Source organism: Phacochoerus africanus, chromosome 13 (assembly GCF_016906955.1).
Source record: "Phacochoerus africanus isolate WHEZ1 chromosome 13, ROS_Pafr_v1, whole genome shotgun sequence".
NCBI lineage: Eukaryota > Metazoa > Chordata > Mammalia > Artiodactyla > Suidae > Phacochoerus > Phacochoerus africanus.
The window spans coordinates 25,874,529-25,946,617 of NC_062556.1; the positions used below are offsets into that span (position 1 = coordinate 25,874,529).

The 72,089-nt window shown below is 45.7% G+C and overlaps 1 protein-coding gene across 2 annotated transcripts; it reads right to left on the reverse strand.

The window, feature by feature from the left end:
• Window positions 1–12,159: 12,159 nt before the first annotated feature.
• On the reverse strand, window positions 12,160–44,338 carry CNMD (chondromodulin). 2 transcript variants are annotated; one of them, XM_047756365.1, is made up of 7 exons: window positions 44,126–44,338; window positions 43,566–43,706; window positions 36,050–36,190; window positions 26,364–26,477; window positions 20,123–20,276; window positions 17,869–18,038; window positions 12,160–12,774 (listed from the first exon to the last, which is right to left on the reverse strand). In XM_047756365.1, the coding sequence occupies exons 1-7, from the start codon at window positions 44,276–44,278 to the stop codon at window positions 12,562–12,564; spliced, it is 1,086 nt and encodes a 361-aa protein (XP_047612321.1). In that variant the 5' UTR covers window positions 44,279–44,338; the 3' UTR covers window positions 12,160–12,561. The 2 variants fall into 2 exon arrangements, with proteins under 2 accessions (XP_047612321.1, XP_047612320.1); XM_047756364.1 differs by having other exon boundaries at window positions 12,161–12,777.
• Window positions 44,339–72,089: the final 27,751 nt, after the last annotated feature.

The window sequence follows — 72,089 nt, forward strand, 5'->3', positions numbered from 1 at the left end:
GGTCACTTAAAAAAAAAAAGTCTCTTTTCTCTGTCTTTCTGTGGAGTGGAGAAAAAGGATAGGTTGCACTGGTAAGTACGGTTCTTCTCCCAGCATTTTCATTTTTTAGATCTGTGGTATTCACTGACTGCAGAACATCGAATCGTTGCGGTTGTCTCCCTGAGCCTGGAAAAAAACTTACTTTATCTTAGCAGGCTAACTATATAGGACAAGGGAGAAAATAATTGACCTGTCCTAGATACATTTTTTAGATAAATTTCAAATAAACATTTAAAGTGAGGGTATGTCACCATGCTATTATGAACAGTCTAGATAGAAATTTTAATAGTTTAGTCCTGAAATGTATTTTGGCTGTCCTTTCCCATTTTACCTTCCTTTTCTTCTTCCCTAATTATCTACATATGAGATTAGGTCATTGATCTGAGAGACGCATCGCAGGCCAAGAGCAGCATTGCCTATTAATTGACCGTCTGATCTGCCTGGTGCACTTGAATTTTATTGGGATCGTCCTTGTCCAGGTTCGCGTGCATCTCTCTGACTTGTAGCTATTACTGACATTTCCAAAAATAGGTAGAACATTTCTGGGTGTTGTGACTAAAGAAATTTACCTTTATACTCTTACTCGCTGTTTTAGCCCCATAGGAATATGATATCAGTTCTTTCTGCCTTGGAGGAACCAAGGAAGAAATACTAAAAGCTGAAGGACAAAATAATGGTTTTTGTTCCAGCAAGGGTTATGTGTAGTTTTAAATGAGAGGGATCGTCAGCATTGGTCTGGTTTCTTTTGTCTCCCAGCTGTGCCTTTTCTATTGTAAGATCATTTTACACACACCCGAGAGATTTTATTTCGGAGCAGTTTGGGAAGTTGTGGGTAAATTGGAGGTATTGATGTACTCAAAAGTGTTACTCTTTGGGGCCACCCTCGTAATTGCTTCTGAAATTAATTTAACTCTTAGTCTTTCTTCCTCCCTCAGTATCTTACCCCCTCCCCCACAACCCCAAATCAGCCAAAATCATACACATGGCTAACCTATGCAGACAGTAGCAGTAGTACTAGTACTTTTTGTGGGCCAGGTGTCACAGAGTGCTTTATATGTGCTATCTCATTTCTAACAGACTGTGAAGTTCTGGTAGCTACTCTTTTCAGATCAGAAGAATGAGGCCCAAGTGAAGTTCTTTGCCCTGTTTACTCACTGATAAGTGATGGAGCTGGGACTTGAACTGAGGCCTGTCCCACTTTAGTTCCCCTGCTTTTAACAATTGTGAATGAATTGGGTGGACAATGAATGATTTTTATTAATAAATTAGTTGACAGAGAATGTGCAAGTTGAATTTTTCAATGCCTGTACATGAGCTGGGCAGTATATTTCTTAAAGATAAGAGTACTATCAGTTTCTTAAGTAGAAAAGGTTATTAGCAATCCAAATCTATTGCCTCTTGTGGCAGGTAATACAACCAGGTAGTCTTGATGTGCATTGAAGATTTTGTTTTTCTCAAATCCAGATAATTAAAGAGAAACAAGATACACTGAAAATTGTTATAGGCGTGAGAAGACTAGCAGGCCCATCATGCTGATTAAAGTATTCTTTTTTTGAATTTCCTACCACATATGGAAGTTCCCAGGCTAAGGGTTGAATTGAAGCTGCAGCTGCTGGCCTTACAGCACAGCCTTAGCAATGCCTAATCTGAGCCACTTCTGCAACCAACACTGTAGCTCACAGCAATGCTGGATCCTTAACCTACTGAGCAGGGACAGGGGTCGAACCTGCGACCTCATAGATACTAGTCAGATTCCTTACTGCTGAGCCACAATGGGACCTCCAAAATTATTCTTTAAGTTAGGAACTCTCACACTAGTTTTCATTATTCAAATGTTAAGATTGTTTCAAGGTTATTTCCTATCTGGATACGTGTATTAGGATCAGTGTATCACTGATCAATTCAACAAAATTAGAATGATTTAGGTTATTTCCTTTATGCCAGTCATGTTAGCATTTTATATATATTCTGAATTCTGGAGAGTCTGAAGTCTTGTAAACATTGCCTTTGCTGTGCCTCCAAATTGGAATTTTTTTTTTTCTTCTGTGCCTGCTCCTGCAGTATGTGGAAGCTCCCAGGCTAGGGATTGAATCTGAGCCACAGCTGTGATCTACACTACCTCAACCGTAGATCCTTTAACCCACTGCCCCAGGCCGGGGATTGAACCCGAGTCACTGCAGCAACCCAGACCGCTGCAGTTGGGTTCTTAACGTACTTGTGCTATAGCGGGAACTCCCAAATTTGAATTTTTAATTCTCATTTTTGCATTGAGACTTCTCATACATATCTGACTGACTTTCTCTTGAATGATTATAGAATTCAGTTACACAAAAAGATGTTTCAGAAACAGTACTCTTGGCTCAAAAGTAATTTTTAATTTATCAAAAAGGAGTTAGGAAAATAATCTTCAAGACCTGTGTATAAGCTTTTAAAAACCACCCTGTGCAACTACAAAAGCTCTAATTGGCAGACCGTTACTGTGCGCGTGATGCGCTGTGAAATGCGTTAAAAGGCAGTGAGTACTGCATAGTGGTTAAATGCATGGGCTCTGAAGACAGCCTGCTTGAGGTCAAATCGTGAGTGCACCGCTGACTAGCTGTGTGACAGTAGGCAGGTACTTCATGTCTCTGTGTCTCAGTTTTCCTATCTTTGAAATGGGGACAGTAACATCAACCTCATGGGCTTTTGTGTGTTGCACGAGTTGATATCATTCTGCAGTTATTTAATCCTAATTCAGATAGCCCTAAAAACTAAATTTGTGTGTATGTGTATGACTCTGGTTAAAAAAAAAAAAAAAATCCTGGAGTTCCTGTCGTGGCGCAGTGGTTAAAGAATCCAACTAGGAACCATGAGGTTGCGGGTTCAGTCCCTGGCCTTGCTCAGTGGGTTAACGATCCGGCGTTGCTGTGAGCTGTGGTGTAGGTCGCAGACACGGCTCAGATCCCACGTTGCTGTGGCTCTGGCGTAGGCTGGCAGCTACAGCTCCGATTAGACCCCTAGCCTGGGAACCTCCATATGCCGCGGGAGCGGCCCAAGAAATGGCAAAAAGACCAAAAAAAAAAAAAATCCTGTATCTACAATATGAATAGTGTTATATTTTGCTGCGAAAATATTAACAGAATGCTATCACAAATCCTTCTGAGATTGTTACACAGTAGATAGTATACCTGTATTGTGTGCTGAATTCACAATCTGAATTCAGAAACACGTCCAGCCGCAAGTGTATGTGTACCTGTGTGTGTAAAGTGCCCAGAGCGGTGCTTAATGTTAAAGTCATATCAGATTATCTTATATGCTTTTAGGCTGAGAGGTTTAAATCCTATAGAAAGCCTTTTTGTTCTCAATTCAGTCCTTCAAGATTGAGGATTGTGTCTGAGGAAAGTATATCAGCTAGTTAAAAATTATTAGTATAATTTTAAAAATTTACAGCGCGACCATAAGAGTTTGTAGGAAAGCTTTTATTTCATTTTTGGCCAGGCCCTTGGCATGCAGATGTTCCCAGGCCAGGCATGGAACCTGTGCCAGAGCAGCAGCCTGAGCCACAGCCGTGACCACACTGGATCCGTAACCTGCTGAGCCACCAGGGAACTCCTGAAGTTTTTATTTTGAATGAGTAGTTATTTTAATTTACTTCAGCAGAGCCTCAATATGCAAGTATTGTCAGCAGTACTTTAAAAAGAATCATGAAGCGTAGTGGTGCCAGAAGATACAAACTATTATGTAGAATGTTAAGGGACTTCCCTTAAGTTCTCTGATACTCCATTTTCATTTAAATCTCAAGACAGAATAAAACTATCAGGGTTTATAAAAAGTTGTAAAGTCATACTACTTGTAAACCACAAATTCTGTCCTATTATTTCCATCAGTGTAGAGAAGCCAATAGTTGTGTTTGCAAGTCTTATTTCATTAGTCTGTTCTCCTCCCCTCACCCTTGAAACAGTCAGTGGGAAACAAGAAGTATTGTGGACTCAAGTTCAGGGTTCTTCTCCCCCAGCTACCACTTTTTGTCAGTCATTGTACTCTCTAGCCTTGACCTTTTCTGGGACCCATTTGACTACCAACTGAACACTTAAGTTAGCTAGCTTAACTCCGTGGTCAGGAAATATGCTAAGAGATTGAATGCATTTCCTTGGCACTGCTGCTTACCGTTTTACTATTTATTAGTTGCAAAAAGATCAATTTCTTTTATTTCGACTGTACCATCAGAGGCAACTGTTTTATAATAGCAAAAAGGATACCAACAGATGAATCTGCAATCTTAAATTCCAAGTTTTGCTGTATTAATAAGTGGTGTTTTTTGAGAGGACAGGTGACTTAACCCTTCTGAACCTTTTTCTCGTCTCTAACGCTGGGTGATAATATTTCGTCAGGATTGTGAAGACAGTTAAATCCCATTTCAAAGTGTGTGACCAATAAATATAAAGTCCTTAATTTTTTTCCTCAGTGCTGTTGAGTAGTGGAATTCCTGAAAGGAAGGTACCAGTTCTGATTTTTAGCTGCTATTCAAGGGCAGCCATTATTCAGCCTCATTCAGGTTTTTTGGGGGGTGGTTTTTTGGGGTGGTGGTGGTTTTTTTGTTTTTTAACCTCATCTGTCACTGCTTCACTGTGTACCTAGGCTCCAGGCACACAAGAGTAGTCTATTTAAGGGTTTGCATGTTTTTTTTCCATAAAGGGCAATGTAGTGAATATTTTAGGCTTTGTGCGTCACATAAAGACTATTGCATGTTGTTCTTGTCTTGGGTTTGCAGACCTCTGGTCTGTCTGAATATCCTATGTATATTTTTTTCTTCCAACTCAACTAGAAAGCTTCAGTTTCCTACTGATGTGTCAAAACTGAGCTCCTCTGCCACCTCCAGGAAGCTGTTTAATTTTGTGCTGCTACTCTGGCAGTGGCTGGCTTCATAGCAGTTGGGTTGGGTTATTTGCTTATGGTTGAGACACCCATTAGATCCCTTGAAAAGAGTCAAACCAAAACCACAGTGTCTCATGAGCATGTTTGAGAGTTTGATCTGTTCTTTCTTTAGGGAGTCACTACAGCTGACTCATTTCTTGCATCATTTGAGCCTCTTTGGTGAGGGTTTTGGGGGCTGCCTTCCAACTTTCTATCTGCTGGACCTGCTGTGTAGAGAATGAGCCCTCAGAATTTGGCAGGTGGTGTTAATGCTCCCCAGAAGACACTCTGTATTTTCTTCTCTTCATTGTTTAGGTATCTCCCATTAGAATAGTCTTGTGAAATCCGCAGGAATTCACTGCCACCCCAGCTGGGGTCTTGGAGGTCCCTTACGGATGATGCATCAGAGTTGTACTGGTTTAAGGGTTCGTAGCTTGATAGCTGTTTTACCCTGTGTGTCCTATTTGATTATGTTACTGTTTTTGGATCTTGGCTGCAGAGCAGGGTGCTTTTTCACGTAGTATCAGAAGTGTTTGGTATCAGAAGTGTTAACCTTACACCAAACTACATAATTAGTTTTTAAAACTGTAGTTTGTTGCTTATATCATGCCCTTGATTATTTATTCATCAATATAGGTAACTGATTTTTCAATAGATTTTTAACCCCTGGTCAGAAGAGCTAAATCTAATTTGCTCTTCAGTTATCTTCATAACTAGAGGGAATAGCAGTTATATAACTTTAAAACCCGTGTAATACTCAAGTATTTTTTGTTTTGCTATTTTCAGATTCCTTTTTTTTGCCACGACTGTTTTAAAACTAAAATATGTGTGTTTCCTTAAAGAAGGGACTGAACTTTATTTTCTAATTCAGTTAGTCATCCTTTGGGAAGGAATTTTGAGCCCAAGAAACTTGTAGGGGAAAGGAGGCCAGAGTTTTATAAAACCAGGAATGGGTCTGGGCATGTGAACAGGTCTGAAAACCAAGAGTTGAGTCAGGCAGTGTATAAGCATACCAGCATCCGAAGGTGGAAATTTGAACTGCTTACTAGTACATTTTTTTTTTTTTTTCTGGAAAACCTCCAAAGAAATTCTGAGATACTGAACCTCTTTGATCAGGGTTGTATACTTGATTTTTTTAACAATATTAATGTCCTTGAGATTTTTCTGTCAAAGCCATATGTGTTTTTCTTCGAATGGGTTTTCACTGTAGTATAGGTAATAGAATAATATATAGAACAATATAAATAAGTACAAAATACATAGTTTATGATATCATTCATCAACATTGAGTGCCAGGGATGTGCCAGACACTGTTCCGGGCACTAGGGAGACACTGGTGAAAAGATCCTTGCATTTGTGGAGCCTAACTTATGGGGGAAATAGCAGAATATATGTGAAGTGATGTGAAGTGCTGAGAAAGAAAACTAAATGTGCAAAGAGGACAACAGGTGGTTGGAATTTGAGACAGGAGATCAATTGAGAATTCAGTGAGCAGGTGATGCTCGAATACAGACTTGAGGGCGGCGGAGGGAGCGGTGAAGATGCTTGAGAAGAAGCACTGCCGGCGCGGAAGGAACAGCAGATGTGAGGTAGAGTCCTGCTGTGTTTGAGGGATGCTGGGGAAGCTACGGGCCTGGGGCAGAGCGAGTGAGGGGAGGTAACGGGGCCTAGATCAGGTAGGGCCTTGCATATAACACAGGGGAGATGATGGTAGCCGAGGCCAGCGCTTTTCCCAGCTTCGTACAAAAACCCTGTGATCCTCAGTGCTGTCAAAGTTTGACCAGTTGTCATTCTTTTTAAAAATGCTTCTAATTTTTATCGAATGTACATAGAATCAGATCAGATTTACTTTATAAATCTAACAAGGTTTGCAATGGAATTTCCGTTCTGAACCCCCGGTGGTATTGATGTGAATGAATTTGCGTGATGGCATATGACTTACTGGGTATATGAGAAGCCCTCACTTTCGGTATTTTTTTGAAATACTTTATTTCTGTTCTTTTTACACACTAAACTATAGGTAACATCACATTTTAGCGTAATCTTTGTTTAGCAGAACTATTTCCTCTTCTATTTGTTTAGCAGAACTATTTCCTATAGCTATAGCAGACTAGATAATGAGAAAAACTGAATCAATTAGAATGACTGGTTGTGCACAGGGATTTAAGAATAAGTGTGGTACTGGATTTCGTGTTTAATAGAACTGTCTAAATCAGGTCAGCAGGCATGTTTTTATGGGCCATCTGCCAAGACTAGAGGCATCTTTGGCACCTATTACTCCCCTAGGCATGTATTTGCATGAGACATGAAACAAAGTCAGTATTTTAGAGCTGGAATAAATCTTAAGTACTGTCTAGTCTAAGCTTTTGGTTTTACGAATACATTTTTTCGAGAGCATTCTCACACGCTTTTTTCCTTCATGAGAGTTCTTTAACATAACTCACACAGATAGTTGGTGAGAGAACTCGACTCACCCAGAACTTACATTATTTGCACTAGTTTTGCACTCGTCTCCTAACAGTTGCCCCAAATACCAGGCAACTATAAAAATTAGAGCATTGGGAAGATATTTTCTATGATAATGTATAATACAGTGGTTCTCAAACTTGAGGGTGAAGCCCTCACCTGGGAAGATTGTTTTTCAGAATGTAGGTTTTCTCCACCTCCCTCCGGAGTTTCTGAATTAGTCGGTTTGGGATCGGGCCCAGTAAATCTGTGATTTTGATGTATGTGACCTGGGGCATTGCCCTTAAAACACCCGGATCTCAAGGCGTAAAGGAGACAGAATTTAAGTGAGGTTACTAGCGCTAATCATCTCAGACCTCTTACTTCCACAATTTTTAAGAAAGTAAAAAGCTACTTGGGGTCTTGTTCTTTTGAGAAGTTTCCCTCTTCCATGGCCGTAGAGGCAGAGGAGAGATGCTCAGTGATTATTTTTGTTCCTCTGTCGGCAGGCCCTTAGGGTCATTGCCATACCCCTGATCGAATCCGCGTAACGGCATGGTCCTGCCCGTGATGAAAGACAGTCTCTCTCAGTCAAAATGAAGCAAATTGAAAATCTCGGAACAAGATGCTAGTTTATCACTGCTGAGAGATTACTGAAATTGAGCAGAGAACCCTAGAATACTCTGTTCATGGAGTATGGATGCAGTAGCGTGGTGCTGACTTATGATGAGGCGCCCTTCCTTCTCAAGCAACTGGAATGTTGTCAGGTGTTGCCTGATTACACATAGGCACTGACTGAATATTACAAATTATGGTGCTGGTGGATTAGGTCGAGAGAATGTGTGTGAGGAAGATGTTTATGGAGGGGAAATCTTTCCCACTTCATAATTGTGTAGTTCCCTAGTAACTAATAGGCAGGAATATGGCTTTAATTAGAAGGAAACCACTTGGCCGTCAAAAGCATTATGTCCTGCTAAGAGGAAGTTGATGCCTGCTAAGTTTATTCCAGGTCTTTGACTGTGTCATTATAAAGTAAGCTCACTATAAAAAAAAAAATGGCTAAAAGTCTAGATTAATGGAGTTTAGGCAGTTGAAAGGAAAATTTTTAGTAATTAAATAATTCACACCTTGGAAGGCTGAAGGACGGGAGGCTACAGAAATCATGTTGAGTTTTTTTTAGAGTTACTTTAAGTAAATTTGTAAATATAGTGCTAGTTTCAAGAAAAAGTACATAGAGGTTATTTCTTCCAAGCTGTCTCATTTGTTGCTATTAAAATTTTTGTAGCCATATTACAGATGAGAAAAAGCAGGTTGATTCGATTATAGGAATTCGATATGAAGCGAATTTTTATAAAGCAGCAGACACAAATAGAAGAGGAATATGACAATAAACTCACAGAGGAACTTAGTGGTATATACCTCTTAAAACAAATAGTTCTTAATAATTTGGTGTTTTAACTTAGGGACTTATATTTATAGCTTGTGAGTATGCTGTTTACACCTATCACTGATTTTTTATCACTCCATGGTGATAACTTATAAATGTAATAACACTGACTCCTGTATATGTGATTTTAAAACTATTTAAGACTTGGTAAAAGTTCAGTAAACCAAACACCTTAGAAAATAGCACCAGCTGTTTGCTAGGTTAGGTTATACATGTGTAAATGTGTGTGTGTGTATATGTGTGTGTGTGTGTATACATACATACATACACATGTATATACACTTACCTTTACACAGTAAGAACCTAAAAATTGTATGTAAATTGATTGCTTTTGAATATAAGCAGTTTAAATAAAGCTTGTGGTGAGTCCTTTTATTGTTGTCAGTCAGTCAACACTGTTTTGTAAATTTGATTCTAATATATTGGGCTTTTTCAAGGTGAAACCTGTATATGCATATGAAATATGAGCATGCATATATGTACAAAAGCCCTTTTTAAAGAAGTTCAGCTTTCTTTCATAGATACCAAAACTCACTCTGCCTGTAAAATGTTTTCGCTCAAGTTTGCATTGACTCCCAGATTTACACCTTTCTGTTCACATGCGCTACTAGGAATATCTATGCATGTTGATTCTTGTCAGTGCGCTCTCTTTCCCCCTCAATAAATTAGTTCACTTTTAAAAATTGTGACCATTTCTATACAATGAATGTTCATAAAACAAGCTAGCATATTCAGCTTATACAGAAATAAAAATTAAATACCCCACTTAAGACAAGGAATTTCTATTTTGTAAACATGTAGCTTGTATTTCGGAGTATAATAAAATCTGGTGTAAGAACAACTGTCCAGTGGGTTAAGTGATTATTCTGAATGTGTTTAGTGTCTTTTTTTAGTGGCAACGATTATTTGAGCTGGCGGTGGGAAAGGAGGTATAAGGATGAGGTTAAAGTTTTTCAAATTGGAATGGAAGTTTGTTGGCATATTTCAATGAGGTATGTTTATATAACTCAGAACACTTAACAGATACTGACTGAAACCCAGCAAGAACAATTCACTTTCTCCGCATGTTGCCACAACAGTGACTATCACATCTCAGACGACTGAGGCAAACTAGGACCGTAGGACCTTGAAAGTGAACCTCTCATGTCCATAAGGTTTGGCTGTACCAGCACCGAGAATTAAAGGACAAGCCACGTTCAGCACAGCGGACTGGGCAGCACTTAAACTGGGCAGCACTTGCAGCTTTTGAACTGGCCTGGTTAAAGGTCACCTAGGGATTAGGACCGGTTCGCGAGAGGTTTGGATTGTGCGGTGTCCTCTCTTCCATTGCCAAATGTTCCTCCTTTGTGCACTTGGTTTTTTTTTCTTTCAAAGTAGACCTGTAGTTTTCTTCCTTGAACACAATTTGAGTCTATTTTGTCATTATCCAATGTCAGGTTCCTCTCTGCTCTTAAAACATCAATTTTATTTTTTTTCTATTAAGGTGATGTCCCTGGGTGTTGAGTGATTTCTCCTAACACAAGCATAATTCCATTATCCATTATCAAGTAAGTTATCCACCTGCGTAATATTTCGTCTAATTCTGGTGCTTTGAAAAGGGAGCACCTTTTCAAGAGGCAGCCTGCCTTCCCTTACGACACCCGCTGTCCTCCTTGCTGAGTTTGGCACCTCCTCAGTTCTCACGTGGACAGGCTACCAAGGTGATCCATCTAAAATGGAACCTTTACCAGCCCTCCCTTTGCCCGAAACCTTTCGTTGGTTTCCTATTCCTTTTCCACCAAGTAAGTTCCAAGTGAACATGTAATATGAGTACGTTTCTGTCTTGCTACTGCCTCCACCTCAGCCCAAGGGCAGTGTCCCTGCTTGAACCTCGCACCTTCACACCTGTACTTGAACTGCTCCCTCTGCCTCAAGTGCCCTTCCTCTCTCACCGCCCGGCTAACTCCTCATCGTAGAAGACCCAGTGGAAGGCATTCTCTTTCTCTAAGAAGCCGAGTGCTCCTGTCTTTGTCAAGGTCTCTGGTGTCCTCAATCCCAGTTAGCCCTCGTGAGACACAAGCTCTTCTGTGGTGGGGTCACTGACTCAGTCTATTATTTTTTTTTTTCCCCTTTTATTTTTAGAACCAAGTAGAGGTTGCTGGGTGGCGAGATGGGCGATGGTGTGCAGAACGCTTGGCACTTGTGTAGTTACTAGAGAACCATTTTGAAGACGAAATGTGTAAAATCTACAACTGCAGCAAGTTGCTGCTGCTGGCAAACAGTGTGACCATGACATGTAACTCACTGTGTGTCTCTTCCTTCAGCCCTTTTTGCTCCAGAGACCTAGCTTGCTGAACATGACATTAAACACAGGCACATGAGTGTTCATCTGACGACTAAGTTAAAAAAAATTCCATATGGGAGTTCCTGTCTTGGCACAGCAGAAACGCACCTAACTAGGAACCACGAGGCTGCAGGTTTGATCCCTGGCCTCGCTCAGTGGGTTAAGGATCCAGTGTTGTCGTGAGCTGTGTGTAGGTTGCAGACATGGCTTGTTTCTGTTGTGGCTGTGGCGGAGGCCGGCAGCAGTAGCTCCAGGTAGACCCCTAGCCTGGGAACTTCCATATGCCACGGGTGTGGCCCTAAAAAAAAAGACAAAAAAAATTCTATATGACTTTACAGACTTAAATTGGCAACACTAGATATACATTACTGAGCTGTATTTAGACTATGGGAGTGTCATGGTGTCAAGACTTTTCATCTCTCTGAGTCTGCGTTGTTTGGAAAATTTTTTGTTTTCCTTAGAGACGTTCTCTTAAAGTATAAGATTCAAAACTAAAATGTCAAAAATATGAAGTACCTGCTCATCTTCCTGATCTAATATTGCAGTTTCTAAAGACAGTACTTGTTCCTGAGATTGTTTATATGTCATTATACATAAGCCCTTCCTTAGCAGTATCTGTCAAGCAGCACTGCCAGCCCTGTTACTAGGAGAGGAAGTTACTGGTAATTGGTTCATCAGCAGCCTGATGTGTACGACAAAGAAATCACTCTGCTTCTTCATGCCCAGTGACCACATTGAAAGGGTGGGAAGACCTGGTTTTCAGAATGTCAAAGACTGATTTACCCTCAACTACATTTTCCTGCTTTATCCTGAGGCTCTCTTCTTGAGGATGACTCTTCACAGGGCAGCCACTTGTTAATGACATGCCAGCATATACTACAGATAAAGCATTTCATCATGTGTCTCGTTTTCCTTTTTTGTGCTTTATCTGGGAACCCAGGGGGCAGATCTGCAGGACTGGGAAAGAACAATAAAGTTTCAGAACAGTTAGGAATTCCATACAAATAACAACAGAAAACAGTTGTTTTAGTCAGTAACTTGATTTAAAAGGAACTCAAATGTCCAGTTGAGATCTTTGACAAATTGTAAGTAATATTTCATGATAATCCCAGAAAAGCTTGGTAAGGAAGTCTTTCTTATAGGTAGGCCTTACTGGCAAAGAAAAGCAAATAAAAAATAGCAAGTAATAAAAGGATAATGGTATTTTTTAGACTTAAAACTACCCTTTCAGTACATGTGCAATTCTGAGTAAAGTTCTGTAAAGCGGTTGACAATATTCTGTTAAGTGTCTCAAATAACATTGCTCGGGTGGACCACGTAACACCTTGTGGTCCCTTCAGCATCACAGTGCCTCAAACTTTGGTTGCCTCTGGAGTGAATTCTTCCTTTATGGTACCTGGTAGGTGAAGTGACATCACACCATGCCCAAGATGCGAGCCACCCACCAGCTACATGGCATGACGACTCTGCAGGCTGACCGGCAGCCTTGGTAGTTGTAAGGCCACGGATTATAGCCCCCCAGGGGCTCACAGATCTTCTGGCAGTGGGTGTAGCTCCGCCTGCACTCTATACAGCAGATGCCCTCATGATCCAGACGAGGGTCGAACGTCATGCCTTCCCCTTCCTGCTGCTGTGAAATAAAAGAGAGTTACTTGTGTTTTCTTTGTAATGAGATGCACATTGTTTTTAAATAAGGTCCTGAATGGTACAAGAAACCAGCATAATTTCCTGTAGGAGGTTTCAGTCTTTAAACCTTGTTATTCAGAAGCGCTAACTTCAAGGAACTTCCACCCTACCTAATCTGCCTTGGGCAGGGAGGAGTTTTTGTTTTCGTATTGTGAAGTTTCTCCAAGCCTTTAACGAGCCATGGTTACCACTTGATAGTGACTCAACTTTTTTTTTTTTTTTTGCCATTTCTTGGGCCGCTCCTGCGGCATATGGAGGTTCCCGGGCTAGGGGTCCAATCGGAGATGTAGCTGCCAGCCCACAGCAACGCAGGATCCGAGCCGTGTCTGCGACCTACACCACAGCTCACGGCAATGCCAGATCCTTTAACCCACTGAGCAAGGGCAGGGATCGAACCTGCAACCTCATGGTTCCTAGTCGGATTCGTTAACCACTGTGCCACGACGGGAACTCCTCAACTTTTTTTAAATAAGAAGAAGAAACACGGAATTCCTGTCATGGCCTAGGGACTGGAGACAGTGGCCCTGTAGGTTCAGTCCCCGGCCTCAGTGGGTTAAGGATCCAGCATTTCTGAAAGCTGTGTCGTCGGTTGCAGGTGTGGCTCAGATCCAGTGTGGTTGTGGTTGTGATTGTGGCTGTGGCTCTGGCTGAACTATTTGACCCCAGCCCGGGAACTTCCATATGCCTCAGGTGTGGCCGAAGAAAAAAAAAAAAAACCCATGATTTGAAGGTACCATTTCTGCCACTGCTGCGGCACCCAGCTCCCTTGTGGCAGTGATGGCTTCCAGGGCTCTGGGTGAGACAACCTGGGATTCTTGGCCACAGTGGCTCTAGTGCTTGCACCTGGGCAAACATCTCCAGCAAGAAAATATAAAGAGGCTGTACGGGACTAAAAATAACTGCATGTGCAGTTGGGGCAAATTATGGCTAAGATGCTAAAAAACCACCTGCCACCTCTGCAAGCTGAGAGCAAAAGCTGGGTATTAGCCATGACTCCCTCACACACCAACGCCAAAGGGGTGGGCAAACCACCTAAGCCATCCCTCTGGCCCACCCCCTGGACCCACTCCTACCCTCGCCCCTTATAAGGAACCAGCACACACCTCCTATATCCGCCCCCCCGGGGGGGGAGGGGCAAACAAGCATTGAAACATGTTGCCTGTTTTCACCCTGTCCTGTTGCAGCTGCCCCCCCCCCCGCCCCCGCCCCCGCCCCAATAAAGCCTTCCTTGCCTGAATGTTCCTGTCTGGCCTCTTACCAATTTCTATGGATTAAGGAAGCCAAGAACCCTGGATGCTAACATGGGGAGCCCATTTTGAAACTCAGCTGTTAAAATATTTCACGTCAGAGGAAGTGGAAGTCACCTACAGAACTCCATTTTCATGGCTGCAGGCATCACAGAACTGGAAGAAACTTGCCGGTGCCCAAATCATGTACCTGGTCTTCTCATGGATTTCCAGGGGTAGAGACTCTAATATGGCATCGACTTACATTGGCAAAAAGCCCTTATTAATGTAAACTTTAAGCCTCTTTCCTAGAGAAACTGATCTTGGGGAAATACAGCACCAAACACAGATTAGGCTTGAGCAAAGTGAACTTAAGCAACGCTATCATGTCTTCTGGTATCCAAAAAAAAAAGGCTTCAGTCAGCTTTTTTGGATGGGGGTGGAAAGACGATTCTACTGGAAATTTTAAACATACTGGGAAGGGGAGAAAACTGTGTGATAAACATCATCTGGATTGCACAGTTGCTTGCTTTTTGTCAAATCTGGTTTTTGAAAGTAAAGCAAAGTCTGGAGTTCCCGTCATGTCGCAGCAGAAATGAATTGACTAGGAACCATGAGGTTGCAGGTTCAATCCCTGGCCTCGATCAGTGGGTTGAGGATCTGGCATTGCTGTGAACTGTGGTGTAGGTTGCAGACATGGCTCGGATCCCGAGTGGCTGTGGTCGTGGTGTGGGCCGGCAGCTATAGCTCCAGTGTGACCCCCTAGCCTGGGAATCTCCATATGCCTCAGGTGCAGCCCTAAAAAGACAAAAAAACTAAATTCTGAAGCAAATTTAAAGAGACTTGAAGGCACTGTGACATTTCACCCATAAATACACCGGAATCTCTCTGCAAAATATTTCCCTGCACCGCACTGCCATCATCACAGCTAACAGAACTAACAGTTCCTTAGCACGTCCAACTCAGCCTATGTTCAGATTTTGTCAACAAAATATTTGTCTTACTCTCTTACACTGTTTTTTTTTTTAAATTTTATTTTCCCACTGTACAGCAAGGGGATCAAGGTATCCTTACATCTTACACTGTTTTAAAATCTTCAGCCTTTCCATTTGTTCCCCCCTTATCTTTTGAAATAGGTTCATCTGGGATAACAAAAATAAAGACCACCTCATGAATTAATTGTAGCCAACAGGGCAGGAGTCAAAAAGCCTGTTGGTTGAGGCATTTCCTCACCAGAGTTCAACAAGTTTGTTGTTTTCTTTTCAGGGTCGCATACCCAGCATATGAAAGTTCCCAGGCGAGGGGTTGAATCGGAGCTGCAGCTGCCGGCCTACACCACAGCCACAGCAATGCAGGATCTGAGAGGCATCTGCAACCTACCTCGCAACTCAGGGCAACACGGGATCCTTAACCCACCCAGCAAAGCCAGGGGTGGAACCTGCATCCTCATGGATACCAGTGGGGTTTGCTACCACTGAGACACGGGAACTCCTGTTGTTGTTCTTTAATCACAAAAGATATCTCAGAGTTCCTGTTGTGGCTCAGTGGTCAGCGAATCCAACTAGGAACCATGAGGTTGAGAGTTCGATCCCTGGCCTCACTCAGTGGGTTAAGGATCTGGCGTTGCCGGGAGCTGTGGTGTGGGCTGCAGACGCGGCTCGGATCCCGCATTGCTGTGGCTGTGGCATAGGCCGGTGGCTACAGCTCCAATCAGTCCCCTAGCTCGGGAACTTCCATATGCAGAGGGTGCGGCCCTGGAAAAGACAAAAAAAAAAAGAAAAGTAATCTCAGGTTCTTGCCCTGTTTTCCTTAAAGGGATCTGTGAAGGACTAAGATCACGGGGAGGTGTTCCTTCTTGAAGTTCAGCAAGTAATAAAGGGAAAAAAATGACATAAGCAGAATTTTTTCAAGAATATGGTTCACCCTGGGAGTTCCCATCATGGCTCAGCGGTAATGAACCCGACTAGTATCCGTGAGAATTTGGGTTTGATCCCTGGCCTCGACCAGTGGATTAAGGATCTGGTGTTGCTGTGAGCTGTGGTGTCGGTTGCAGACGCCGCTTGCTGCTTGGCTTCTGCATTGCCGGAGCTATGGTACAGGCCAGGGGCTACAGCTCCAATTTGACCCCTAGGCTGGGAATTTCCATATGCCGCGGGTGTGGCCCTAAAAAGACAAAACCAAACCAAACCAAACAAAAGAACATGGATCACTCAAGTCTGGAAGCAGGGCAGTCACATCCTGCCCTTCTGTAAAGGGATGATGTCCTCATCTCTAGAACCAGATGTAGCTAATCCAGACCTGGGGAGTAAAACATATTAAATTTTCTGTTTACCTTTTCAGATGTTGTTTTTCTTTGAGCTTTAGGGAATGAAGTACTGTGGTGTCTTGAATTTTCTCATAAGCCCTGAATTACTTTAAAAAATATTTTTAGGGAGAGCCCTCTGTGGTGCAGTGGGTCAAGGATCTGACTGCAGCAGCTCAGGTCCCTGCGGAGGTTGAGGTTCAATCCCTGCCCAGGGGCAGATGGTTACGGATCTGGCATTGCTGTGGTTATGGTGTAGGCTGGCAGCAGCAGCTCCAATTCAACCCCTAGCTTGGGGACCTCCATATGCCACAGGTGCAGCCCTGAAGAGACAAAAAAAAAAAAAAAAAAGATATACTCTTTCAGTGCAGGAGAGGTATAAATAAGACTAATACCTAACGGGAGTCATTAACGCTGACTATGGGCCATGCTCTGTGCTAAGAGCTTCCCCAGCATTCCGCCATTTACTCCTCTCCATACCCTACGAGGTATGTACAAGGTGCATCCTATTAACTATTTGTAGCATTAAAGATGAGAAAATAATTTAGATGTCCACCAAAGCAGAACTAGTTAAATTTCTGTACATTTATCTGTATGACGGAATAAGGTGTCACCATTAAAATAAATGGAGACAGAAAATTTTCCAAAATGCTATAACTGGGAAGAAAGCATAGAGTTGTGTATGCTCTTTTGTGCTAAAAGTGTGTGTGTGTGTGTGTGTGTGTGTACACACTTATGCAAAGAAACTGGGCAAAGAGCCATTGCTAACAGGTTGCATGGGGGAGGGTGTCTGTGGTAGAAGGGAAACTCACTGTTCCTTGTATACCTTTTATACTGTGTTTTTAAAAATACAGGCTTGTGAGTTCCCACTGTGGCTCAGCAGGTTAAGAACCCAACTAGTATCCGTGAGGATTCAGGTTCAATCCCTGGCCTCACTTGGTGGGTTAAGGATCCGGCACACGGCTGTGAGCTGTGGTATAGGTCAGATGTGGCTCGGATCTGGGGTGGCTGTGGCTGTGGTGTAGGTTGGCAACTGTAGCTCTGATTTGACCCCTAGCCTGGGAACTTCCACATGCTGCAGGTGCAACCCATCGTGGTGCAGTGGTTAATGAATCCGACTAGGAACCAAGAGGTTGCAGGTTCAATCCCTGGCCTTGCTTAGTGGGTTAAGGGGCTGGTGTTGCCGTGAGCTGTGGTGTATGTTGCATATGCAGCTCAGATCTGGTGTTGCTGTGGTTCTGGCATAGGCTGGTGGCTACAGCTCCAGTTAGACCCCTATTCTGGGAACCTCCGTATGCCACGGGAATCGGCCCTAGAAAAGGCAAAAAGACAAACAAACAAACAAAAAATTAAAACTAAAACTAAGCTAAACTAAACTAAAAATAACTGAGTAAAGGTCTCAGTTGAATATGAAATACTTGCTGGAAATCTCAAGCAGAAACACCGCGGCTTCAGTGCTGGGTCGAATGCATGCATCTGAGCCTGTCACACAAACACCAGTACGCACGTGGTAAGGGTTGTCTGGATTGAAGGATTCTGAATCCTCTTGAAGACTGGGTCTGGTTTCATTACTCGGTCTTCCAGGACCTGGCTGGTCCCGTGGTCCACTGCGTAGTCTTCTTGTGGTCGTCGTGGTGACAATTTTTCTTACCAGTTCTCTTCTTTCTCTCTGGATTTCTGCAAAAAAATTTTTTTTGCTGTAAGTTGATTCCTTTATTTGAATAATTAAGGGAATTCTGTGTTTCCTGGGGTGAAAACCAAAAAAAAAAAAAGGGTATTAAAACACATACACGATTAGATATTATTGAAATTTACATTGACCTGGATTCAACTCCATTTCTTTCTTTTTTTTTACTTTCCTTCTTTCTTCCTTTTTTTTTTTGTTTGCTTTTTGCTTTTTAGGCCCGCACCCAAGGCATACGGAAGTTCCCAGGCTAGGGGTCGAGTCGGAGCAACAGCTGCTGGCCTACACCACAGCCACAGCAACTCGGGATCCGAGCTGCACCTGCGACCTACACCACAGCTCATGGCAACCAATGCTGGATCCTTAACCCACTGAGCAAGGCCAGGGATCAAACCTTTATCTTCATGGATACGAGTCGGATTCCTTACTGCTGTGCCACGATAGGAATTCCTCAACTCTGTTTCTTTTAACTAACAATAAACTCAGGAGAGCGAGTCAACCTCTGGGACCCTTAGTTTCTTCATCTGTAAAATGGGACCATTGCCAGGTACCTGGAGAGTTGTTGGTGCAGACTAAATGAAGACAAACTGTAACACTCTGAGACAGGGTGGTGCCAGGCACACAGCCCCCAGCTCAGCAGATGTCAGCTCCCCAGCGTCCCTGGGACCTTGTCCAGCGTCATTCCCAGTGTCTCTGATCATAGAAGCTGTGTGACCTGGATGACCCGCCAGTGTGACATCCAAGGGCAGGGACTGCTGGACCCCAGAGCTGGGAGGGGAGCCAGGCATCCTCAGAGAGCATTTGATTTTGTTGACTTTATTGCAAAATATGACTGCATTTCTGAGGGACTGGGAAAAAAAATCCCTCACTTTTAATGTCCGTGATATTCCAGCCTAGGACTATGGCGACTTTCATTTTGTCCTTTTCAAATCTGGGGGCAACCGTTTTCTGGTGTTACATGTACTATGTGTAATTCTTGGATGGATGGTGTGATGATTGAACGCTTCGGATGTGTAATTAGCACTTAATAATAGGAGTTCCCGTCGTGGCTCAGTGGTTAATGAATCTGACTACGAACCCTGGCCTCGCTCAGGGGGTTAAGGATCTGGCGTTGCTGTGAGCTGTGGTGTAGGTCACAGTCACAGCTGTGGTGTAGGTCACAGATGTGGCTCAGATCTGGCGTTGCTGTGGCTTTGGTGTAGGCCAGCACTAACAGCTCCGATTGGACCCCGAGCCTGGGAACTTCCATATGCTGTGGGAGCAGCCCTAGAAAAGGCAAAAAAAGACAAACAAAACAAAACCCACTTAATTGCTCAATGCAATTAAGTGGGGGACTAAGCCCCCCACTGTGAGGGACTAAGCCACATCTTGGATGCAGGGGACAAACTCTCTGCCAGAGGGTGAAGGTAGTCCTGTTAGCAGACATCCTAGCTGCCCTCCCGGAGTTCCCACTGTGGCTCAGAGGGCTAAGAACCCGACTGGTATCCACGAGGACTCAGGTTCGAGCCTTGCTCAGTGGGTTAAGGATCTGGCATTGCCGTGGGCTGTGGTGTAGGTCACAGACGTGGCTTGGATCTGGCATTGCTGTGGCTGTGGTGTAGGCCTGTAGCTATAGCTCTGATTTGACCCCTAGTCTGGGAACTTCCATATGCCATGGGTGTGGCCCTAAAAAGCAAAAAACCAAAAAAAAAAAAAAAAAGCACTGCCCTCCCAAAACCACTCCTTGCCCTATTCTTCTTCCATTATACCCTGGATCGCACCATACAGTCTTGTTTTAGTCTAGTGTTTATGTACCGTCTCCCCTTGTTACGACAGAAACCTCCCTGGGGACCTTGATTCTTGTCTCTTCTGTTCATCAGAGCATCCCAGGGGCCCAGAACAAGAAAAGAGCCCACAATACATGTGTCAATATGTGTTTGTGGAATGAAGGCATGAACTCTCTGGATAAGAGGCATGTCCTCCAACATCTACCCAGATTTTTCTTCCTGGTCACACGCTCGGGCCGCGCAGGCGCTCACAGGAACCGCACGCCGGCGGGGAGAACGTCAAGCCACGGAAAGAGAAGTTAACACGTTACCTTTCGGGGCAGTTGGTTTAAGCCAGAAAATGGGAAGGTCGCCACAGAGTTCTAAGACTTTAGAGCTCAAGAAGCTGCTGTCCTTCACAGGCTGGTCTACTGCCACCCAGATGAGAGAATTTTCTTCGTATCTAACTGGCATGATCTTGCCTTCCTGTAAGTAAGTGAAAATGAAATGCGTTGAGCAAAGAGCACAGCGGAACAGGCTGCCTGGTGAGGGTCCTGTGTTGGTAAAAGATTATTTCACCCTATCAAACCTTAATGAGAATTCCGTGTGTGTGTGCGTGTGCACATGCACAGACATAACACTCTACAGATAACATACATAGTACATACACAATACATACACAGACACAATACACAAGACATATACACACATGTAATACACATACACATACACAACACACACATACATATGCACATATGCACAGATACAATACATACACGTATACACAATACACAAGACATATACACACATACACATACACCACAACACACACATATACACACAGACACAATACATACACACATACACAATACACAAGACATATACACACATATAATACACATACACATACACAACACACACATATACGCACAGACACAATACATACACGTATACACAATACACAAGACATATACACACATATAATACACATACACAACACATACATATATGCACAGACACAATACATACACGTATACACAATACACAAGACATATACACACATATAATACATACACACATACACAACACACACATGCATATACACATATGCACAGATACAATACATACACGTATACACAATACACAAGGCATATACACACAATACACATACACAGACACCACAACACACACATACATATACACATATATGCACATAAACAATACATTTACACATACACACAACACAATAAACACATATCACACAACACCTACACACATACCCACACAACACACATACACACAACACAATAAACACATATGCACACATAACACATATATACACACATAACACATACCCATATGCACATATACACACAACACACACACATACACACAATACACAATATATCTACACATACGACACATATACATATACACACAATACACCCATATAAACACACACAACACACCCACACACATACACACACCACATACACACATAGTCTAATCTCTCTTTGCAGCTTTCTTCGAAATCCTCCACTCCCCTCCTGCTGTCCCACTTGGGGTAACTCGAATGAGGGAATCTGAGTGTCCTGAGTGGACGTGAAAATGACTTGATGATCAACTTGGAGATTTAGGTTAATCTGATGTCTTTGATCACAGATGTTTTTGTGGAAATGAGACGGAACAGACTCTGGAATCCGATAAAGGATGGAAGAGCCCTTCATGGGAAGTGAAGGTCCTTTGGGGGCTTGTTCTGCGGCTTCTGAACAACAACAGAAGAAGCCAGTGATGGGTTCTTTGATGTCTTATTCAAAGTAGTATTTAACACAACCCATTGCTACATTTCCCAGCTATAACAACCCACAGTCCAGGTGTTCTTTGCATCAAGCGGTACCACAGAGATTTCCAAGCTAAACCCCGGGTTTTTTCTACAGCGTGTTGCTGAGAATGGTTTGATGACCCAGGAGACAAATTTATTTTGCCAGGTTGTTCCTTTCATGTATTTATTAGTTTGCAATAGGTTGGAGAAATTAAAACGTGTCTTTTTGAGTTAAAGCAGCCCTTTGTGTATGTTTTCTCCCTTGGGCTTCTGGCTGCATTAAAGCAACTTAAAGTTATTGAAGGCGGAGAACACGTAATCCAGTTATTTACCTTAAATTAAATGGCTCCATCCAGGAAATGAATGCTCTTTGGCTATACTCACTTTTAAAAGTTGTACAAAACTGATGAAAAATGTATGAGAGCTAGTGCTACGTAAATCTGCTCCATCATGGGAGTTCCTGTTGTGGCTCAGGGGTTAATGAACCCGACTAGTATCCATGAGGATGCGGGTTCGATCCTTGGCCTCACTCAGTGGGTTAAGGATCCAGTGTTGCCTTGGACCTGCCGTTGCTGTGGCTGTGGTGTAGGCTGGCGGTTACAGCTCCAATTCAACCCCTAGCCTGGAAACCTCCATATGATGCAGGTGCAGCCCTAAAAAGACCAAAAAAAAAAATGTACCCCATCATAATCTGAATTGTGTGGGGACAGAGTTGGGCCATGGGGAGAATGAATATATGCGCATTGTACAGGCTGGGTATGTTCAATAAATAGGGAGCAGCACATACACTCTGCTGCCTAGCCCACGTCTCTCTTCCCTCCCTTTCCTTGCAACGCAGTCCTGCTGTTGTTTGAGTCAGCAATGTACCGGCCCCAGGAGAGACACCTGCTTTGCAGACTCCCCAGTTAGGGGTGCCCGTGTGCCTGGTTCTGGACAATGGGATCCATGCTGAAGGGTGCTGGGGACTGAGAAGCTGGCTGCATTTCCCCAGTAAAGGAAGCCAAGGTTTTGGCACAGCTCAGCATCCTCCTGCCTTCCTTACTTGACCGCATGGTTGATATTTAGAGCTGGAAGGAAAAGCCCCAAAAAAATCAGAGATGCTGGCCACTGAGCCAATGCCTGCCTCTGCCTGCTTCTACGTTGCTTATTCTGGAGAAAAACAAATCCTTACTTAAAACCCTCTAAGTATAATTTTCTGCTACTGACAGCCAAGATTTTTTTTTTTTTTTTGGCCTCACCCATGGCATGCCAAAATTCCCAGGCCAGAGATCAAACCCATGCCACAGCAGTGACCTGAGCCACAGCAGTGGACAATGCTGGGTCCTTAACTGCTAGGCCACCAGGAAACTCAACACATTCCTGATTCACACATGCATGTCTGAGTTTGGTTTTGTCCACCAGAGGATCTAGCATGCATTGGATAAACAACTAAAAACACAAGAAAAACAATTCGCCTCTATGGCCTAAGAATCAGATACAGCCAGATTTAAATATACAACTATTCACCACACTGAATTATTTCTGTATTCAAAAACTATTTTAGGAGTTCCCACTGTGGCTCAGAGGTAATGAACCCAACTAATATCCATGAGGACTTGGGGTTCAACCCTTCTCAGTGGGTTAAGGATCCCGCATTGCTATGAGCTGCGGTGTAGGTCACAGACACTGCTTGGGATCCCGAGTTGCTGTAGCTGTGGTGTAGGCTGGCAGCTGTAGCTCCAATGTGACCCCTAGCCTGGGAACTTCCGTATGCCGTGGGTGTAGCCTTAAAAAAAGACCAAAAAAAAAAAATTAAATTATTACTATTTGAAAGAATGAAAAGCTGAAGATACCTGTGTTCAAGAACAAAAGACTTTAAAAATTCTAATCGTATGGTGATTGTAATTTTAAACTTTCATTCATATAAATTTAAAAGTATAATTGTATGATGGCATACAATCCCTCCATCCATCTACATTTCAGAAGACCTGAAATCGAGGGAAAATAACAAGAATGTACAGCAGTATTACTTCAATTATGAAGAGAATATCATACACACTTGCACATGAAAATTCACCAAAACATAAACATTACTATCTGTAGATTATGCAATTGCGCATGATTTTCTTCTCTATTCCTTTATTCATTTCCCAAATTTCTACAATGACAAAAGATTATTAAAAAATTTTTTTTAAAGTATTTTTAAAAAAATCAGAAAATGTGCTGCAAACTTATGATAAGAGCTTGGTCAGCTGTGGTTGACCAGATGTCAAGGGTGAGAGTTCGCTAAAGGCTTCATAATGGGGAGTTCCCACTGTGGCTCAGTAGTAATGACCCTGACCATATCTACAAGGACTTGGTATCCATGAGGACACGGGTTCGGTCTTTGACTCACTCAGGGGGTTAACGATCCAGCACTGCACTGCCACGAGCTGTGGTGTAGGTTGCAGACACAGCTCAAATCTAGGGTTGCTGTGGTGTAAGCTGGTAGCTGCAGCTCTGATTCAACCCCTAGCCTGGGAACTTACATGTGCCGCAAGGGCAGCCCTAAAAAGTCCTAAAAAAAAGCCCTAAAAAAAAAAAGCCCTAAAAGCCCTAAAAAAAAAAAAGCTTCATAACAGAAAAGGAATGAATGAGAGGACCATAAAAAAAGGTGATGCAACAAGAGAAGTTCAAGGTCAGAACGCAGGTGACCTCGGGCTCACTTTCAGATATGGACTAGTGGGTCCACACCACGGTTCTGAAGGGCACTGCTTTGGGGAACAAACCAGAACCTGATCAGAGGAGAGAACACTGGGAGGGACGAAGGGCGGGACCCCATCTCACAGAATGAATAGTTGGGGGAACCGGAAGTTGGAGAGAGATGGGTCATGATCACCAACTTTATTAATTGATTGATTGATTGTCTTTTTGCCATTTCTTGGGCCACTCCCGTGGCATGTGGAGGTTCCCAGGCTAGGGGTTGAATCGGAGCTGTAGCCGCCGGCCTACACCACAGCCACAGCAATGCGGGATCCGAGCCGAGTCTGCAACCTACACCACAGCTCACGGCAACGCCGGATCCTTAACCCATTGAGCAAGGCCAGGGATCGAACCCACAACCTCATGGTTCCTAGTCGGATTCGTTAACCACCGCGACACAACGGGAACTCCAATGATTACCAACTTTAACAACTCACAGGCTGGTGTTAGTTCTTGCTGTGTTTTGAGACACCTGGCACTATTCCTGGGAGGGCAAACAGTCAGGCAGTTTCCAGGCACCTCTGGTTACTCTTGCTTTTCCTCCTTTCCCTGGAGGGAGCTGCTCCTCCCCGGGGACACGGGAGGATCAAAGCTGATCATAATAAAATTAACAATTAAAGCAGGGCCGCTGTGTATTCATTATCTAGCGGGTTCAGGGCCATGGGGACAGGGTCCCTAGCCTAGCTGGTAGTTGACAAACTGAGGCTCAAAGCCTTGAAGCCACATCCATAGCCAGTGTCAGAGCTGGGATCTGAACTCACATCCTTCCGACTCCAGAGTCCATTTCTCTTCCCCCATACCTGCCACAAACTCAAATGGAAGAGGATAATGGATGTGGCTGCTTGGTAAGCCCTCGAAGTATCAAGTGAGCATAAGGTATTATGGCTCAATGTGTCTTTAGAACGCTGCGTGCCATTCTTCAAGTAAATTTTTTATCAACTAAGCTCAAAGGCAAGCTATGAATAATAAATAGGCGAATTATGTTTCAAGGAGCACAAAAATTTGACACGCAGCAAAGGAATTCGATGTATGTTCAACAGCCTCATTGGGCTGAACTTGAACCAATGGGAAGAATTGCTGCGGGAGCTGTTCACCCAATGAAGGCAAAACCATGAGAACTCCAGCTGTCCGGAATTTTCTTTGTTCTTTTCTTTTCTTTTTTGCTCTCTAAGGCTGCACCTGTGGCATACAGAAGTTCCCAGGCTAAAGGTCAAATCTGAGCTGCAGCTGCCAGCCTATACGACACAGCCACAGCAACGTGGGATCCAAGCTGTGTCTGTGACCTACACCACGGCTCTCGGCAGCACCAGATCCTTGACCCACTGGACGAGGCCAGGGATCGAACCCACATCCTCATGGATACTAGTCAGGTTCTTAACCCACTGAGCCACAATGGGAACTCCTGAGACCCCTTTATTTTATTTATTTATTTATTTTTGTCTTTTTCCCTTTTCTAGGGCTGATTCCCGCGGCATATGGAGGTTCCCAGACTAGGGGTCCAATCAGAGCTGTAGCCACCAGCCTACACCAGAGCCACAGCAACACAGGATCTGAGCCATGTCTGCAACCTACACTACAGCTCATGGCAATGCTGCCGGATCCTTAACCCACTGAGCGAGGCCAGGGATTGAACCTGCAACCTCATGGTTCCCAGTCAGATTCATTAACCACTGCGCCATGACAGGAACTCTTCCCGAGACACCCCCTCCTCCTTTAATCAAGATCCTAATATCTGAAGTCCTTTAGGTTGTCTAATCCCTGATCAGATAGTTCCCTAATAGCAGGCAAATAAGGGCCATATCATGCCCCAAACCGATTTCCCAAAACCTCTCATTACATCATGCGAGAAATGATCACTTGAACTTGAAACCAACCCAAACAGTTGAGTTCCTTTGTCAGAGAAGAAAGAGAGCTTATGTTCTGGTTCAAGAACCTATCCAGGAACCAGAGACAGAAGGCGGGGAGGTGCCTCCAAACAACGTCTGCCCACCACCCTTGCCCCTTGCTGTGGGGAGCATGCTGGTACCCACCAGTTTGGAGGAGATGCTTTGCTTGGTCTCGGCGCCCACCTCAGGAACACGAGCCTTCACCTGGGCTTTGATGTAGCACTTCTCTCCTCCAGCAAAGCGGATTCCTGTGATGCCCTAGGAAATAAAAGTTGATCCACTCATCTGTCCATCTGTTCATTTACTCAGTGTATTGAGTGTCCATTGCATGCGGTTCCAGGTCCTGGTACAGGGACGAACAAAACAGATGGGATGTCTCTCTTTGTGGAGCTTACTTTCAGTGTTATTTACCAAAAATAAAAAATAGGGATAAAGCCAAGTAGTGTGAAGTGCTACAGAGAAAAAGAAAGCAGAGTGTGAGATAGGAATGACCGGGGATGGTATTGAGAGGAGGAGGCTTCTGCCAGGGGCTGGCACAGGGCTGAGCTGCAGTAGGTTCATTGCGCCGTCTATACTGCAAGCTGCCATCTTTTCCACGCAGGGTTCCCTGCCCACCCCAGGCTACGTGGGCTCCCTTCCTCTGACCTCCCGAAAGCCCTGCTGTCTTCATCCCTCACTGGGCACTTAGCGCCTGCGTTGTAGCTCCTTGTGACTGTCACCTCCCTACTCAACCATAAGCTTGAGGTCCCTCTGAATCTCTTTTTTTTTTTCTTTTTACAGCTGCACCTGCAGCAGGGGTTGAACCTGAGCTGCAGCTGCTGACCTATAGCACAGCCACAGCAATGCCAGATCCTTAACCCACTGAGTGAGGCCAAGGATCAAACCTGAATCCTCATGGATACCAGTTGGGTTCTTCACCTGCTGAGCCACAATGGGAACTCCCTGCTCTTAATCTTTTCCCTTTTTGTTTGTTTGGTGATCCCACAAAGGGTCTCCAATGATGTTGGTCCCATTAATTAATTCCATGAATTCAGATTTTTTTCTTTACGTCGCTGAGCTCAGAGTAAACAGCTTGCTACAATGTGGGGAGATACATGTCACTCCTAGATATTTTCCAAGGATTTGAACGTTTTGTTTTTATCCCCTGTGAGATATAAACACTGTCTCCTCGTCTGCCTAGACATCAGCCTCAAGGGAAAGCTCAGCCTCAAGGCTCCAGTCTTGGCTGACAGCTCGGCACTGATTCTGCCCACTGAGCATATCAGGCATAACAGTACGTTCCGACCCAAGAGTGTTTACTTTCACTCTGCTGGTTAATTTCATGACTAGGGACTGGCCAAAAATCACATTAAAGACCTACACACTTTGTGCTGTAATAAGGCAGACCCCAACACAAATCTGAACATCTCAACTTAATCTTCTGTTGGGTTGAGACAAATGTCAGGAAGATACAGAACTTGTTCCAGCGTCAACATCAAGGAGTGGGAGGAAGAAAAGCATTTAGAAATCGAAGGGGCCTTGGAGTTCCCGTCATGGCTCAGTGGTTAACGAATCCAACTAGGAACCATGAGGGTTCAGGTTCGATCCCCGGCCTTGCTCAGTGGGTTAAGGATCTGGCGTTGCCTTGAGCTGTGGTGTAGGTTGCAGATGCAGCTTGGATCCCACGTTGCTGTGGCTCTGGTGTAGGCTGGCGGCTGCAGCTGCGATTCGACCCCTAGCCTGGGAACCTCCATATGCCGAGGGAGCGGCCCAAGAAATGGCAAAAAGACAAAAAAAAAAAAAAGAAAGAAAGAAAAAAGAAAAAAAGAAATCTAGGGGGCCTCGCTCAGAATCCAGCCTCTCAGATGAAGAACGAAGCGAAACATCAGTCAGTCACGCTTGAGGATATTCGTGGAAAGTTCCACCAGATGTCATCTCAGAGCCAGGAGCCCTACAAAAGCTGATGGATGACAGACTGGAGAAAAGAAGGAAATGCTTTTTCTTCTTTTTTTTTTTTTTTTTTTTTTTTAGTGTCGAACCCACAGCACATGGAGGTTCCCAGGCTAGGGGACCAATGGGAGCTATAGCTGCTGGCCTAGGCCACAGCCACAGCAATGTAGGCTCCGAACTACGTCTGCCACCTACACCACAGCTCATGGCAGCACCAGATCCTTAACCCACTGAGTGAGGCCAGGGATCGAACCCATGACGTCATGGTTCCCAGTCGGATTTGTTTCCATTACCCCAAGACAGGAACTCCAGGAAAGGCTCCTTCTTCCTCAAGCTCCTCATTAGGTGCCCTGTGGCCCAATTGGCCAGGTACATGTTTCATTCTTCCCAGCATCACTTCTCACCCAGAAAGAAGTGGAGATGCAATCCTTGTTTTACGGAGGAAGAATTCCAGGCTTACTGCAGAGGGTTACACTCTGAGCCAAAATCACCCAGAGGAAATGTTAAAAGACTGATGCCTGGCTGCAGAGCTTCCCATTGAATTGGCCTGGGGGTTGTGACCAGACACTGACATGCTTCAAAGCTCCCCATGGTTTTGTAAGGTACAGCCAGGGTTGAGGACCACAGGTTTAGGGAGAAAGAAACCTGCTCAGGGTACCACAGTTTTGAAATGCCTGAAACGGCCTGCTATCCATCAAATGTTTGTGTCTCCCCCCACCCTCTACAACCCCAATCCCTATGTTAAAAACCTAACGCCCCCTTGTGGTGGTACTTGGTGCTGCACCTCTGGGAAGGGATTAGGTCACAAGGGTGGAGCCCTCATGAATGGGATTAGCGCCCTTTCCCCAGAGAGCTCCCTCTGCCCCTTCTGCTTTCTAGAAGCCAGAAAGCAATGCCTTCACTAGACACCCAATCTGCCAGCACTTTAGTCGGACTTTCCAGCCTCCAGAACTATAAGAAACAAATGTCTGGGAGTTCCCGTTGTGGCGTGGCAGAAACGAATCTGACTAGGAACCATGAGGTTGCGGGTTTGATCTCTGGCCTCGCTCAGTGGGTTAAGGATCTGGTGTTGCCATGAGCTGTGGTGGAGGTTGCAGACACAGCTCGGATCTGGGATTGCTGTGGCTCTGGCATAGGCTGGCAGCTACAGCTTCGATTAAACCCCTAGCCTGGGAACTTCCATATGCCATGGGTGTGGCCCTAAAAAGACAAAAGACCAAATTAAAAAACAAAACAAAACAAAAAACCCAAAATGTCTGTTATTTAGAAGTTACCCAGGCTACAGTAATTTTTTTTTTTTCTTTTTAGAACTGCACCTATGGCATAGAGAAGTTCCTAGGCTAGGGGCTAAATCACTTCAAACCCTCACAGCATCTGAATTGGGGTGCCAGGGAGGAAGCACCACATAGCCATTACCATATCCCCAGGGAGAGAGCCGTCTCCATGGAAAAATTCACAGCCCTGAATGTGAGTCTGTTACTGAGTTAGTTCTTTTTTCTTTCTCTTTTTAGGGCCACACCCGTGGCATATGGAGGTTCCCAGGCTAGGGGTTGAACTGGAGCTGCAGCTGCCAGCCTACACCACAGCCATAGCAACCTCAGATCTGTGCCGTGTCTGCAACCTACACCACAGGTCACAGCAACACCAGATCCTTAACTCACAGAGCAAGGCCTGGGATCGAACCTGAATTCTCATGGATGCTAGTCAGATTCATATCCTCTGCACCACCACGCGAGCTCCATTCTGGCTGTCTACCGGCTGCAAAGAGAACTGAAACCCCACAGGGATGTGTCTTGTGGGAAGGAATTCACACATATTAACCGCCCTGTCTAGCTACAAATCCACAGCAAGCAGCCAGACACGCTGAAGGGATTAAACAGAGGGAAGGAACAGGCACAAGAAAGGCAAGCAGACCTTCTGTTTTTTCAAACAAGACTTAGAAACTGGTGATAATGAAGCAGTTTGTTAATGAAAGTAATGACTGAGAAGTCCAATGATCTAACATTCTTTTATCAACAGTCAGCTGATCTCATTTTAGCTGCATTTTTTTCTTTCTAGGGGATCTCACTTATTACTGTGGCTTAAACCAGAAGTTCCCAAGGAGGGTGAGGGGGTCCTTCCACCAGGGGGGAGTCTTTAGAAACCTTTGAGGGAATTTTTAATTTTTTTTTCCTTTTTAGGGCTGCACTTGTGGCATATGGAAGTTTCCAGGCTAGGGGTTGAATCAGAGCTGCAGCTGCCAGCTTATGCCACAGCCACAGCCACACTAGATCCGAGCCACATCTGTGACCTACACCACAGCTCATGGCAATGCCAGATCCTTAACCCACTGAGCGAGCCCAGGGATTGAACCTGCATTCTCACTGACATTATGTTGGATTCTTAACCCAATTGAGCCACAGTGGGAACTCCGAGAGGGAGTTCTTTATTGTCAGACCTGAGGGCTCTCCTGGCCTTTCTAGGACAGGCCCAGGGGTGCTGGGTCCCAGTCAGCTTGGGAATCCCTGAAGAATGAACCACCCAGGGTCCAGAGTAAAAACTTAAAAACTTGATTGTAAGCATCGGTGCCTAGAACCCAACACTGTTTTACACATAAACATTTTATTTTATCGTTTTACCTTGCCTGCATCACGCAGAAGTACCTGAGCCAGGGATCGAACTGGAGCCACAGCAGTGACAACATCAGATCCTTAACCCACTGAGCCACCAGGAAGCTCCTGGCATGGTCTTAAGGTACAACGAATTTCTTAGGAATGGAATGACTGTGAAAAATGGAGGGGAAATGCCACCTTGTTCACTGTTTGAGAAAATTACCTGGTATTTAGTTCGTCAACACACACTTAAGTCGGTCTGTATTTTAGCCTCTGGCACAGACATGGACCCAACTATCAGAGCAAGCTTATGACTTTATGATGTTTTCTAGCTCATCAGGCTCAAGACCAAATTTTATCATAAATTATGTTCACTTTAGTTTTTCTTTATGTTATCGTGGGGGACTATATTGATGATTGACATCAATAACCTTATTTACCTTCCCTACCAGGTAGGTTGTGCTTTTTTTTTTTTTTTTAACCCTCCAGCCTTTTAAATTAAAATATACACAAAGTCACAAGGTTTGTATAGGAGTTCCCATCGTGGCTCAGGGGTTAACAAATCCGACTAGGAACCATGAGGTTGAGGATTCGATCCCTGGCCTTGCTCAGTGGGTTAAGGATCTAGTGTTGCGGTGAGCTGTGGTGTAGGTTGCAGACGCAGCTCGGATCCCACGTTGCTGTGGCTCTGGCTTAGGCTGGCGGCTACAGCTCCATTCGACCCCTAGCCTGGGAACCTCCATATGCTGCAGATGCGGCCCTGGAAAAGGCAAAAAGAAAAAAAAAGAAATTGTATAGTGAAAATCTGTATATACCCACCCGTTTATGCTACCTTTTTTTTTTTTTTTTTTTGACTGCTTAAGTTCCTGGGCCAGGGACCACACCCAAGCCACAGCAATGACAACGCCAAATCCTTCACAGCTAGGCCACCAGGAAACACCTATCTTAATTTCTATCAGGATTTTTTTTTTAAGAAAATTTTTTTTTTACCTATTTGTCGTCTTTTAAAAAATTGGGGTAAATATACATAACGTAAAATTTACCATTTTAACCACTTTATTTATTTTCTTTTTTGGCCACCCCATGGCATATGGTGTTCCTGGGGCCAGTGATCAGATCGGAGCTACAGTTTTGACCTAAGTCACAGCTGAAGCATTGCCAGATCCTTAACCCACTGTGCTGGGCTGGGATCGAACCTGCGTCCCAGTGCTCCCAAGATGCTGCTGATCCCTCTGTGCTACAGCTGAAACTCCTCTAATCAGTATTTTTGTCATATAAATAGGTCAATAGGTCTGAGAGGTTTGGCGTAAAAGCAACAGCACCAATGCTATCGAGGGTATAATTCTGTAGACCCTTCTGTATTCCTCGGGGTTTCGATAAAGATTCTCCTGGCTTTAGACACACTCCTCTGAGTCCTCTTTTCACGAGGCCCCAACCCTGGCCTCTGACCAACCTGGATATCTGATCCCCCAGACCTGCCTGTAGCAAAAATCCTGTTAGGTCAGTTTAGCAAAGAACTATTGTACTTAGTAGTTTTCCATCCATCAACACCCCCCTCACCCACACCCCTGACTATAAATCCCCACTTTCCCTTGGTGTTGTATTCAGAGTTGACTCTGATCTCTCTCCCCAACTACTAAACCCCACGGCAGTAGCCTTAATTATTTAACAAGCAATCCCCCCACCTCCATCAATTTCTTTCTTTAACGGTGTAGAGCCCAGCGCCCTTCGTTCAGTGTCAATTCTCTCTCAGGAGGCTCTGTTTGCCATTGATTCTATTACAGTCTTGGTGGGGTTGGTAGGAAGGCTGGTCACTTACGATGCAGAAACTGTCCTACACTGGCCCCATCTTCTGCCCTCCCTCCCCATCAGGGCTTCTTCTTTTTTTTTTTTTTTTCCAAGTGTTCTAAGCAATTTTATTTGCATAGATTCAACATCAGCTCACATGCAAATGCTATCCTAGATTAAACCAACTTACTTACAAATATAGTTGTGTGTTAATATTTTAGGGAGTTCCTGTCGTGGCACAGTGGTTAACGAATCCGACTAGGAACCATGAGGTTGCGGGTTCGATCCCTGGCCTTGCTCAGTGGGTTAACGATCCGGCGTTGCCGTGAGCTGTGGTGTAGGTCGCAGACGTGGCTCAGATCCCGAGTTGCTGTGGCCCTGGCATAGGCTGGTGGTTACAGCTCCAATTTGACCCCTAGCCTGGGAACCTCTCATATGCCACGGGAGCAGCCCAAGAAATGGCAAAAAGACAAAAAACAAACAAACAAACAAAATAAATAAATAAATAAATTTACTGGATCTTAAGTGAGAACCAAAGCTGCAAAAAAAAAAAAATAATAATAATATTTTAATAACAGTATTTTAGTGATCACTTTTTTCCTCCATACTTGTTAACCATTTAAAACTATGTGTCATTTTATTCCCCTGTGCGATAAGTACTTTTTTCAGTTTAGAAACTTTTAAATGTGTAAAAATGAATGTTTTAATAATTCCTTGAACAAACCCCCCCTTTTTTTTTTGGGCCGCTCCCTCGGCATATGGAGGTTCCCAGGCTAGGGGTCCAATCGGAGCTATAGCCAACGGCCTACGCCAGAGCCACAGCAACACGGGATCCAAGCCGCGTCTGCAATCTACACCACAGCTCAGGGCAATGCCGGATCCTTAACCCATTGAGCAAGGCCAGGGACCGAACCCGCAACCTCATGGTTCCTAGTCGGATTTGTTAACCACTGCGCCACGACGGGAACTCCCAAACCTTTTTTTAACTCATTTAAAATATACTAACATACTTTTAAAGAAAGTACTTACATGGGGCTCATCAGGGCTTCTTGAACTTGGGTTCAGGATGGTGCCCATATGCTTCCCTGGGGCCTGGAAAGACCTGCCCCTACTTCTCTGAGGGTCGAAATCCTAATCATTCTTCCAGACCTGATTTGGCCATGGTCACCTCGGTCAAACCCGCTCCACCCCCTAACCTGGCAGTGGTGGCCTCCTGCACGACGGCTCCAGGGCTCAGTTCCTCGCTCCACAGCAGCGTGTTTTCCAGGTGGACGATAAGGCACTTCTGGGGGGACGTCTGCCTCTGGGACCTGGCTGTAAGTAAGGTCCTTGAGGGATGGAATGAGGGGCCCTCATCTTTGCATCCTCCATACTTATAACCACCATCCCTTAAACACGGTCGCCCCAAGAAACGCTTCCTGAATTGGAGGGTTTATAATCCAGGAGAAAGAAAGAGTGCAGGTACCACCGGGGCTGATTCATGTGTTTTCCAAGGCCCAGGCTTATTTAAACCCATAACAGGTTCTATCCATCAAAAAAATGTTCTCCTCACCAGTTCTGACTTAGAGAAATGTGGAAGCTCTCAAAGAGAATTGATCAGTTTATAAAATATTTGTGGCCCTGTTGGCCTATGAGAGCGAAACACAATCAATACCATTATTAGAACCAAAGGATGATAAAACAGAAATACAGGTTTGGGATTAAACTACTGTAAAAGGATATTCCTGACACAGGCAGATCTTGAGAGAGAGAGGGATCTTATTTATCTGCATTGCTACCTTTGCATAGCTTGCTATGGTGCCAACTCCTAGGTATTCAGTCTGGTTCTGGCTTCTATGCTGCCTGTGTGGGAGGCACATTTTATAATTTTATATTGAGCAGGACAAAGAAGAAAAAAAAAAAAAGCCGTTTACCTTGTCCTGGATCTTGCAGTAAAAGCCTTCACGAGGTCCAGAGAAATGATCCTTTTGTGCCTCGACCAGAACCATTTGCAGAGCTATGACTAAGGGAAATGCAGCTGATCCCACACAGGGCTGCAGAGCCTGGCCCCAGGGCGAAGCCCACGCGGAACCCGAGCCAGTCCCTGTCACCATCAAAGAATGCCTACTGCAGACTGCCGTGCCAGGTAGTTCTGCTCTTTGAGCCTTAACCTGCTGTTCAGTGCAGAGAACGCTGCCCAATAGTCTGTGCTCGTCTATGTGGGTAAAGAATCTGGAACAAAATGGATGCGTGTGCATGTAGAACTGATTCACATCAACTATACTGGAATACAACTTTTTAAAAATATCCAAAAAAAAAAAAAAAAAAGCCCAGCATCAGCTGGGCTCTAAGGTTAGCAGCTGTTTGGTATTCAAAAGGGCTTTCGAAGTGTGTTTGGGTATCAACAAGAGGAGCTCTTTCATTCAAATGAAAGACATCTCTAGTTTTTCTCATCAGTCAGAAGAAGACGGGTCGATGCGTTGTTTGTAGGCCAGTAAACTATCAGAAGAGACATGGGTTTCAAGAGCCTTTTGTCATTATGAAGTCTCACCCACTCCGTCTGCCGCCGTAACAGGAGAACACAAATAGTGATGCCTCGTTCTCATCTTAGAACATGAAAGAGATGATGACATTTGGGGTGGCCATCAGGAGAGGCGGCCTGGAGTGACACTTGGGTTTGCACATGTACCGTGAAGCATCACCGCAAGGCTTAATGTCTCTGACCGCCTGTAAATTGAATTTCTGAAAACAAACATGCGCGCCCTTTTCAAAGGACACTGGCATGTTTCATCTGTAATAGGCCACGTTCCGAAAGCCTATGATACACTGGGGGGCTTTCACCAGGCTCATTGTCTGGATTAAATGGGAAATCGGAAGAACTGAGAAATTGTAAATCGATCCTACCTGCTGTGGATGAGATGCTGGGGCCATTACATTTTCCTTCCTCTCCACAAGCTGCCCATTTCAGAGCTTGCGAGGCTCTGGGAGCCTTTTAGTCACTCTGTTAAGAAAGCTGCTTGGAGGAGTTTCCGTTATGACTCAGTGGAAAGGAACCCAACTAGTATCCGTGAGGATGTGGGTTCGATCCCTGGCCACATTCAATGGGTTAAGGATGAGAGGTTGCTGTGAGCTGTGGTGTCGGTCACAGATGTGGCTCAGATCTGGTGTGGCCGTGGCTGTGGCCACACCATCGCTCCCATTTGACCCCTCGCCTGGGAATTTCTATATGCTGTGGGTGTGGCCCTAAAAAGACAAAAAAGAAAAGAAAAGAAAGCTGCTTGGAAAGAAATGGCTCTTACAAGTTTTTCTGCCAAGACTTTGTTCTCTTCAGTGCTAAGGGGTTGATGTTTTGATGGTGAAGATGTAAGGGACCAAGAGTGGTCCTTGCTCAGAACATGATGCATGGCGCATGCGGGTTAGCGGCGCTCTGCCTGCCATAAAGAACAGTTCCCAGTTGGATGTGTATGAGAGATCATCCGACCTGAGTGAAAAGTCTCCCGGACTTGCCTGGTGAAACGCCCTAAATGTATGACATATACTTACATTCTGGAAATCATTAACTTCAATCGCCTCTTCGGCTCCGTTTCCCATTTTAAAGGTCTCCACGTTGTTCCCAGCATCTATTTCCATTGACCCATCTTGTAATTTCCCATTGATGCTCATGGTATAATGGACATTGTAAATCTGGAAGTGAACATGAGAGTTAGTGATGCTTCCCTTTTAAAGCAATTCAGGGCTTATCTCGAGACTTTTGGCATATGAAGTAGCTTTCCTGTTTATCTGAGAGGCATGGAAACATCCTTCGTAGTAAGACATTTCTCTATGAGGACTTCATTCATGTATCAATCACTTAACACAATGATTTCTTTAAAAATACCTTCAAAGTAATAGCTTTGAGAGTCTCTGATACTAGCATAGCTCAGCGATTTGCAATCCTGGCTGCGTATAGAAGCATCTGAGTAGAACCTCCAGCTATCACACTTGGATTTCGCCCACTTACTCTCCAGCGGTCAAATCAGAATCTGTGGGGATGGGGCTTGAGCATAGATCTCGTCTCCCACCCCCTTCCTTCTTTCCCTCCTTCCTTCCTTTCTCTCTCTCTCTTTCTGCCATGCCCATGGCATGCGCAAGTTCCCAGGCCAGGGACTGAACCCACACCACAGCAGTGACAATGCTGGATCCTTCACCTACTCAGCCATCAGGGTAAAGGTCAGTCCTGGGAATTCCCATCATGGTTCAATGGAAATGAATTCAACTAGTGTCCAGGAGGATGTGGGTTCTATCCCTGGCCTCGATCACTGGGTTAAGGATCTGGCGTTGACGTGAGCTCTGGTGTAGGTTGAAGACGTGGCTGGGATCCCGCATTGCTGTGGCTGTGGTGTAGGCTGGCAGCTACAGCTGTGATTCGACCCCTAGCCTGGGAATGTCCGCATGCCTCAGGTCTGGCCCTAAAAAGACAAAATAAATAACAAATAAAAAACAAAGGCCAATCCTACTGTGCAGCCAGAGTTGAGACCCACTGATAGATACATGGACACTGGGGAGGCAGAGGGTTAACTGGGCTGTTAAGTGAACAAGCCTGCAGGGGCACCTGAATTCAAAGCTATTTTGGGGGGGGTGGGGGGCTGCACCCATGGCATATGGAGGTTCCCAGGCTAGGGGTTGAATCGGAGCTACAGCTGCCAGCCTACACCACAGCCACAGCAACGCAGGATCTGAGCCACATCTGTGACCTACACCACAGCTCAAGGCAACGCCGGATCCTTTACCCACTGAGCGAGGCCAGGGATCAAACCCACAACCTCATGGTTCCTAGTTGGATTCGTTTTCGCTGCGCCACGACAGGAATTCCCACAGGTATTTTTTAAAATCCTGCAGTCAAGATTTGGCGTGGAGGGTGGTGTACAGAAAGGCCTGCAGACAGGACTGGGCTATGCCTGGAACAGAGCAGCATTTACAGACAGCAAGGTCAATGTGCACATCTGTTTCGGCTCCGAATAAGAGGTACTCATTTTAATGACTCTATGGGACAGGCATATGGTGTCATAAGGCATTTCGTTATGAGACCTGTGGGGACGGGGGAGGGAGGCCTGGCGTTGTCCAAGAGCGCTGGTCCCGGCATCAGAAAAACAGGTGGCCGCATCACTTATTGCTGGGTCTCGGGAGTTGCCTCAAGTGTAAAATGATGAAATGAGATCTCAGAGGCGGTTTTCCTTTGTGTCCTTAGAGCCCTGGGGCTTCACAGAGGTGGCCCAGAGGTGAGAGGAGCAGAGCAGGTGGGACAATGAAGCTCCTTTACGACCCCCCACCTCCCCGGCCACCTGCAATTGAGCCAGAGAAGCTCTGCTTCTGATCTGCATCATGCCTTGGATTTCTAAGATGTTGTTTAAAATTCTGCCGTTAGAAAAATTTTTTTTTACAGTGCGCCACTAAATTAGATGATCCAAAGGGCTCTCGGTTTAGACATCTGGTTAGGATACTAGTTTAAAAAGTGATTTACGGAGTTCCCGTTGTGGCTCAGCAGGTTAAGGACTCGACACAGTGTCTCTGAGGATGTGGATTCCAGCCTGGGCCTTGCTCAGTGGATTAAGGATTCTCTGTTGGTGTGGCTGTGGTGTAGGCTGGCAGCTACAGCTCTGATGCGACCCTAGCCCGGGAACTTGCATACGCCGTGGGTGCAGCCTTAAAAAAAAAAAAATATATATATATATAGTGGTTCACGATTTACACACTGATCCTGCTCACTGTGCCGTGCTGGGCGGCTCAAACCTTCTCTGTGTTGTGGGGCAGTGACTGGGTTCCTTTTCGTCTCTTTTCTTCCTCTTTCTAACTTGGAGGCATATATAGGTATATCTCTCTATCTTATATATGCCATGCAATAGATCTCTTACATGAGCCATCTTATTCATAATCTTATAATTTATAAACTCTTTAAAGGGGAAGGGATGGGAACTGATGAAAGACACTTGCTACTTAGTATCAGTAGGTCAGTAGGTCAGAATCGCAAAGAGCTCAGATGCAATTGAAGTCTGATTTGCTCCCTCATTATGAGAAAGGGCCTGACTGCCGCGTGGACAAACCCTGGGAAAAGCATCTGTTGTTCCTGGATCATTCCTTGTAGAAAACTCATTATCACAAGACCCACAGAGCGCTCTTTCATTTGCAGAGATGCAGACCCGACATCGCTAGCGGCTCCCCTTTTAGGCAAACGACCCTCATTCGGGGAAAGAGAATATCCCAGCATGCAGTTCGGCCGCCTCTTGCGCCTCTTTTTTCCTCCTTCTAATGAACCTTGATTCCTGCAGGGCATGGTCTCCCCAGCGCGCCGGGTCATAAGAACTGCTTCTCGGGGTTCCGATTTCTGGGGAACGGGAGCAGGGCCCACCAATGTTTTCACTTTGCACCTCAGATGGTCCTTACCATCAGCCAATTTGAGGAAACCTGTTTGCTTTGGCTGAGCCAGAGCTTTCTGCAGGTCAGGCTTAGAAAGCGGGCTCTGTTCTGCCCCCTGTGCTTTCTGAGCAGCCGCTGTGTACTTGACTTCTGGCTGTCAGGGGGCGCGGGGTGGACAACGCTGGTGTGCGTTTTTGCTGGCGCAAGGGTCCTGCCTTCACTCAGGCGACAAAAGCCTCTTTTTCAAAAAAGCATTGCACGTAAGCTTTTGACTAATAAAGCGATCTCAAATTTAAGAAATTAACTAGTTATCAGAAAAAGACTCACAAAGCAAAACAAAACAAAACAAAAAACAAAAAAAGAAAAAAGAAAAAGACACAGATAGACAGAACAGACTTGTGGCTGCCACGGGAGAGAGGGATGGGGGATGGATGGATTGGGAATTTGGGACTAGCAGACATATTATATTACATTACACTATATATTACATTATATATTATATTATATTATATTATATTATATTATATTATATTATATTCTACTATTACCAAGGCAAACTATTACACATAGGATGGATAAACAGCAAGGCCCCACTGTATAGCACAGGGAGATAGATTCAACATCCTATGATAAACCATAATGGAAAAGAATATGAAAAAGAATATATATGTATAACTGAATCACTTTTCTGTGCAGCAGATATTAACACAACCGTGTAAATCAACTGTACTTCGATAAAATAAAAAAGACAAAGACATGAACTATTTCCAAATTTTCAGGACTGCTTAATAAGGACACAAGATGGCAAGACGAGAAATGTGGCTTGTGATCTTAATTTCACTCTCCTCCACCACCACCCCTCCAACAAAATCCCCCCTAACTAGCATGGGTATCGCCTTCTTTGTGAGGTGGCTTCAGCTGGTCTTTTTTTTTTTTTTCTCTTTTTCTTTTCAGGGCCACACCCGTGGCATATGGAAGTTCCCAGGCTAGGAGCTGAATTGGTGCTACAGCTGCTGGGCTACACCACAGCCACAGAGACATGGGATCCGAGCTGCATCTATGACCTACACCACATGACAATGCCAGATCGCCAACCCACAGGGCGAAGCCAGGGATCAAACCCACATCCTCATGGGTCCTAGTTGGGTTTGTTAACTGCTGAGTCATGAAGGGATCCCCCTAGCCTGTCTTTTATAAGCAGGACACTGTCTGCGTGGAGCAGCAGTGGGAGGCTTGTGCCCTGCTGAAGTGACTGGCGTGGAGGTGATGGTAAAAAGTCGGAAGTTGTTGGAGTTCCCATCATGGTGCAGTGGTTAACTAATCCGACTAGGAACTATGAGGTTGTGGGTTCGATCCCTGGCCTTGCTCAGTGGGTTAAGGATCCGGCGTTGCCATGAGCTGTGGTGTAGGTCGCAGACGTGGCTCGGATCCCGCGTGGCTGTGGCCCTGGCGTAGGCCGGCAGCTACAGCTCCAATTCGACCCCTAGCCTAGGAACCTCCATGGGCCTCGGGAGTGGCCCAAGAAATGGCAAAGAAGACAAAAAAAAAAAGAAAAAAAAAGTCGGAAGTTGTTTCCAAAATCTTGGGCCTGGAGCTCAGGAGGAGGCTGGGTTGGTGGAGCAGTAATCACATTATCTGCTCAAAGCTGATGGAGCTGTTAGCACCTAAGGCTATTTCTATCCAAGCACAAAGAAAGCTTAGGATGTGCCAAATTTCTGCTCAATATGGTGCCTTTTACAGCCAAGGATATTTGCTAATGACTTTCTAATAAAGCCCGGGTTCTTAGGATAATGACATTATGTTTGGGACAATGTCTAGAAAAATCAGGCTGAGACCAAAGGCCCCGAGCAATGAGCTCATCCTCTCATCCCATGGGGTAAACGTGTCAGTTATCTCATATTGGTGGGAATGGGCCATATTTCAATGTCTTGTTGCATTTACAATAATGTGCATGAAACATGGTCTCAGTCTTTAAGCCCCGTCACTTTCCCCTGATTATTAGAACTCCAATGCTTCAGAGTCTTCCAGCCAATTTCTTGGCAACCTGTCCTTAGGGGATTTGCCCAGAGGAAAGGAATAGGAGGTAAATGACTGCTGGTTCTTCTCTATAAACCAACATAGACGCACAGAGGCATGGATAATCCCCAGAGTGTCGTAGTCCATTTGGTTGGGGGTTGTCTGTCTTTGTTTCTTTTCCTCCTTCTCCTTCTTTATTTTTTCTTTATTTTTTTGCTTTTTGTGTTTTTAGGGCTTCACCCCCAGCCTATGGAGGTTCCCAGGCTAGGAGTCCGATCCAAGCTGTAGATGCCGGCCTACGCCACAGTCACAGCAACACCAGATCCCCAACCCACTGAGTGAGGCCAGGGACCGAACCCACATCCATGGATACAAGTCAGGTTCATTACTGCTGAGCCACAATGGGAACTCCTGGGGGTTCAAACTCTGTTTGACAGAGACTTAACCTTTTTTGTTTCGGCTATGTATTTTTGCATTCAGGGAAAGCAGACTGTGTGTATACGCTACGCAAAGACGGTGCCAAATTGACTCTATTTAGTATTTTGTGACTTGTTTTTCAGACTTAAGTAATAGGGATCAGCCCGGACTATTTGGGGAGTTTGAAAAAAAACCGACCATGATTTTCTTCATTCACCTGCCTCTATAGGAAATAGTGGTAACTTTGATTGTTGGCAATAAAATGTGATTCACTATCTCTCTGTATTTGTAGAATTTAATACTGCTCTGTTGAACCAGACAACCAACCGTCCTGCAGGAAAGTAAAAGCTCTGCTAAAAGGAGGCCCTCCTCCTTCGGGATGATCTTTCAATCTCTCTTTCTAGAAGCTTGTCAGTGAGCTGTGTGTGCCTTGAATAATTAAATGCCACAGGGTATTCATTTTGACATATATCATGACCAAATCTTTATACCCCCTCCCCCCAAAAAAGGCAAAAAAAAAAAAAGCAAAGCTCTTTTTATCCCCATAGGACCTATACTGCTGAAGTTTTGTCATCTAAGAGATAGCATTTACATTCAAATTCCATACCATCTCCCAGGGGATGGCAATCTAAACCCTGCCATTAATGGAGACGGAGATACTGAAATGGTTTTCATGTTCGGATATGCCTGCTTTCAAATATGAGCATCTGGCCCCGCTTCTATATTTAAAATATACAACTACATTAAGGCACTTTTCACATATACACAAAACACTGTGCAATTCTGATCTTACAAATCGATGCTTGTAAATCTGATACAGTCTCTAAAACAGACGCAGTGCTAAATGGCATGCTTATCTACATTAGGCGTTTGAGTTAAAAATACAAATTATGCAGCGACGGCAGAAGATGTGATGGATAAAATGGCTGCATCGCTTTCAGCACCATTTTTCTCTAAGTACTGGAATTTGTTCATGCTTTGAATTTCATGGTGGGAGAGACAGGGGGCTGGGGCGGGGGGGGGGGGGGAACAGCCACAGATCCTCTGAGGGCAGTGATTAAGAAACAGCCCTTTGTGTGCACCCCGGGGATGGAATTCTTTTCCATGAGTTGAAAGAAGCTTATACCAGGCCGGGCAACGTCATCAAGATAAAATGCCCCCCTTTACATAAGCGAACACAATTCAAAGTATTTAGCAAACACACTGGAATTTTGCCCAGTCAACTCAGGAGCACGATTTATATTCCTTGAAGCCAATCCAGCTTTAAAATAAATAGTTGCCTACCAAGAAGGTAGGACAGTCGGTGGTGAGACCTTTACCATTCAATCACATGTGACCAGGCCAGAATTGATTTTTAAAGCGATGAGCCATCTTTAAGGAAGTTAGAACTTCTGTTTCTTTTTCTTTTTTGAATGATTTTTATTTTTTCCACTATAGCTGGTTTACCATGTTCTGTCAGTTTTCTACTGCACAGCAAAGTGACCGAGTCACTTTCTTTTTCTCACATTATCCCCCACCACACTCCATCATAAGTGACTAGATGTAGTTCCCAGCGCTACACAGCAGGATCTCATTGCTTATCCATTCCAAAGGCAATAGTTTGCCTCTATGAACCCCAGATTCGCAGTCCATCCCACTCCCTCCCTGCCCCCCCCCCTTTTTCTTAAAGCAAGAGGGATGAGTGCCTTAAGGATGAGGGCAGCTGGGGAGAAGAGGGGAAGAGAGAGAGAGAGAGAGAGAGATGAAACTTAAGAGGTCAAATTGGTCCCTAATAACCATTGAGTCTGAATATTGCTCCACCGTCTTTGTCCCAGGTTCTTAAATTCACAGGCGTTCTCACCTGGGAAAGGCCTTCATTGCATTTCTTCCCTAAGGATGAGTAAGGCGAAGCCAGAGGGAACGTGCTTTACCCGCATCGTGGAGGGGCCAGGCTGAGATCGGCCAAAAAGGACTCTTCTGGAACCTTCCACTGCACATCCCCGCTCCTCTGTTTTAACATTCTCCCTTAAAACCCTGCCTTGCTTTTCTACAAAGCCACCTCGTGGCGTTGGATGGGAGAAGGGAGAGGGTGCCAGGGAAGCCCTGAGGGGACAGCGTCAGCTGGCGTGAGGGGCCGCTCTAGCGCCACCTGGGCCGGGGGAACACGCGGGTGACCCAGGGGACCCCGCCACCCCGCGCCCCTCCCCGCCCCACGCACCCCGACTCCAGCCTGCACCCCGCGCTCTGGACTTACGTGATTGTCGCCCCCCTTCCAAAAATAAAAGGCCCCGATGGCTCCGAAGAGCAGCAGCACTGCGCCCGAAATGAGGACTAGGGCTCCGACCTTGAGCAGCCTCGCGGGGCTGGAGGGCTTCACTGTCACTGTGGCGTATGCCTGCGGGCGGGCGGGCGGGAAAAGGACCGTCACGTCTGCACGCAGCTCCCGGGGCCTCCGGGGTGGGAATGGGATGCAGCTCATCCCAGGCTCCTCCCGGCCTCCCCTTTCGCTGAGCTACCGCCCGAGGGTCCCTGGTTCTTGGGCGTGGATGTGCCCAGGGCAAACTTTTCGCGGTTCAGGGACATCGCCCCGTGGTTCTCTCTCCGCCGGCCACCCGACGCTCCCTCCTCACTCTCGCCCCTTCACACCCTCTGGGGATGCCGACCCCCCTGCACAAGCACACGCGTGGGGTGCCACCCCAAGCCCACATTTGGGCGCCCCAATTTGCTCCCACCTCCCAAGTTTGGTGGCACAAATCGCTGACCCGGGACAAGGGATCCGGACCCCGCGTTCTGGGGCTCCCGGGCTGTACTTACCGGGGGGCTGCAAAACTCAACGTCGTCGGGCCCCACCAGGGCGATGGGCACTTTGTCCGAGTTCTCCGTCATGGCTGCTGTCCCAAGAGCAGGACCCTGGGAGGCTCCGCGCGCGTCCTCGGCTCTGTCCTGCTGCCCCGACGTGCAGGGCATTTCAACACGGTGCAGAGGCGCGCGCGCACACACACGGGCGCGCGGTCCCCCGGTCCCGCCTGGGCCAGCCCAGCGCTCCCCACCTCTCCTTCCACCGCCTCACCTCTCTCCTCCCTTCCCTCTCCCGCCCGAGCAACATGAGCCGGTCCTGCATTCCGGAGCCTCCTCTTCTTGTTCGCTCCTGCATATCCCCCAAACCTGAATGTCTCCTGGTGGAGATAGAGGTGGGTAGACAGACCGGGGATGCTGAGTCCTGTGCCCCCAAGAAATGCCAAATTGCCAGAATTCTTTCCGCCAAGAATCTCTTAGGATGTCCCAGGGCTCTGCTGTGACGCCTGGCGGGAGGCCCATTTCCTGCAGTGCCCTTGTATGTGTGTGCTGGGGGCTGGTGGAACCAGACACAGAGGAGAGCAGGGTCCTGCAAGTGGATGGAGGACACGGGCCAAAGTTTGCCAGGGTTTACACGCGCCTGGCACTGCTGGATGGCCCTGGGACAGGAGCATGGAGCAGGGTCTTAGAGACGGGCCCCTGTCACTGGTTTCTCTCCGAGCCTTAGCCGGAGTGTACTGCTGCAGCAAAATCGAAAGCCAAGAAGAGCTGGAGGGAAGGCGTTGCGGAGACCAGAGTAAGAGTACATTCTGGTTAAATGAAACAAAGTGACAAAAAGAATGGCAACACTCACAAATCCAAAACACTGATATGTCCAAAAGAATAGCTTATATATAGCATGTATATTACATAATAGCATGTATATTGCATATAGTATATATAACACAGTAGCATATATAATAGCTATATATATATAATAGCATATAGTATATATAACACAGTAGCATATATAATAGCTATATATATATAATAGCATATATAGTTATATATTATATATGCTATTGTATGTAACAGCATATGTATACTATATAATAGCATATATATTTATATATAATAGCATTTTATGTGTGTGTGTGTGTGTGTGTGTGTGTGTGTATAATGCAGGGGGGGGGGCCCGAGGTTTCCTGAGCAGAAGGAGGTTGGATGACAGGACTGCGGCAGGAGGAAGTGTCCCATTCTGGGGGTTGCTGATGAGAGACAGCATGTAGTGACCAGTAAGATGACAGGGCTGGAAAGGAGCGGAAGCATGGAAGAGACTTGCACGGAAGAATCTGTAGGCAGGTGTTGGACTGGGGAGACTGAGGTTACAGACCTGGGGAGACTGGGAGAGTGGTGGGAATGCAAGGGAGAAGAGGAAGTCGGGAGCAGCAGTTCTGAGACCGGATATAAGACCAGTTGCTGGAGTTCCCCTCATAGCTCAGTGGTTAACCAACGCAGGTAGTATCCATGAGGACGTGGGTTCGATCTCTGGCCTTGCTCAGTGGGTTAAGGATCCCACATTCCTGTGGCTGTGGTGTAGGCCGGCAGCTACAGCTCCGATTCAACCTCTAGCTTGGGAACCTCCATGTGCCGCAGGTGCAGCCCTACAAAAAAGGCAAAAAAAAAAAAAGGATGTGCAACTCATATCACAGACAAGGAACTCGTTTTCTTAGATAGAGGGTTCCTAGGAATCATGAAAAGACCAACACTGCAATAGCAAAATGGGCAAAGGATGGGAACAGAGAATCCACAGAAGGGGGAATTCAAATGGCTGTTAAACATAAGAAAAATGCTTGACTACACTTATACAAAGATGTGCAAATGAAAAGTATTCCTTTTTACCTATCAGACTGGCAAAAATAAAAACACTTGTTAAAACAATCTGTTGGAGAGTATGAGGGCAAACAAGGCCTTCTTGCTGCCGGTGGGTGAACTGGTGCCACTGTTGTGGAGAGCAATTTAATTCCACAATGCAAAGCATAATTTCATTCTTGTGGATTTACCCCACAGATGGGCTCACAGGTTGGAAAAATCCTATACATGCAAGGATACTCATTGTAGCATGTTGGCTAGAACAAAGGCCTAGAAACATCTTCAGGGTCCACAGAGAACTTATGATCCATCCTCACAGAGGGATCTTGGCAGCTCCTTAAAAGGATGAAGTGGCTGGAGTTCCCATCGTGGCTCAGCAGTAATGAATCCAACTAATATCCCTGAGGATGTGGGTTCCCTCCCTCGCCTTGCTCAGTGGGTGAAGAAGCCGGCATTGCTGTGAACTGTGGTGTAGGTTGTAGATGTGGCTTGGATCTGGCATTGCTGTGGCAGAACTTCCATATGCCTGGGAACTTCCATATGCTCCCAGTGAGGCTCTAAAAAGACAAAAAATAAATAAACTGTCATACGGTCCAGCAAACCCACTCCTGGGCATCTATCCAGAAAAAAACATAATTTGAAAAGATACGTGCACCCCAATGTTCATTGCAGCACTATTTACAACAGCCAGGACATGGAAGCAACCTAAATGTCCATCAATGGAAGAATGGATAAGGAAGATGTGGTACAGGAGTTCCCGTTGTGGATCAGTGGTTAACGAATCTGACTAGGAACCATGGGGTTGCGGGTTCGATCCCTGGCCTCGTTCAGTGGGTTAAGGATCCGACGACGTTGTCATGAGCTGTGGTGTAGGTTGTAGACGAGGCTCGGATCCCACGTTGCTGTGGCTGTGGCATAGGCCGGCGGCTACAGCTCCGATTAGACCCCTAGCCTGGGAACTTCCATATGCAGCCCTAGAAAAGCCAAAAAAAAAAAAAAAAAAAAAAAGCTGTGGTGCATATATACAATGGAATACTAGCCATGAAAACAATGCCATTTGCAGTAACATGGATGGACCTCGAGATTATTATACTAAGTGAAGTAGGTCTGACAGAGGGAGACAAAAATCATATGATATCACTTACATGCAGCATCTAAAAAGGAATAAATACAAATGCACTTCTTTACAAAACAGAAACAGACTCACGGACTTGGAAAACAAACCGATGTTTCCCAAAGGGGAAAGGAGGGGGGGGGGTTGGAATTAACATATATGTGCTACTATATGTAAAATAGGAAATCAACCAGGACCTACTGCATAGCCTGGGGGCTCCACTCAGTATCCTATAATAGATGGACCTAGAGATTAGCATCCTGAGTGAAGTAAGTCAGACAGAGAAAGACAAGGATCACATGATACTCCTTATATATGGAATCTAATAAAAATGATACAAAAGAACTTATTTATAAAACAGAAACAAACTCACAGATTTCAAAACCCATTTCATGGTTACTGTAGGTGAAACCGTTGGGGAGAGGGAAGAATTGGGAGGGTGGGAATAATGTACACACACTACTGTATAAAAAAGATGGTTAACGGGAGTTCCCTCTGTGGCTCAGCGATGAGCGAACCCGAGTAGGATCCATGAGGATGCAAGTTCGATCCCTGGCCTCGCTCAGTGGATTTAGGATCCGGCATTGCTGCGAGCTGGGGTGTAGGTTACAGATGCGGCTCAGATCCTCCGTTGCTGTGACTGTGGCGTAGGCCAGCAGCTATGGCTCCGATTTGACCCTGGGAACTTCCATATGCTGCAGGTGCCTCCCTAAAAAGCTAAAAGTAAAAAAAAAAAAAAAAGAGAGAGAGAGAGAGAGGGAGGGGAGAGAGAGATGATTAACAAGAACTTACTGTATAGCACTAGAAAATGTACTTAATAGTCTAAAATAACCTATATAGGAAAAAAAGATGCATGTATTTATATGTATGACTGATTTACCTGAAACCAATAGAACAGTGTACGTCAACTCCACTCCAATAAAAAAAATAAAAAAGAGAGTAGAAGCAGCAGCACGGTGTGAATCCTGTGGAGAAGGGGACAAAGGGGCCCCCACTGCATAAGTTTGCTCCCCTCTGCCCAGCCCCCTGCTGGATCTAATCCATGGGTTCATTCTCTGGGGATCCAGAATCCGACTCTGCCCTTGACCCAGGCACTGTGCTAGGTCTGCCGATGAGACGGGGTCCCTGCTCTCGCATTGCTTAGAGCGGAGTGGAAAAGACAGTCATGGAGTTCCCACTGTGGCTCAGTGGGTGAAGAACCTGACCTGTATCCATGAGGAAGCGGGTTTGATCCCTGGCCTTGGCTCAGTGGGTGAAGGATCCGGCATTGCGATGAGCTGTGGGGGAGGTGGCCGATGTGGCTCGGATCTGGCTGTGGGATCGGATGGCAGTTGCAGCTCTGATTCAACCCCTGGCCTGGGAATTTCCATATGCTGCCCTACAAAAGAAGAAGAAAAAGAAAAAAAAAAAAAAAGAAGAAGAAGAAAGCAAAGACAGTCATTAAGCAGATAATCACAAAATGAAGGTGTCCCAGTAAGAGGGGAAAGTAAGGTACCCTGAGATAACATAACGTCCAGTCTGCACTGGGAGGAAGAGGACAGCCCCTGAAGAAGTGATGTTTAAGCTGAGAACTGAAGAAAGGTAGGCATTCTCCAGGTGGAGATGGGTGTAGGGGTGGGAAGGGTGCCAAGACAGCATGTTAGATGGCCTAGAGTTGGTAAAGACTTAGGCATTTGAAGGAGAGAGGCTGGATTCTTGGGAATGAAAGACCAGCAAGAGATGAAGCTGTAGCAAACAAAGCCTTGTTAAGGAATTTTTTCCTCTTGCTCCTGGGAGGTCCCTAAGGGGTTTGAAACTGCGGAATGGCATGATCAGGTTTGTAGTTTTTTATTTTATTTTTTTGTCATGCCTGTGGTATGGGCGAGTTCCCAGGCCAGGGATCTAATCCGTGCCACAGCAGTGACCTGAGCTACAGCAGTGACAATGCCAAATGCTTAACCCACTAGCCACCAGGGAACTTCAGCATTTAACAAAATATCCTTTTTGGAGTTCTGCTTGTGCTAAGAGGGTTAAGGACCTGACGTTGTCTCTGTGAGGATGAGGGTTTGAGCCCTGGCATCGCTCTGTGGGTTAAGAATCCTGTGTTGCAGCTGCAGCATAGGTCACAGATACATCTTAAGTCACATGTTGTCATGGTTGTGGCATAGACGGCAGCTACAGCTTGGATTTGACCTCTAGCCCGGGAACTTCCATACAAGGCAGATGCAGCCATAAAAAAAAAAAAAAAATCATTCGTACTACAAACCACACAAACCTATGACACATTTTTTATCAAAGTATTTTTATTATCATTTTTAGTTTTTTTCAGACACATTTTCCCTGTAACCTAGACCTCTGGCTATATGTAGCTAAATACCGGACCATAGAACAATGCTACACTTGGAATTGAAAAGACTCTTTTCTTTCTTTCTTTCTTTCTTTTATTTTTGGTCTTTTGTCTTTATAGGGCCACGCCTGCAGCATATGGAGGTTCCCAGGCCACGGGTTTAATTGGAGCTGTTGCTGCCAGCCTATGCCAGAACCACAGCAATGCCAGATCCGAGCCTCATCTGTGACCTACACCACAGCTCACAGCAAGGACAGATCCTTAACCCACTGAGTGAGGCCAGGGATTGAACCTGCAACCTCATGGTTCCTAGTCGGATTCGTTTTCCTCTGTGCCACAATGGGAACTCCTGAAAAGCCTCTTTTCTTTCATGGCCTTGCCGTATGCTTGCTATGTGAGCTTGTGTAAGATTTTTTGGGGCTCTTTTCTTCTTCTCATTTTTAAAACAAAAGGAGGAGTTCCCGTCGTGGCGCAGTGGTTAACGAATCCGACTAGGAACCATGAGGTTGCGGGTTCGGTCCCTGCCCTTGCTCAGTGGGTTAAGGATCCAGCGTTGCCGTGAGCTGTGGTGTAGGTTGCAGACACGGCTCGGATCCTGCGTTGCTGTGGCTCTGGCATAGGCCAGCGGGTACAGCTCCAATTAGACCCCTAGCCTGGGAACCTCCATATGCCGCAGGAGCGGCCCAAGAAATAGCAAAAAAAAAAAAAAAAAAAAAAGACAAAAAAAAAATAAAGCAAAAGGAAGGGCTAAAAGGCTTCTCAATATATAACCCTCTGTAAGTCTATGTTTTTCCTTATTACTAGTCATAGAAATCAAACATTCCTTTTTGCAAAAAATTAAATTAAAAGCAGACATATCCTTTTAACCTCTGCAGGCTAGAATGATTGACTTGGAGGAGGGAACGAGTGAAAGGGGTAGATATTTTAGGAGGCTCCTTCGCGGTCCAAGTGAGAGATGATAGTGGTCAGGACCAGGATAATGATAAAGGATGGAGATGGGACGGAATGAATGGACTGGAGCCCTATTTTGGAGGTAGCTCTGAATATTGATTATGAGGTATGGGGGAGGAGGCAGATGTCACCATGACCCTCCCTTTTTTTTTTTTTGTCTTTTTGCCTTTTTTAGGGCCGCTCCCGCAGCATGTGGAGGTTCCCAGGCTAGGGGGCAAATCGGAGATGTCGCTGCCAGAACCACAGCCATGCAGGATCCGAACCACATCTGCAACCTACACCACAGCTCACGGCAACGCCGGATCCTTAACCCACTGAGCAAGGCCAGGGATTGAACCCGAAACCTCATGGTTCCTAGTCGGATTCGTTAGCTATGGAGCCACGACGGGAACTTGATAACCCTCACCTTTTGACCGCAAGCAACTAGGTATAAAGAGGGAGCCCTGGCTGAATAGTGGATGCATTAAGTGCGAGAAAACACACAAGTGGAGATTTTGGACTTGACAGTGTCCGTGAAGAGGGGGCCATCTGCTGAGACAGCGAGGCTGGAGACCCAGCGGGGCTTCCAAAGTGTGGGAGACGTTGATAGCTGTCGTGTGAGAAACACAATGTGGAGTTTACAGGAATCGTGACCATTTGGAGCTGGAAGACGTGAAGATGCCAAGACTCCGCCAGCGGGGAACAGACCCAGAGCTGTATAGAGGGCACTGGAGGAGGTTGGGAATGACTTGTGTATTAGTCAGAGCCTCCAGAGACACAGAACCAATAGGACATATTTAGATATGCAGAGAGATGTTTCTTATGGGGAGGGGTGGTTCATGCAATTACAGAGTCTGGGCAAACCCATCATCTTTCATCTTAAAAAACGGGAGACCTGGGAAACAAGTGGTGTACATTCCCATGAGAGTCCTGAAGACCAAAGAATCAGGAGCACAGACGTTGAGAGCAGGAGGGGATGGGCCACCCGGCTCAGGCAGAGAGAAGGAATTCACCCTTCCCCCACCCTTTCGTTCTATGCAGACCCTCAACAGACTGGAAGATGCCCACCCAAAGTGATAAGGGCTGATCTTTACTCGGTCTACCATTACTTATCAATCAATCAATCAATCAATTTTCTTCTTATAGCCACACCTGTGGCATATGGATGTTTGCAGGTTAGGGGTCAAGTTGGAGCTGGAGCTGCAGCTGCTGGCCTGGCCCACAGCCACAGGAACTCCAGATCCAAGCCACATCTGTGACCTACACTGCGGCTTGCAGCAAAGCGGATCCTTAACCCACTGAGCAAGGCCAGAGATCCAACCTGCATTCTCACGGATACTAGTTCTTAACGCGCTGAGCCACAGCAGGAACTCCTCATTCTAATCTTAAAATATCTGTCAGTCCTCATAGCTAGGTTAATTTTTCAAGTTATCTTTAAGCACTCATCCCTAAGCTGCCTCCTTCTCCTCATCTAAACGCCAGAGTGGATAGAAAGCGTGCTGAGCGTTGTGATACCCAGGGGTCGTGTCTACACAACTGGGGCTGTATCCTCCCACCGCACCCCTCTGCGTGGTTAATACTCTACTTGTTGGCGCCGGCTCACCTTTCTGCTCCCAGGAGCTGAAATGGCCCTTGATGGAGCTACAAGTGGCAGTAACCCAGGGACATCAAAGAGACTTCTCCACGTCTGCCTGCCTCCCTCCAGTCTTGCCGCCTTCGATCTCTTTACACTGTAGAGAGATTAACTTTTCTTTTCTTTTTGCTCTTTAGGGATGTGGGTACCCATAGCGAAGTTCCCAGGCTAGGGGTTGATCTGAGCTGCAGCTGCCTGCCTACGTCCGAGTAACGCCAGATCCCAGCCGCATCTGTGACCTGCACCATAGCTCATGGCAACGCTGGATCCTTAACCCACTGAGCAAAGCCAGGGATCGAACCTGCATCCTCATGGATACTAGTCGGGTTTGTTTTGGCTGTGCCGCAGAAGGGACTCCAGATCAACTTTTCTAAAGAGCAACTCACATTCCCTCCTATCTCTGCTTAAGACCCTCACAGTGGCTCTCAGGGCCCAGAGCCGAGTCCAGCTGCCTTCAGAGCGCATATGAGGCTCTGGCCATTTCTCCAGTGGCCCCTTTGTCTGTTTTCCCCACCAGACTGTAGTGTAAGCTTCTAGGAGGTCAGGACTGTGTCTTATTCACTGTTGTTCATTGGACAGAGGCAGAGTTAATCAGTGAATGAAAAGAGAAGCAAGGCAAGGGCCAGAGAAAACATCTGCCAAGACATAGTTCAGAAAACCTTGCAGGAAAGGCTCACATCCTTGTTAATTGCCTTTGCAGAATTATGACTGGTCACTCACCTGATGGTGGGAGCTACTCATACATTCAGTGACCGTTTCTTTTTTTCTTTTTCTTTTTTTTTTTTTTGGTCTTTTTGTCTTTTTAGGGCTGCACCCGAGGCATATGGAGGTTCCTAGGCTAGGGGTCCAATCAGAGCTGTAGCCACCCACATTTGCCACAGCCACAGCAACACAGGATCTAGCCACATCTGCGACCTACACCACAGCTCAGGGCAACATCGGATCCGGATCCTTAACCCAATGAGCGGGGCCAGGGATCGAACCCACATCCTCACGGATGCTAGTCAGGTTCGCTAACTGCAGAGCCACGAGGGGAACTCCCAGTGACTGTTATTTTTAGCTAGAATCCAGAACTCAGGGTTTGGCAGGATTTTTGCCTTGCTTCCAGATAATCGAGGTTGTCTGACAAATGTAGTTTGGATATTGACTGTTGGAGTAACTTCGATAATTTATGGGGATGATGACGTAGAGGATGAAGGGTTACTATCCCAGAAACCCCAGGACCTATGATCACAGATCACAAGGCTCACCGAGCAACTGACACCTAAACTGTACAAGCTCGTGTTGCAGGTATTTTGTGATTTCTGAATCCCTCTTTTAAGACGGCATGCTCTCGGCTCTTGGCTTTGGGACCTTCCAGTGTTTCGTGTTGTGTGTCGAACATGGTAGGTCATCGGTAAATGTTTACTGATGGTTGACTAGGCAGGAAATCAGTCATCTCCTCTGCATTGCACATAATTGCTCAGGGGAACAGAGACAGAATATTCAGGAACCTCTAGACAGTGTTCCCAACAGAGCCATTACCACCTGAGCCATTCACCATGATTTGCCCTGGGTTTCCCCCAGAGAAAAGCTCAGCCAATTAACAGTTTATTTAAAATGACTCTACCTTTAACACACCTTGCCCTTGGCATCACTAAAGAAAATGGGCCAAGCTGATAATTCTTAAAAAAAAAAAGTTTTTTTACAATGTTGTGTCCATTTCTGCTCTATATCACAGTGACCCAGTCATAGGTGTGTGTGTGTGTGTGTGTGTGTGTGTATATTTTTTTTCTTTTTCTCGTATTATCTTCCATCATGGTCTGTCCCAAGAGCTTGGATACAGTTCCCTGTGCTGTGCAGTAGAACCTCATTGCTGATAATGATCAAGTTCCATCCTTACAGACTTTTGTGATTCTCCATTCGAACTCATCCAGATACGTTTTTCTGTCAAGTGTGGGAAATTCCTTCCAAGAACAGAGACGGTGAAAATCCATAGGGAAAGCCAATTGAATCCTCTTTGCTGAAAGGAATAAAAAATAGGAACGGAGAGAAATGAAGGTGAGGGCCTCCTGGAGGGTCCTTGGGTCTGTCTCCTCTTTGTCATTGCTGAATAGCTATTGGGTGTCAACCCACAGCGAGCGCAGTACGTGGGTAGGATCCCTGCACAGCGAGTTAATCCATATGCAGACACAGTGACCCCAATTGCTTTGCAATAGAGAGCCACATGGCCTGTGCCCTTAAAATACATCATTTGGGCAGCTGCCAGCGGGCTGATTTATGCCAGCTGGTCAGAACAGCCCTGAGATCATCAGTGCTTTTGTTAATTGGAAGAGAGGGGGCAGAGGAATCAAGATATTTCTAGGCACCGCGCATTCATTAGCCACCTGGCCTCCCTCAATGATGATCCTGCCATGATTTTCCCAGTGCTTCAACTCAAATTTTAATATTTGGAATGTATTAATAACTGAGAACATGTCATTTCCTAAATAAGCAATGCCCTTCTGGACTCACTGGAGAACGGAGCCCAGAGAACAGTTAAGTGGCACGGATACTGGCTACCCAGCGAAATGAGCAGCGAAATAATGTGACCCTGGAAGTTGCGTTCCCAGCAGCAAATATAAACAGAGGCGATGCAGGAATGGACCTCGGGGCGCATGTCCCCGATTTCTCTTCATTTGCCCTAGTCATACAGCATCTTAATGGGACCAACCCAAGGAACAATGGTGAAACAGATGATAATAGCAGCTCATAATTCTATTTTTTATTTTTGTCTTTTTTAGGGCCACTCCAACAACAGACATTTCTTTCTCCTCTTTCCAGAGGCTGGGAAGTCCAAGATCAAATTGCTGGAAGATTCCATTCCTGGTGAGGGCTTTCTTTCTGTCTTGTAAAGGACCATCTCTCCGCTGTGTCCCCACGAGGCAGAGAGGGAGAGAGAGCTGCAGTGTCTCCCCCTCTTCTTTTTTTTGTTTTTTGTTTTTGCCTTTTTAGGGCTGCACTCGTGGCATATGGAGCTTCCCAGGCTAGGGGTCTAATCGGAGCTATAACTGCCGGTCTACACCACAGGCACAGCAACACTGGATCCGAGCCACATCTGCAACCTACACCACAGCTCACGGCAACACCAGATCCTTAACCCGCTGAGGGATGGAACTCGAAACCTCACGGTTCCCAGTCGGGTTCGTTTCTGCTGCGCCGCAACGGGAACTCCCCCCTCTTCTTAAAGAGACACTAATCCCATCACAGGGGCCCCATCCCATGACGTCATCCAGACCAAATTACCCCTCGAGGTCCTACATCCAACACCATCCCATATGAATTTGGGAGGCACACAATATTTAGTGCCTAGCTGAGCCCTGCGAGGAACCCGTCCAAATGGGAGGCGGATAAGACTCTGAGCATCCAGAACAAGGGGACGCCGGAGGACGGCAAGTAAGGGTTTGAATCCTGGCTCTGTCACTTTCTAGAGCCGAACAGCTCGGCCAGGTGACTAACCTAGCCCCACCTCGACTGCCTTTCTCAAGTGACTCAAGTGTTCCATCACCAACTATTTTTATTGAGCAGCTACTGTGTGCTAGTAACAGCTGCAGGTGCTGGGGATAAAAAGGTGACCAAGTCCCTGCCCTTGTGAAGCATGTGTCCCCAAGGGAGGATGGTGTCCCATGGGGTGACTCGAAGAGTCCGTGGTGTAATCTGCACAGGGTTGTGAGAATAAGTGCTTTAGAATGATGAGCTGCTCGGAGTTCCCGTCGTGGCACAGTGGTTAACGAATCCGACTAGGAACCATGAAGTGGCGGGTTCAATCCCTGGCTTTGCTCAGTGGGTTAAGGATCCGGGGTTGCCGTGAGCTGTGGTGTAGGTTGCAGACGCGGCTCAGATCCCAAGTTACTGTGACTCTGGTGTAGGCGGGCGGCTACAGCTCCGATTCGACCCCTGGCCTGGGAACCTCCACATGCCACGGGAGCAGCCCAAGAAAATGCAAAAAGACAAAAAAAAAGAGAAATGTCTGTTGTTGAAGCCCACCTGTCTATGGTATTTTGCTATGGCAGCTGATTTAAGACAACCCTTCCGGCACAGGCATCAACATTTACCCATCTTGTGTCCCACTCATTTAAGGCTCTGCTTTCTTTTTTCTTTTTCTTTTTCTTTTTTTCCCTTTGGGGGCTGCACCCACGACATTTGGAAGCTTCCAGTCCTGGGGTTGACTCAGAATTACAGCTGTCGGCCTACGCCCCAGCCACAGCAATGCGGGATGCCAGCCACATCTGCAACCTACATTACAGCTCATGGCAATGCTGGATCCTCCACCCACTGAGCAACACCAGGGATTGAACCCGCATCCTCATGGATACTAGTTGGGCTCATTAACCAGTGAGCCACGAAAGGAGCTCCCTAAGGCTCTGCTTTCTACCATTGGTGACATGATCCGCTTCTTGCCCCCTTTTTCTGCACCCGCCTTCTGGGTAGTACATTAAAGTTTACCGAGAGGGTTCACATACATGACCTCACAAGATGCTCAGAAACGACTTGTGAAAAGGGCAGGACGGTCAACTTTATCCCCAGTTTTACAGATGTGTAAACTGAGGCTTGGCCGGATGAAGGGACTCCCTGTGACCACACAGCCAGGAGAAGGACTCAGGTCCCTGACTCGCTAGCCCAGGTCCCCTTTCCCAGCACCACATCGTGGGCCATGTCCTAATGTGTCATTCATTCAGGAGCAGGTCGCCTTGTAACCCGAGGCTGTTGGAGAGGACAGCGACTTAAAGGAACAGCTCTCCCATGGCAGCATTTGTGGCAGGTGAGCTCAGACTTTGGGGTACCTCAAAGGGATCTATCTTTCCTGCACCTGAGACGGAGGCAGGATCATTCTTCTGAAAAGAAATCTCCCAAAGCTGGTGAACAAGTGCACTTTCCTACCCTGCACACGTAGCGGGCCTTCAAGCTCAGACCTTTCTTTTTTTTTTTTTTTGACAGCAGCACTTGTGGCATGTGGAAGTTCTCAGGTTAGCGGTCAAATGGGAGCTGCCCCAAGCCACATCTGTGACCTACACCGCAGCTTGCAGCAACACTGGATCCTTAATCCACTGAGTGAGGCCAGGGATGGAACCTGCATCCTCAAGGCTACTAGTTGGGTTCTTAATCTGCTGACCCACAACAGAACGCCAAGCTCTGACCATTCTAAGACGTGTCGCCTGAGTTGGCCATCCCCAGTGCACTTGCCCTACATATCTCAGAGGTTCCCCCTGCTGCTCCTCTACCCTGTTCAGGCCACCTCCCGCGTTGGGGACAAAGTGATCTGCCCAAATAACAAATCCAATGACCCTATCACCCTGCTCAAGAACCCTTGCTTGAAGAATCTATAAGGTGCAGATGGCAAGTTTAAAGGAAGAGACAACAAACATTTTAAAAACCCTCTCTGGACTTCCTGGCTGTGGCACAATGGGATTGGCAGTGCCTTGGGAGTGCTGGGACACAGGTTCCATCCTGGCTGAGCCCAGTGGGTTAAGGACCTGGCATTGCCACAGCTGTGGCTTAGGTCACAACTGTGGCTCGGATCTGATGCCTGGCCTGAGAACTCCATATGCCAAGAGGTAGCCAAAACTGGAAAAAAAAAAAAGAAAGAAAGAAAAACCCCAAAAAACCTTTCTTTGGGGGGAATGAGTTGAAAATTGTTTTACTCTTTAAAAACATTCTCTATTTTCTTTTAGAAAGTAAGTCCCTTGAGAGCAGAATTTATTGATGACACAAAGTGATTAGACACCTAAATACCAGGGAGTGGGTAGATGATCTATCACAGCAGATGTGAATTCTACTAAAGACCTGATCTGTTGTTAAGTCATAAAATAGAAAGCACAATCCACTGGCACTGACCTTATTTTTTAAAGAGCATACCAATTTTTTCTTTTCCTTTTTAAAATTATTTTTATTTTTTCCATTATAGCGGGTTTACAGTGTTCTGTCAATTTTCTACTGTACAGCAAATTGACCCAGTCCACACATATACATAACACACACATACACACATATTGATATATATTCTTTTTCTCACATTATCCTCCATCATGTTCCATCACAAGTGACTAGACATAGTTCTCTGTGCTATACAGTAGGATCTCAATAGTTTGCATTTATTTTTTGGTGGCCCCAAATGCAATAGTTTGCATTTATTTTTTGGCAGCCCCGGGCCAGGGATCAGATCTGTGCAGTCGTGGCGACCTAAGCCATGGCTGCAGCAACACCAGATCCTTAGCTAACTGTTCTGGGCCAGGGATCGAACCTATGTCCTAGTGCTCCAAAGATACCACTGATCCTGTTGTGCCACAGCGGGAACTCCAAGAGCATACCAATTTTTGACTCCACAGCAAGAATCCAAAAGAGGAGAAAGTCAGTAAATGGGGAAGACGATCCTTATGGAGTGATTTATAATAAAGAAAAACTAGAAACAACTGAAGACTGAATAGTTAAGTAAATTATGTTGTGTCAACTTGATGGACTAGCATGCAGTCACTAAAAATTATAATCAGGCAGCCTGTGTAGCAACAGAAACTGCTTATGATATAATGTTAAGCATGCAAAGTGGAATAGTAAATTGCACATATATCTCATTACAACCCTAAAAATCATGTTTACACGTGGCAAGGACTGGCAGGAAGCAAAGAGAATGAAAGCAAATGATTAGGGTGGCTGGTGGGATTCCTCTGCTTTTTGAATTTGTGTTCCGTTTTTCGTGTTGTTTGTGCAGCTTCAAAAGGATGCTGTTCTGCCCTTTGGGGGACCACTTCCAAGATTGTCAGTCCCAGGAAGGCACCTAAACAGCAACAAGAACTGTGATTTCTGATTATACCTCACTGTTGGGTCTCTCCTGGGGGCCTGGCTCCGCTGGTGGGAATACGAGGATCCAACCTGAGCGAGGCTGTTTGCACAATTGTTCCCAAACAGAACGTTGCTGCAGAAACTCAAACACTGGGTGAATATTTATATGGAAATGTGATCATAGCCAGAGCCATTTACCGTCTTTTTTTTTTTTTTCTTTTCTTCATTTAAAAACAACTCAAGTACAGGGTGGGAATCCATGTACCTGGACTGCTGTAGAGGGAATCGCTGATGGGGGTAGAAGTTTGAGCTAGATGATCTGGAAGACTTACTGAATCGATGAGGCTCACTCATCAACCACGTGACCTTTATACACAGGGCGGAGCCTCTTCCTTGTTCATCGGTCTTTTCTTGCTCCAGGCATGCGCAATGCAGCGCTAAGGGTGACAAGGGAATGGATGGGTCAGGCTCTTCCATCAGGTGGCCTGCCAGGCAAATCCCGGTTCTCCCATTGACAAGTTTCGTGACAGTGACTTTGATCTCTCTGAACCTCCCTTTGCTCATCTGTGAAACTGGGACATCAAAACCTATCTCTGAAGGTTGTGGAGAGCATGGAGAATGGCTGGTGTGGAGTAGGCGCTAAATTAAATCGAAGACACATGGTAGTGACCCAATAGCAAGCTGGTGGGCTTCCTTGTACAGAAGCCCAGGAAAAATGAGGGTTTTTTGTTTCTTTTTTTTGGTCTTTTTGTTTGTTTGTTTTAGGGCTGCACCTGTGGCATATGGAATTTTCTAGGCTAGGGGTCGAATTGGAGCTATAGCTAGTTGCTGGACTACACCACAGCCACAACAGCTCCGGATCTGAGCCTCATCTGTGGCCTACACCACAGTTCATGGCAATGCCGGATCCATAACCCACTGAGGTAGGCCAGGAATTGAACCCGAGTCCTCCTGAACACTAGGGTTCATTACTTCTGAGCCACAGTGGGAACTCCTAAAAGTGAGTTTTAAGTAGGGGTTTCATGGAAAGTATCAAGTGCATGAGCAGCAGAGAACTGCTGCTAACATGCCACAGCATAAAAGCTGGGAGTCGCTGCCGATTTACAGATGGAGAAAATCCCTCTTCTCCTGGGAGCAGCTGTACCAAGAACCCATGAGAGCAATCAAGAAGCTCCTAACTTTTTTTTGGTCTTTTGTCTTTTTTTAGGGCCGCACCTGCGCCATATGGAGGTTCCCAGGCTAGGGGTCTAATCGGAGTTATAGCTGCCAGCCTACACCACAGCCACAGACATGCCAGATCCTAGACGCAGCTACGGCTCATGGCAACACAGGATCCTTCACTCCCTGAGCGAGGCCAGGGATCAAACCCTCAACCTCATGGTTCCTGGTCGGATTTGTTTCCGCTGTGCCACGACGGGAGTTCCATAACTTTTTATTTAATTGCAAAAATAAATCAAATGGATCACCTGAGAATGACTATAGGCAGGGGCTCTCCCTTCCCTGAGTCAAAGTCCCGTCTGCAGCCACCAGATGAAGTTACATGCGGCAATTCTAAGAGAAGCTTCCTAATAAGCTGATTTCTCAGACTTATGCCAGCTGCACATGTCATGTGAACCCTTTTCTGTTTTAAATCCCTAGCAATGCTCTTGGGATCAAGATTTCCATTGACAATGAAATCTCCGGCAGGAATTCAGAGACTTTCTTCACAGTTGCAAGAACTCCATAAACTTGGAACAGAAAAATTTGGGACTTTTGCAACCCGAGATTAAAATGTTCTCTTTTCTCACCTTGCCTTCACTTGTTTAGGAAGTGAAACATGTTGAAAGGAATGTAGTTCTTATTGTTTTGTACACAACAGAAAAAGCAATCAGGTGATTTGATTTTTTAAATTTTTATATAATGATTTTTTTTTTCCATTATAGCTGTTCCATTACAGTGTTCTGTCAATTTCCCACTGTACAGCGAGGTGACCAAGTGACACATACATGTATACATTCTTTTTTCTCACATTCTCATGCTCCATCATAAGCGACCAGACATAGTTCCCAGTGCCACACAGCAGGATGTCATTGCTAACCCATTCCAGGCGATTTGATTTCTTCTTCTTCTTCTTTTTTTTTCTTTTTTTTCAGTCCTTTTGCCATTTCTCGGGCCGCTCCTGCGGCATATGGAGGTTCGCAGGCTAGGGGTCTAATTGGAGCTGTACCCGCCGGCCTACACCACAGCCACGGAAATGCCAGATCCTAGCCGCGTCTGCAGCCTACACCACAGCTCACGGCAACACTGGATCCTCAACCCACTGAGCAAGGCCAGGGATCGAACCCGCCACCTCATGGTTCCTAGTCGGATTCGTTCACCACTGAGCCACATCGGGACCTCCGATTTGATTTCCTAAAGCAGACCTTCAGCACTTGAGCACCTTCTAATATTTCAGGAACATGGAAACCAAAGGAAGGAGCATGTTGCATGAAAAGATGAAAAAAAGTCTATGGTGTTTTCAGAGTCAACACAACACCCACCGGGCATTTATGGCAGCTCAGGATTGGTTTTATGAAACCCACTGAGCCAAGTTTTGTGCGGAAGCCAGATCTGTGAAAGGAATTGGACAGAGGCGCTATTCACAGCACTTTGGGGAAATAGCTTACAGATTTTCTGACAACCTTGTCTTTCAATTCAGATGAATGAAGCGCTATTGTTTGGTCAGGAGGAACTTTAATAAGAAAAAGTTGTCACTGAAGCTGTTTCTCATGGAGCGCGAGTGTGTAGAAATGACAGTCTTTAAATTTTGCTTGAAAAATGAAGTCAGATTAGACACCAAAATCAATGGCAAAATGAGGTTAACTTTGAATGAGAAAATAAAGTGACAGAACACCAAGTTAAGAAGAAGAACTTTGGGCCTTGTTTGTAGATACACTCTTTTTAAAAAACGTTGTAATTTTTTGCTTTTTCAGGGCCACACCCGCTGCATATGGAATTTCCCAGGCAAGGGGTTGAATCGGAGCTCTAGCTGCTGGCCTACGCCAGAGCCACAGCAACGTGGGATCTGAGCCGTCTCTGTGACCTACACCACAGCTCAGGGCAACGCTGGATCCTTAACCCACTGAGTGAGGCCAGGGATCAAACCCACATCCTCATAGATCCTAGTTGGGTTCGTTATCGCTGAGCCCCAAGGGGAACCCCTGTAGATATACTCTTATCTCTTCCGGGACCTCACCTTAGATTGTTCTAAAGAAGGGGTGTCTAGGGAGTTGCCCTTGTGGCAGAGCGGAAATGAATCTGACTAGTATCTATGAGGATGTGGGTTTGATCCCTGGCCTCACTCAGTGGGTTAAGGATCCAGCTTTGCTGTGAGCTGTGTTGTAGATTCAGCTCGGATCCCGTGTTGATGTGGCTGTGGCTGTGGCTTAGGCTGGAAGCTAGAGCTCCGATTCAACCCCTAGCCTGGGAAATTCCACATGCTATGGGTGGGGACCCCAAAAGCAAAAACAAGTAAATAAAATAAAGAAGTGGTGTCTAGGGTACTCAGGACAGCTGGGCATTTTACAGATGGCCACTCAGGTACGGGGTTGTTTGAAACTATCTTACCACTTTTGATTTCAAGTACATTGATTGTGCTCAGGGCTTGGGGATGGTATTCCCACGTACTCTTAGCTGTTCTAAAGCTATGGACTTTCTTGGCTGGATCTAAAATGTTAAATATTATGCCATGTGAGGGCCTGTTCTACAGTTTCCTAGACATCTTCCATCTGTAACTCTGTTTAAATTGACTGCTGGGTAGATGAGGGCTCCAATACCCCCTGAGCTGAGAGAGTCAACACAGAGCCCAAGGACGATGCTAAGTCTCTCAAAACATCTGACTCAACAATTGCCAGTCAAGGTGGAAGCAGGAGTTCCTGTTGTAGCGCAGTTGTAATGAACCCAATTAGGAACCATGAGGATGCAGTTTCGATTCCTGGCCTTGCTCCGTGGGTTAAGGATCTGGCATTGCTGTGGCTGTGGCGTAGGCCTGCAGCTGCAGCTCCAATTCAACCCCTAGCCTGGGAACTTCCATATGCTGTGGGGACAGCCCTTTAAAAAAAAAAATGGTGAAAGATTTATGTCTCTGTCTTCTTCAAGGGCAGATGGTTTCACAGAAAGTGTGATGGATTTGTACTTGATAGAGCTGGGTTTGAACTCCAGTGGGAAAAGGGTGAGATTTGGAATTTGAGATGTGGGTCTTGTTAGCAACTGTGAAAGCTTCTCACCCCTCAGAGCTTCTGTTTATCTCTGAGAAATGAACCTACTAGTAACTTTATTCTCAGAGGACTGTTAAGAGGTTTCCTGGAATATGATGTATTTGAAAGTGCTCTATGTCTTATAAAGTACTGTGTTTTTTAAAATATGGTGGGACCGGAGTTCCTGCTGCAGCGCAGTGGTTAACGAATCTGACTAGGAACCACGAGGTTGCGGGTTCCATCCCTGGCCTTGCTCAGTGGGTTAAGGATCTGGCGTTGCCATGCGCTATGGTGTAGGTTGCAGATGTAGCTCGGATCCCGCGTTGCTGTGGCTCTGGCCTACGCTGGTGGCTACAGCTCCGATTCAACCCCTAGCCTGGGAACCTCCATATGGCGTGGGAAGCGGCCCTAGAAAAGGCAGAAAGACAAAAGAAAAAAAAAGGAAAGAAAATTTAAAAATAAAATATTGTGGGACCTTGAACAAATCTCAGCTTTCCTGAGACTTGGTTTCCTTCTTTGTGAAATGGGGAGAGTAATGGCAGGCCTGTCCACTCCATAATGTTACTTTAAAGCTCAAAATAAAATAACGTGAAAAACCTGGGTAAGTGGCAAAATACTTTTCCAGCAGCTTAGAAAAAATAGTTAAGACATATTCAGCCCTCCTCCTACACTGTTGGTGGGAATGTAATTTGGTACAACTGCTATGGAGAACAGTATGGAGGTTCCTCAGAAAACTGAATGTAAAACTACCATATGATCCCACAATCCTACTCCTGGGCATACAGCTGGACAAAACTACAATTCAAAAAGATAGATGCATGCGCATGTTCATAGCAGCACAATTCACAATAGCCGGGACATGGAAGCAACAGGTGAATAGATTAAGAGCATATGGTACAGGAGTTCCTGTCGTGGCTCAGGGGTTATCGAATCTGACTAGGAACCATGAGGTTTCGGGTTCAATCCTGGGCCTCCATCAGTGGGTTGAGGATCTGGCATTGCTGTGAGCTGTGGTGTAGGTCGCAGACGTGGCTCAGATCTGGCATTGCTGTGGCTGCAGCATAGGCTGGCGGCAACAGCTCGGATTAGACCCCTAGCCTGGGAATCTCCATATGCCATGGGTGTGGCCCTCAAAAGACAAAAAAAAGAAGATACAGTACATATATACAATGGAATACTACTCAGCCATTAAAAAGAATGAAAAAAGTTGGCATTCTCAATGTGATGCAACTGGTTAAGGATCTGGCAGAGGCTCAGGTTGCTGCTGAGGTGTTGGTTTAATCCCTGGCTCAGGAACTTCCATATGCTGCAGGTGTGGCCAGAAAAAAAAAAATGAATGAAATAATTTCATTTGTGGCAACACAGATGCAGCTAGAGATTCTCGTACTAAGTGAAGTCAGACAGAAAAAGATAAATACCGTGTGATATCACTTATATGTGGAATCTAAAATAGGGCATGAGTGAACCTGTCTATAAAACAGAAACGGACTCACAGACGTAGAGGACAGACTTGTGGTTGCCAAGGGGGAGGGGGGAGGGAGTGGGATGGATGGGGAGTTTGGGGTGAGTAGACGCAAACGATTACATTTAGGATGAATGAGCAATTTGGTCCTATTCTGCAGCACAGGGAACTATATCCAGTTTCTTGGGTTAGACAATGATGGGAGAAAATATAGAAAGTATATATGTTTGACTGGATCACTTTGCTGTACAGCAGAAATTGGTATAACTTCACGAGACATGTTTCTACAATACTTTCTTAGCCTCTTTGCTGAAAACTCCATCTTGTCCTGCTTTACTTTATTCCATCTTTCTGCTTGAAAAACAGTCACAGTGCTGGTAAATGACTTAAGCTTAAGAACAAAACCTAAAGGCATAAGCTAGTCATTGGGTCAGCTGAATGAGGATATAATGCGTTGGTCTAGGCATGCTGGACCTGTGCAGATTGGCATGCTGTTTGCACAAGCATGGTATGTCCTCTAAAGAATAAGAGAGAAAAAAAAGAGAGAGAGAGAAAAAAAAAGGAGTTCCCGTCGTGGTGCAGTGCTTAATGAATCTGACTAGGAACCATGACATTGTGGGTTGGATCCCTGCCCTTGCTCAATGGGTTAACGATCCGGCGTTGCCGTGAGCTGTGGTGTAGGTTGCAGACGCGGCTCAGATCCCGCGTTGCTGTGGCTCTGGCGTAGGGTGGCAGCTACAGCTCTGATTAGACTCCTAGCCTGGGAACCTCCATATGCCACGGGAGCTGCCCAAGAAATGGCAAAAAAAAAAAAAAAAAAAGAGAAAGAGGAACCTCATGGCCAAGTGGTTTATGAGCGGTCATTAGCAGAATACGCATTAGCAAAGAGAACCAAGGTGCAAACCTAGGCATGCCACTGCAGAAGCACAGAGAGAAGCACAGAGCATTCTCTGGAATGCTATGCATAGATAGCTAACTCAAATGCTAATGATTGTTATGTGCCTAACAGAGTAAAAGCTTAACCTTCTACCATCGAAGTGACTTTTAAAATAATAAAAGAACTTATAAAATAGTAAACAAACCCTATATCCTCCACCCACAGCCCCTCCTCACTTGATGTCATCCTAAATAGCACAATAAAAACAGTGTGGTTTCTTGAGGCAGGGCTCTTGGTCCCTGAGACCTTGAGTCCCCCGGTTCCCACCTTTACTTAAGATACATGTCTCTGTGTCTTGTTTTTTGTTAACTTTTTTCCTTAAGTTTCACAGCACCCGTTCTTCAGCCCCATCCTGCTGAGCTGGTCTCGGTAGTACAACATTATAAATTACAACTATATTTTAATGAAAAGGAAAGGACTATTCAAGTGAATTGCCTAGAATGTTGTCCCTTTGGGGATGATTGAATAATTGCTATTCCTTGTCGAGTGTTGCCACTTGCTTAATATGAGCTACAGGTGATTTCCAGGATTCTAATAATCCTTTCAGTAGCCAATGGCCGAATCATTATTTGGTGGTTTAAGAAAGTAATAGAGTTGTTTTTGATAACTCACAGGACAACCCACTTTGAAATATGGCCCATCATTGTTCTGACCTTTTCTTCTTTTAGTAAGTTTACACCCTGTTTCCTGACTTCTCTGTTGGCTGCTTCAGCAGGTTACTGCTGGCACATCTTGGCCTGGAGCCAACCCTAATTCTCTCATTGCTCTTTTCACCCTCTGAGAATTGGAAGGGGTGATCTGTGTTAGAAGCTGGGCATTGCCTATGCAGAAGCTTTGTGGAGCAGGAGGAAAGCATCAGAGAGTATGGACATGGGTATGTCCGGAAAACCTCAATGGACAGACAGAACTTAAGAAATTGCATACATGTGCATTTTTTTGTTTTATTGGCCGCACCTCCGGCATGCGGGAGTTCCTGGGCTGGGGATTAAACCCAAGCCACAGCAGCAACAACACTGAATCCTTAATGGCTAGGCCATCAGGGAACTCTCATAAATGTGCACCTTTGAAGAAAGGCCTCTGCTTGCTGTGCCGCAAGGATGTAGCCTTTGAGGCATTTTATGTGGTTTTCCCTGCTTTCCAGTGCCTGGTGTATGAGAGTGTCCACATTAGAGCCAGTAGGTCTTGAAAACTTCTTCCACTGCCTTTATCTGGAGGGGGTTGGCCCAGCTCAGCTGAATGTATACTCTTTCTTTAGAAAAAAGCCCAGAGACAGAACCTGTTGACACAATTTTTGCAATTTCAAACGGAACATTCCTTGCTGAAAGGCAGTCTTGCTCCTGTTCCAAGATCTGTCAGTCCTGCCTCCCGAGCCGGTCTCTGTGTGTCACAGAGAAGGCAAGGGACAAGCATTTGTGTTCTTTTCTGTCCTTGCAAAGTCCTTCCTTAACAGGTTCTTGCCTCATCAAACAAGACAAAAAAGATTTTTCTTTTCTAGAGGATTTTGACTTCCAAAGAAGGACTGGGAGTTTACAAGGCCACAGGAGCTGATGTGACAGCCCCCTAAGGACTAATCTGTTTCATGCTTCTCCCAGATGAGAGGCAGGAAGTAGCCGATTTAGTTAAAACGTGAGAATGTGAGGTGGCACCCCCAAAAAGCAAAAAATAAACCTTGTTAGCAGCTAGCCAAGTAATGAGGGCAAGGAATAGTCCCGGTAAAGATCTGTGAGATTAACAGATACACAGTACTGGGAGTTCCCGTTGTGGTGTAGCAGAAAAGAATCTGACTAGTCTCCATGAGGATGCAAGTTCGATCCCTGGCTTCACTCAGTGGGTCAGGGATCCAGCATTGTTGTGAGCTGTGGTGTACGCAGCAGATGCAGCTCAGATTCCATGTTGCCGTGGCTGTGCCCTAGACTGAAACTGTAGCTCTGATTCAACCCCTAGCCTGGGAACTTCCATATGCCGCATATGTGGCCCTGAAAAGCAAGGAAAAAAAACCAACAACAGATACACAGTACTATATATATGAGAGGAAAACAACAAGGACCAACTCTATAGCACAGGGAACTATACTGAATAGCCTGTAATAACCTAGAATGGAAGAGAATCTGAAAAAGAATCTACGCATGGAGAATCACTTTGCTGTACACTTGAAAAATAACACAGCATTGTAAATTAACTGTACTTCAATTAAAAAAAAAAAAAAAAAGAGGGGGCGTTCCCATCATGGCACAGTGGAAACGAATCCGACTAGGAACCATGAGGTTGCGGGTTCGATCCCTGGTCTTGCTCAGTGGGTTAAGGATCCAGGGTTGCAGGGAGCTGCGGTGCAGGTTGACGATGAGGCTCCGATCCCGAGTTGCTGTGGCTGTGGTGTAGGCTGGTGGCTGTAGCTTCGATTCGACCCCTAGCCTGGGAACCTCCATATGCCTCGGGTGCAGCAATACAAAGACAATAAACAAATAGAAAAGAATCTAGGAATGGTGACATGGAGTTGGGAGAGTGGAGAATTTAAACACAATACCAAAACCCACTACCAGTTGGGGGGAAAAGGGCGTGTGTGTGTGTGTGTGTGTGTGTGTGTGTACTTCCATATACGCAGCTGATATTAACGATAAGAGGCAGAAGTGCATAATTGTTAGGAGGACAATCTTGGGTTGAATTGCAGCTCCCCAAATTACTTAACCTCTCTGAATCTTAGTTTTTCCATCTGAGAGTGGGAAAAATGAGTTTCTAGTTCATAGGATTGCCATGAAGATTAAATGATAAAAGGAACAGAAAACATAGCAAGAAGCCGGCATAGAGAAAGTCTTCAGGAAGCAATGCTGTTTTCTTGTTCCCATGTCTTTCCCATGAAGGTAAGCTTTGTAAAGAGACGATGAACAGTCGCCCCAGTGTTTTTGGGTTTTTTTTTCTGGTTTGTTTTGTTTTTGCTTTTTTTAGGGCCACATCTGGGGCGCATGGAAGTTCTCAGGCCTGGGGTTGAATTGGAGCTGTAGCTGCCAGCCGATGCCACAGCCACAGCAATATAGGATCCAAGTTGCGCCTGCGACCTACACCACAGCTCACGGCAATGCTGGATCCTTAACCCACTGAGCAAGGCCAGGGATCGAACCCACAACCTCATGGTTCCTAGTCAGGTTCGTTTCCACTGCGCCACAATGGGAACTCCTGTATTTGGGGTTTTGAGACTGGGTTTTCTGTCTCCTACAATATCATTAAGAGGAAATGTATTCCCCTTTAGCTCTAAGAACTTTTCTTGTTCTTTTTGGGGTCAATTTCTTTCCCTGTGTTTTCACTTTAGAATATCTTTTGAATGATCATTCTCTTTTATTTCCTGTTTAAAAAATTCTAATTTCTGTGCATTTTCCACACATTTATCTTCCATTTCTCTTATTCTGCTATCACATTTCTTCTTCTCAAAGGATGCTTAAAAATAGCGTTTTAGTCTAGTTTCATTGATGTAGTACCTTCTCTTATGTCTGTGAGGATATGACTTACAATTTTTTTTTGTCTTTTTTTTTGGGGGACTGCACCTGCAGCATATGGAACTTCCCAGGCTAGGGGTCAAATCGGAGCTGTAGCCGCTGGCCTACGCCACAGCCACAGCAATGCCAGATCCAAGCAGCATCTACAACCTACACCACAGCCCATGGCAACACCAGATCCCCAACACACTGAGCAAGGCCAGGGATTGAACCCGCATCCTCATGGATACTAATCCACTGAGCCATGACGAGAACTCCACGACTTACAATTTTTAAAGAAGTTTTCTTTTTTTTTTATGGCCACATCTGTGGCATATAGAAGTTCCTAAGCTAGGGGTCGAATCGAAGCTGCAGCTGCAGGCTTATACCACAGCCATAGCCACAGCAAGGCTGGATCCCAGCTGTATCTGTGACTTTTGCTGCAGCTTGCAGTACGACCAGATCCTTAACCCATGGAGTGAGGCCAGGGTTTAAACCTACATCCTCAGAGAGACAGCATGGGGTTCTCAACCCACTGAGCCACAATGGGAACGCTGGAACTTTCCTTCTATTCTCTGCATTGTCTTAATTTTTTCCAGATTTCTTTGCCCTGTATATTAGTTTTGGACTCTCTTTTCCTCACTTGCCTGGGATTCTTGGCTGCCACTGATATTCAAGTGAGAAGCCCTGAGACCAACTAATGGAAGCTCCGTGGGCCTGAGCAGGACCAGGAGCTGGCGTGGAGGATCAGTGGGGACTAGGCTTTTTGTTGGGGACCCCCAAATGTTTTTATCTGGGGGTCTTTCCCCATGGGCCCATCAGTTTCCTTGGAGATGAATCCTCTACCTACTCGGGTCTTGAGAGTTTATATTTAGTTCCAGCACTTGCGGCAAATAAAAGGCAAGGGGCAGAGCTTCCACTCATGCATCCTGCAGGATATTTTCTTTAAAAAAGAAAAAAAAAATTATTATAGGAGTTCCCATTGTGGCCCAGTAGTTAACGAACCCAACTTGTATCTACGAGGACACATGTTCGCTGATCCCTGGCCTTGCTCAGTGGGTTCAGGTTCACGGTGTTGTCGTGAGCTGTGGCGTAGGTCGCAGATGTGGCTTGGATCCCCCGTTGCTGTGGCTGTGGTGTAGGCCAGCGGCTACAGCTCCGATGTGACCCCCAGCCTGGGAACCTCCGTGTGCTGTGGGTGTGGCCCTAAATAGACGAAAAACAACAACAACAAAAATGATTATAGTTGATTTACAATGTTCTGCCAATTTCTGCTGTACAGCAAAATCACCCAATTATACATATGTATACATTCTTTTTTTTCTTTCATTTTGGTTTTTAGGGCCACAACTGTGGCATAAGGAGGTTCCCAGGCTAGGGGTCGACTTGGACCTCTAGCTGCTGGCCTACATCACGACCACAGCAATGCCAGATCTGAGCTGCCTCTGCGACCTACACTGCAGCTCAAGACAACACTGGATCCTTAACCCACTGTGTGAGGCCAGGGATTGAGTCCTATGTCCTCATGGATACTATTTGGGTTCGTTACTGCTGAGCCAGGACGGGAACTCCAAGCTCTTTAATTCTTTCACTGTCATTTTATCAGATGTTTAGAGGAACTGGAGATAAACACCTGTTTTATATAATCAGTCCACCCATGGAATTTTTGTTTTTTTAGGGCTGCAGCTGTGGCATATGGAGATTCTCAGGCTAGGGGAAAAATCGAGGTGCAGCTGCTGGCCTACACCACAGCCACAGCCACAACAACATGAGATATGAGCCACATCTGTGACCTGTGCTTGTGGCAATGCCAGATCCTTTAACCCACTGAGCGAGGCCAGGGATGGAACATGCATCCCCACGGATACTAGTTGGATTCTTAAGCCACTGAGCCACAATGGGAACCCCCCACCCATGGAATTTTAATAATATCCAGACACCCAGGCACCACCTCTAAAGATTCTCATATAGGAAACTGGTGTGGAATCTGGGAGTCCCTACATTTTAAGGGCTCCCTGTAGGATGATGAAGTGAGCTGAGGCCCAGTGGAGTGTGGCTTTGAGCAATTTCCTCATTTGCATTTGACTTCTCTCCTTCTTGTTAAGAAGCATAGCAGTGGGAGAGAGCTAAGTGTGAAAAACACTTATTGGCTGCTTTCTATGTTCCTGGAACTGAGTTAAAGATTCTATTGGTGGCCAGTGATAGCATCAAAGAACTTTGGCCAAGAATTTTTGGAATTCTTACTGTGGCTCAGCAGTAATGAACCTGACTGGTATCTATGAGGATGCAGATACAATCCTTGTCCCCACTCGGTGAGGTGTAGGTCACAGAGGTGGCTCGGATCTGGCGTTGCTATGACTATGGTGGAGGCCGGCAGCTATGGCTCCGATTCGACCCCTAGCCTGGGAACCTCCATATACCACAGGTGCAGCCCTAAAAAAAAAAAAAGCTTTTGGCTGAAACCAATAAATGATGGAAAAAGCAGGGATTCAAGCATCAGACAGTCTTCCCTGATCTCTCATTAATTCTTTCCTTGGGGAGTTCCCGTCATGGCGCAGTGGTTAACAAATCCGACTAGGAACCGTGAGGTTGCGGGTTCGATCCCTGGGCTCGCTCAGTGGGTTAAGGATCCGGCGTTGCTGTGAGCTGGGGTGTAGGTTGCAGACTCGGCTTGGATCTGGCGTTGCTGTGGCTCTGGTGTAGGGTGGCAGCTACAGCTCCAATTCGACCCCTAGCCTGGGAACCTCCATATGCCGAGGATGCGGCCCTAGAAAAGGCAAAAAAAAAAAAAGAAAAAAAAAGAAAAAGAAAGGGGGGCTCTCTCGTTCCAGTCCTACTATTCTCACCCTGATTCAAGTATGAACAGTGCTGGGAAGGCCTGGGTGATTGGCTTGGGCCACGTTTTTATCTCGTGATCCGTGGCAATAATGAGGAGGGTATTATAAGCAGATGCGGAAGGCAGCTTCAGGCTTCATGGGGAAGGAGGAGGGGAGGCATGATTTTTCTAAGGGAGGAGGCAGAGAGGGTTGTTCTCAGAAGGGAGGAGAGCCGGGTAAAGAGAATAATAGCTCCATCCCAATCCACATCCTTGGCTCTTCAGTACCTGGGCGTGTTGTACACACGTACCTCCTAAAATATAATGCAATTATTGTCCCAAACTCCAAATGTGCTTATTTCCTCAGCCTTTGGAAATAGTCCAAAGTCCTGGTCCCCTTCTCTCTCTCATTCCCTAGCTCCGCATCTTTGGTGATGT

Bases quoted from the DNA above. Each gene is read 5' to 3' on its own strand.
- CNMD (XM_047756364.1), bottom strand. From the start codon at position 44,278: ATGCCCTGCACGTCGGGGCAGCAGGACAGAGCCGAGGACGCGCGCGGA. The intron at 20,277-26,363 runs GTGGGTACCAGC...ACTTACTTACAG, and splicing joins AAAGCATCTCCTCCAAACTG to GAAGGCAAGATCATGCCAGT. The intron at 12,778-17,868 runs GTGCGTACTGGT...TTTATTTCACAG, and splicing joins ATCCAGACAACCCTTACCAC to CAGCAGGAAGGGGAAGGCAT.